The following is a 70,792-nucleotide window of genomic DNA, read 5'->3' on the forward strand; positions in this document are numbered from 1 at the left end:
TTTTCAGAAGAACTCCGAGGGACCACCTCGAAGACCACCTAATCCATGATAAAACTGGTAATATTTTTCTGCATCCTACCACAACCCCATGGCCAGAAAGCAGCTGAGTGGCCGTGGTCAACTAATTGTGGTAGCATGCAGAAAAAGTGAAAGGATCTCTTGAAGCACAAAAAGGTTTGTACGCAGCCAAGCATACAGGATTGTTGGCGCAATTTCACATTACCACAAACTGTAGAAGTAGTTTGGTTTTGGTCCAAAAATACTGAAGCACTTTTTGTTTGTTTGTTTGTTTGTTTGTTGTTTTTTTTTTTTTTTTTGTTTTTTGTTTTTTAAGTTTAAAGTATTGATTCAAATACTGGAGTAGGACTTGATGTTAATGTTGTGACACCTACCACCCAACCACTGGTTACGCTTAGCCCGAAAATTTTTGGAATTGGACCATATATAATCAGGAAAACTGGCCAACAACAGATCTTGTTTAATCTGTTATGGTCTCTTAAACAAGTCAAATTGCTGATGCAAAACAATATCTGAGAAATACAACCAGCTTGTTCACCCTTTTTGCAGACCTCTTTTCAGGCTTGGACAACCTGGCTGCGACAGTGGAAGCCTCCTAAAAACCGGCTGCCAAGAGACATAACTGGTGTTGTGGGAACAGGATTGGGAATCCTAAATAGTATTGATTCAGAAGTATGAATGAATAAATTGGCTTCCACGACTCAAGATTTAAGCAAAATACAACAACCACTGCAATCGTCCTTATGGGCCTTGGGAACACATCAGTGGTTGCTATCAAACATTCTAGCAAATAGGGAAAAGGTAAATAGGAAAGACCACAAATTGATAATTGATGCACTTAATGCCACGCAAAGCAATGTTTCCTTAGCTCTTAGCTGCATCCAGGCTCAATTGTGGATGCAGTCAGTTGCTGCCGCAATTGTAAGAGAAAGTGAAGAAGGCACTTTTCCGACTGAAATTAGGAAAATAGTCTGGGACAGTGCCACTGACTTTGAAAGAGATTTCCAATCCTGGTGGAATTTAGTGAATTTTACCTATGACCCCAGCATTTCTGCTGACCATAAGTAATGCCTCAGTGCATTTGATATTCCCTAGCATCGCATTAGGATTAAATCATGATGGACCCACTTTCTATCCTTCTGAACACAGAGAATGGGCCCGTCAAATTGATGACAAATGGCAAACTGTCAATTTAGAGTCCTGTACCATTTGAGAACAACTAGGGTTTATCTGTGAAGGTAATGCAATTGTAGCTCAAGATATTTGTCTGGAGACAGAACAAAATAGCTGTCATTTTGATATTCATCCTAACGAGACTTCTGAAACAGTCCTTGTATCTACAGGCAATGGGTGTGCCTGCTTCAGAACCGCTTGTGATACTGTGTTTATACAAAGTACAGTAGTAGCTACTAAAAATCATTCAAATTTTTGTGCTTGCAACTTTACTAAAATTGCAGGATGTGATTTTTCTTTTGTAGCTCCAGTTACTTCACGTGAACTTTTAGAATCCAATCTCACCATGATTCACAAGCTATTGCCTACTCCCATTGGGATGAACCTTACTCTGGTAAAGCAATTATTACTTCATCAAGATCTAATAGAGATCCTAGGAAAAATCAAGGGGAATGGACAGAAAACTCTGGTAACTGTTCATCATAATGTGCAAGAAATACATCGTGTTGTAGAAAGGGTGAAAAGTGATGCCGAGCACAGGTGGTGGGATACCCTTTTCGGGTGGTCGCTTACCGCCACCGGTGTCCTGAACAAATTGTGTCATCCCATTGTTGTTCTTTGGATTTTAGTTATGACTGGTTTTGTTTTATCAGTAATCTTGCTCATTGTGAATTGGAGAATGATGAAACGACTAACAAAATTGACATCTCTAATTAATGCACACCACTTGGCCGACATTCTTTACACGATAGATGTTCCCAGGACTGTAGACAGAAGAAGATGATAAGGTTAGAAGATATGTTTTACATAATTTTCTCTTATGATTTGTTCTAATCACTGTTTTAAATTATTTTTTGTTTCTTGATTATAAAATTGTACTGAGTAATATCGATTATTGTTTAATATTGATTATACTGGTTTATTATTTGATCAATCTATTGTTTAATTGATTCATATTGATTATTATCTCAATAATTTATTGTTTAACTAGTATGGATTTAATTAATACTGATTGTATTTTGCTTATTGATTAATTCTAATTTGTTTACTAATAGGTTGTGATTGTTTTCGTTTTCCTGTTTCTTCTTTCCCTTTTCCTCTTCTCTTTTCCCTGGGACGTGCTGCCAACACTTGACGAGTCCTGAAGACTCCACGACGACACCATGGAACCCTGCTGATGGAGATCTTTCGAGGGCAATCGTCAGTCACGGGGTGGTGTAAGAGCCCGTCTGAAGCCCCTCGTTTTCCATTCTGCCTTCCGATTGCCACAAGAAAGAATCCCTTCCCCCACTGCAGTTCCGGCTCAGAACAGGACACAGCACAGGTGGAACCACTGAACCGTCACGCTGGCTGTTCCCAACAAGGCCTGGTAAGAACTTGGCAAGGACTTGGCAAAGACCTGACATGGAGCCAGCACGGGACCGCCTGATGCGCGGCCTGCTTCTCTTCTAATCTCCGTTCTTAAGCCGAATGAACTTTTGGGGTGACTCCCGTGGTCCTTCATTGAAGACCCTTCATCTGCCTCGTTACCACTGTGACAAAGAAAGAATGAGAACCCTCCTCCCTCCCAAGGGCTGAGACTGAGACCCCTACTACAGGGAGGAGGGGAAATTGGTGGTCTGACCACTAATGACATGACCTGTTTCCCTTCAGTAATTTTAACGGACTTATTCTTCATTGGATTCGTCTTGCTTTGGTGGTTTCTGTGGACTCACCTGTTCCCGCGTGGCGATTACAATGGACTTTCATTGTTACACTTGTTCCCCCCTCTTTCCTCTGTGGACTATAACTGGAGCCCCGAGTCGACCAGAACTTCGGAGACTCCCCCGACACGACAGACGGATCCCCATCGTCCGGACCACTGAGGATCTCGCCTGTGTTGGTAGCTATTCCCATGCCCCTCTTCTCTCTCTCTATCCTTCTATCTCCTTTCTAATCCCCCACTATGGCATTTACTCTTTTGGCCCCTAATAAAGGTGCATTTCTTCTGATTAACTGACAGTCCCTTGTTGTTTGCCTTTTTTGCACTTTTGGGATCGGTGAAAAGAACCATCACGACACCTCGCAATAAGCGGATCGTGACACTTGCCATGCACACGCAACTGCCAAGGTTCTTGCTTCTTGACCAACTCACAGTTACCCTTCTTTTCAGCAGCTGCCACCGTGTTCTCTGCATCTCGGAGCCTCTGGGGAGCAACAAGAATTTCCAAGGTGGGATTCATGAGGACTACGTCAAAACCCAGGAAAGTTGTCCTGGAACACCTGCCAGTGGCATGCCAGGAGTGAATTCAAGAGGCAGGAGAGCAGCAGCCACCGTCCTGCAGCTGTCTGCGAGCTTCGCACACAAGCCGGCTTCTTGGCGGCTTCGTTCTTCGCCTCTTGCAAGCTACCGCGATCTCCGGCTGCCGGAGGCCAAAAAGCGGCTACTTCGCGCAGAGATCACTGGAGGGCAGCGGTGCGCAGCGGATCGCCGCTTCTGCCGAAAGTGCCGGGAAGCGGCACTTGCTTTCGGCCAACTCCGGACCTCCCTATTCTTCCTCTCTAGTCGCCTACATCTTAGCGAAAAGCTTTTCCGCTCCAGTTCTCAAGGAGAAAGTCTCCCAGCACTGCTCACTTAGACCTACCTTGCCAGGAAATAAGATTTGCTGCACATGCCAAGGACACTGCATTTTCCTGGGCGAGCTGCAACCTGCTGACAGATGGCCGTGCTCTCTGCCCACTCCTGCCCAGCTCTGGGTAGTAGCGGGCACGTTGCAGCCTGGCGAAGGCAAGAAACCTGGAGAGCTGTCACAGAGCAGAAGGGCAGCTGAGATGCTGAAAAGCAGCAAAGCTGAACAACCTGCCTCAGCTTCAGGAGTGTGTAATTGATTGAAGGCGAAAAACCAAGCAGCAGAGCAGCGGGCTTCTGTGCACACTGAAGGCAATTGCAAGAATCCAGCGGCTGCTCCTTGCCAAGCACAGTCAGTTACCTAGGTTCTTGCTTCTTGACCAACTCACAGTTGCCCTTCTTTTCAGCAGCTGCCACCGTGTCCTCTGCATCTCGGAGCCTCTGGAGAGCAGCAGGACTTTCCAAGGAGGGATGCATGACGACTACGTCAAAATTCAGGAAAGTTGTCCTGGTACACCTGCCATTGGCATGCCAGGAGTGAATTCAAGAGGCAGGAGAGCAGCAGCCACCGTCCTGCAGCTGTCTGCGAGCTTCGCACACAAGCCGGCTTCTTGGCGGCATCGTTCTTCGCCTCTTGCAAGCTACCGCGATCTCCGCCTGCCGGAGGCCAAGAAGCGGCTACTTCGCTCACAGTACACTGGAGCGGCAGCGGTGCGCTCCGGAGGGCCGCTTCTGCCGAAAGACGCCGGGAAGCGGCACATGCTTTCGGCCAGCTCCGGACCTCCCTATTCTTCCTCTCTAGTCGCCTACATCTTAGCGAAAAGCTTTTCCACTCCATTTCTCAAGGAGAAAGTGTACCAGCACTGCTCACTTAGCCCGACCTTGCCAGGAAATAAGATTTGCTGCACATGCCAAGGACACTGCATTTTCCTGGGCAAGCTGCAACCTGCTGACAGATGGCCGTGCTCTCTGCCCACTCCTGCCCAGCTCTGGGTAGTAGCGGGCACGTTGCAGCCTGGCGAAGGCAAGAAACCTGGAGAGCTGTCACAGAGCAGAAGGGCAGCTGAGATGCTGAAAAGCAGCAAAGCTGAACAGCCTGCCTCAGCTTCAGTAGTGTGCAATTGACTGAAGGCGAAAAACCGAGCAGCAGAGCAGCGGGCTTCTGTGCGCACTGAAGGCAATTGCAAGAATCCAGCGGCTGCTCCTTGCCAAGCACAGGCAGCTGCCTAGGTTCTTGCTTCTTGACCAACTCACCATTGCCCTTCTTTTCAGCAGCTGCCACCGTATCCTCTGCATCTCGGAGCCTCTGGAGAGCAGAAGGACTTTGCAAGGAGGGATGCATGAGGACTATGTCAAAACCCAGGAAAGTTGTCCTGGAACACCTGCCAGTGGCATGCCAGGAGTGAATTCAATAGGCAGGAGAGCAGCAGCCACCGTCCTGCAGCTGTCTGCGAGCTTCGCACACAAGCCGGCTTCTTGGCGGCTTCGTTCTTCGCCTCTTGCAAGCTACCGCAATCTCCGGCTGCCGGAGGCGAAGGAGCGGCTACTTCGCGCACAGATGACTGGAGCGGCAGCGGTGCGCTCCGAAGCGCCGCTTCTGCCGAAAGACGCCGGCAAGCGGCACTTGCTTTCGGCCAGCTCCAGAGCTGCGTATTCTGCCTCTCTACTCGCCTACATCTTAGCGAAAAGCTTTTCCACTCCATTTCTCAAGGAGAAAGTGTACCAGCACTGCTCACTCAGCCCGACCTTGCCAGGAAATAAGATTTGCTGCACATTCCAAGGAGACTGCACTTTCCTGGGCAAGCTGCAACCTGCTGACAGATGGCCGTGCTCTCTGCCCACTCCTGCCCAGCTCTGGGTAGTAGCGGGCACGTTGCAGCCTGGCGAAGGCAAGAAACCTGGAGAGCTGTCACACAGCAGAAGGGCAGCTGAGATGCTGAAAAGCAGCAAAGCTGAACAGCCTGCCTCAGCTTCAGTAGTGTGCAATTGACTGAAGGCGAAAATCCAAGCAGCAGAGCAGCGGGCTTCTGTGCGCACTGAAGGCAATTTCAAGAATCCAGCAGCTGCTCCTTGCCAAGCACAGTCAGTTGCCTAGGTTCTTGCTTCTTGACCAACTCACAGTTGCCCTTCTTTTCAGCAGCTGCCACCGTGTCCTCTGCATCTCGGAGCCTCTGGAGAGCAGCAGGACTTTCCAAGGAGGGATGCATGACGACTACGTCAAAATTCAGGAAAGTTGTCCTGGAACACCTGCCAGTGGCACGCCAAGAGTGAATTCAAGAGGCAGGAGAGCAGCAGCCACCGTCCTGCAGCTGTCTGCGAGCTTCGCACACAAGCCGGCTTCTTGGCGGCTTCGTTCTTCGCCTCTTGCAAGCTACCGCAATCTCCGGCTGCCGGAGGCGAAGGAGCGGCTACTTCGCGCACAGATGACTGGAGCGGCAGCGGTGCGCTCCGAAGCGCCGCTTCTGCCGAAAGACGCCGGCAAGCGGCACTTGCTTTCGGCCAGCTCCGGAGATGCGTATTCTGCCTCTCTACTCGCCTACATCTTAGCGAAAAGCTTTTCCAATCCAGTTCTCAAGGAGAAAGTGTACCAGCACTGCTCACTCAGCCCGACCTTGCCAGGAAATAAGATTTGCTGCACATTCCAAGGAGACTGCACTTTCCTGGGCAAGCTGCAACCTGCTGACAGATGGCCGTGCTCTCTGCCCACTCCTACCCAGCTCTGGGTAGTAGCGGGCACGTTGCAGCCTGGCGAAGGCAAGAAACCTGGAGAGCTGTCACAGAGCAGAAGGGCAGCTGAGATGCTGAAAAGCAGCAAAGCTGAACAGCCTGCCTCAGCTTCAGTAGTGTGCAATTGACTGAAGGCGAAAATCCAAGCAGCAGAGCAGCGGGCGTCTGTGCGCACTGAAGGCAATTGCAAGAATCCAGCGGCTGCTCCTTGCCAAGCACAGGCAGCTGCCTAGGTTCTTGCTTCTTGACCAACTCACAGTTGCCCTTCTTTTCAGCAGCTGCCACCGGGTCCTCTGCATCTCGGAGCCTCTGGAGAGCAGCAGGACTTTGCAAGTAGGGATGCATGACGACTATGTCAAAACCCAGGAAAGTTGTCCTGGAACACCTGCCAGTGGCATGCCAGGAGTGAATTCAAGAGGCGGGAGAGCAGCAGCCACCGTCCTGCAGCTGTCTGCGAGCTTCGCACACAAGCCGGCTTCTTGGCGGCTTCGTTCTTCGCCTCTTGCAAGCTACCGCGATCTCCGGCTGCCGGAGGCCAAGAAGCGGCTACTTCGCGCACAGTACACTGGAGCGGCAGCGGTGCGCTCCGAAGCGCCGCTTCTGCCGAAAGACGCCGGGAAGCGGCACTTGCTTTCGGCCAGCTCCGGAGATGCGTATTCTGCCTCTCTAGTCGCCTACATCTTAGCGAAAAGCTTTTCCGCTCCAGTTCTCAAGGAGAAAGTGTACCAGCACTGCTCACTTAGACCTACCTTGCCAGGAAATAAGATTTGCTGCACATTCCAAGGAGACTGCACTTTCCTGGGCAAGCTGCAACCTGCTGACAGATGGCCGTGCTCTCTGCCCACTCCTGCCCAGCTCTGGGTAGTAGCGGGCACGTTGCAGCCTGGCGAAGGCAAGAAACCTGGAGAGCTGTCACAGAGCAGAAGGGCAGCTGAGATGCTGAAAAGCAGCAAAGCTGAACAGCCTGCCTCAGCTTCAGTAGTGTGCAATTGACTGAAGGCGAAAAACCGAGCAGCAGAGCAGCGGGCTTCTGTGCGCACTGAAGGCAATTGCAAGAATCCAGCGGCTGCTCCTTGCCAAGCACAGGCAGCTGCCTAGGTTCTTGCTTCTTGACCAACTCACCATTGCCCTTCTTTTCAGCAGCTGCCACCGTATCCTCTGCATCTCGGAGCCTCTGGAGAGCAGAAGGACTTTGCAAGGAGGGATGCATGAGGACTATGTCAAAACCCAGGAAAGTTGTCCTGGAACACCTGCCAGTGGCATGCCAGGAGTGAATTCAATAGGCAGGAGAGCAGCAGCCACCGTCCTGCAGCTGTCTGCGAGCTTCGCACACAAGCCGGCTTCTTGGCGGCTTCGTTCTTCGCCTCTTGCAAGCTACCGCAATCTCCGGCTGCCGGAGGCGAAGGAGCGGCTACTTCGCGCACAGATGACTGGAGCGGCAGCGGTGCGCTCCGAAGCGCCGCTTCTGCCGAAAGACGCCGGCAAGCGGCACTTGCTTTCGGCCAGCTCCAGAGCTGCGTATTCTGCCTCTCTACTCGCCTACATCTTAGCGAAAAGCTTTTCCAATCCAGTTCTCAAGGAGAAAGTGTAGCAGCACTGCTCACTCAGCCCGACCTTGCCAGGAAATAAGATTTGCTGCACATTCCAAGGAGACTGCACTTTCCTGGGCAAGCTGCAACCTGCTGACAGATGGCCGTGCTCTCTGCCCACTCCTACCCAGCTCTGGGTAGTAGCGGGCACGTTGCAGCCTGGCGAAGGCAAGAAACCTGGAGAGCTGTCACAGAGCAGAAGGGCAGCTGAGATGCTGAAAAGCAGCAAAGCTGAACAGCCTGCCTCAGCTTCAGTAGTGTGCAATTGACTGAAGGCGAAAATCCAAGCAGCAGAGCAGCGGGCGTCTGTGCGCACTGAAGGCAATTGCAAGAATCCAGCGGCTGCTCCTTGCCAAGCACAGGCAGCTGCCTAGGTTCTTGCTTCTTGACCAACTCACAGTTGCCCTTCTTTTCAGCAGCTGCCACCGGGTCCTCTGCATCTCGGAGCCTCTGGAGAGCAGCAGGACTTTGCAAGTAGGGATGCATGACGACTATGTCAAAACCCAGGAAAGTTGTCCTGGAACACCTGCCAGTGGCATGCCAGGAGTGAATTCAAGAGGCGGGAGAGCAGCAGCCACCGTCCTGCAGCTGTCTGCGAGCTTCGCACACAAGCCGGCTTCTTGGCGGCTTCGTTCTTCGCCTCTTGCAAGCTACCGCGATCTCCGGCTGCCGGAGGCCAAGAAGCGGTACTTTGCGCCCAGATTACTGGAGCGGCAGCGGTGCGCTCCGAAGCGCCGCTTTTGCCGAAAGACGCCGGGAAGCGGCACTTGCTTTCGGCCAGCTCCGGAGCTGCGTATTCTGCCTCTCTACTCGCCTACATCTTAGCGAAAAGCTTTTCCACTCCATTTCTCAAGGAGAAAGTGTACCAGAACTGCTCACTTAGCCCGACCTTGCCAGGAAATAAGATTTGCTGCACATTCCAAGGACACTGCATTTTCCTGGGCAAGCTGCAACCTGCTGACAGATGGCCGTGCTCTCTGCCCACTCCTGCCCAGCTCTGGGTAGTAGCGGGCACGTTGCAGCCTGGCGAAGGCAAGAAACCTGGAGAGCTGTCACAGAGCAGAAGGGCAGCTGAGATGCTGAAAAGCAGCAAAGCTGAACAGCCTGCCTCAGCTTCAGTAGTGTGTAATTGATTGAAGGCGAAAAACCAAGCAGCAGAGCAGCGGGCTTCTGTGCGCACTGAAGGCAATTGCAAGAATCCAGCGGCTGCTCCTTGCCAAGCACAGGCAGCTGCCTAGGTTCTTGCTTCTTGACCAACTCACCATTGCCCTTCTTTTCAGCAGCTGCCACCGTATCCTCTGCATCTCGGAGCCTCTGGGGAGCAACAAGAATTTCCAAGATGGGATGCATGAGGATTATGTCAAAACCCAGGAAAGTTGTCCTGGAACACCTTCCATTGGCATGCCAAGAGTGAATTCAACAGGCAGGAGAGCAGCAGCCACCGTCCTGCAGCTGTCTGCGAGCTTCGCACACAAGCCGGCTTCTTGGCGGCTTCGTTCTTCGCCTCTTGCAAGCTACCGCGACCTCCGGCTGTCGGAGGCCAAGAAGCGGCTACTTCGCGCACAGTTCACTGGAGCGGCAGCGGTGCGCTCCGAAGCGCCGCTTCTGCCGAAAGACGCCGGGAAGCGGCACTTGCTTTCGGCCAGCTCCGGAGATGCGTATTCTGCCTCTCTAGTCGCCTACATCTTAGCGAAAAGCTTTTCCGCTCCAGTTCTCAAGGAGAAAGTGTACCAGCACTGCTCACTTAGCCCGACCTTGCCAGGAAATAAGATTTGCTGCACATTCCAAGGAGACTGCACTTTCCTGGGCAAGCTGCAACCTGCTGACAGATGGCCGTGCTCTCTGCCCACTCCTGCCCAGCTCTGGGGAGTAGCGGGCAGGTTGCAGCCTGGCGAAGGCAAGAAACCTGGAGAGCTGTCACAGAGCAGAAGGGCAGCTGAGATGCTGAAAAGCAGCAAAGCTGAACAGCCTGCCTCAGCTTCAGTAGTGTGCAATTGACTGAAGGCGAAAATCCAAGCAGCAGAGCAGCGGGCGTCTGTGCGCACTTAAGGCAATTGCAAGAATCCAGCCTCTGCTCCTTGCCAAGCACAGGCAGCTGCCTAGGTTCTTGCTTCTTGACCAACTCACAGTTGCCCTTCTTTTCAGCAGCTGCCACCGTGTCCTCTGCATCTCGGAGCCTCTGGGGAGCAACAAGAATTTCCAAGGTGGGATGCATGAGGACTATGTCAAAACCCAGGAAAGTTGTCCTGGAACACCTTCCATTGGCATGCCAAGAGTGAATTCAAGACGCAGAAGAGCAGCAGCCACCGTCCTGCAGCTGTCTGCGAGCTTCGCACACAAGCCGGCTTCTTGGCGGCTTCGTTCTTCGCCTCTTGCAAGCTACCGCGATCTCCGGCTGCCGGAGGCGAAGGAGCGGCTACTTCGCGCACAGTACACTGGAGCGGCAGCGGTGCGCTCCGAAGCGCCGCTTCTGCCGAAAGACGCCGGGAAGCGGCACTTGCTTTCGGCCAGCTCCGGAGCTGCGTATTCTGCCTCTCTAGTCGCCTACATCTTAGCAAAAAGCTTTTCCAATCCAGTTCTCAAGGAGAAAGTGTAGCAGCACTGCTCACTCAGCCCGACCTTGCCAGGAAATAAGATTTGCTGCACATTCCAAGGAGACTGCACTTTCCTGGGCAAGCTGCAACCTGCTGACAGATGGCCGTGCTCTCTGCCCACTCCTGCCCAGCTCTGGGTAGTAGCGGGCACGTTGCAGCCTGGCGAAGGCAAGAAACCTGGAGAGCTGTCACAGAGCAGAAGGGCAGCTGAGATGCTGAAAAGCAGCAAAGCTGAACAGCCTGCCTCAGCTTCAGTAGTGTGTAATTGACTGAAGGCGAAAATCCAAGCAGCAGAGCAGCGGGCTTCTGTGCGCACTGAAGGCAATTTCATGAATCCGGCAGCTACTCCTTGCCAAGCACAGGCAGCTGCCTAGGTTCTTGCTTTTTGACCAACTCACAGTTGCCCTTCTTTTCAGCAGCTGCCACCGTGTTCTCTGCATCTCGGAGCCTCTGGGGAGCAACAAGAATTTCCAAGTTGGGATTCATGACGACTACCTCAAAACCCAGGAAAGTTGTCCTGGAACACCTGCCAGTGGCATGCCAGGAGTGAATTCAAGAGGCAGGAGAGCAGCAGCCACCGTCCTGCAGCAGTCTGCGAGCTTCGCACACAAGCCGGCTTCTTGGCGGCTTCGTTCTTCGCCTCTTGCAAGCTACCGCGATCTCCGGCTGCCGGAGGCCAAGAAGCGGCTACTTCGCGCACAGTTCACTGGAGCGGCAGCGGTGCGCTCCGAAGCGCCGCTTTTGCCGAAAGACGCCGGGAAGCGGCACTTGCTTTCGGCCAGCTCCGGAGCTGCGTATTCTGCCTCTCTAGTCGCCTACATCTTAGCGAAAAGCTTTTCCAATCCAGTTCTCAAGGAGAAAGTCTCCCAGCACTGCTCACTTAGCCCGACCTTGCCAGGAAATAAGATTTGCTGCACATTCCAAGGAGACTGCACTTTCCTGGGCAAGCTGCAACCTGCTGACAGATGGCCGTGCTCTCTGCCCACTCCTGCCCAGCTCTGGGTAGTAGCGGGCACGTTGCAGCCTGGCGAAGGCAAGAAACCTGGAGAGCTGTCACAGAGCAGAAGGGCAGCTGAGATGCTGAAAAGCAGCAAAGCTGAACTGCCTGCCTCAGCTTCAGTAGTGTGCAATTGACTGAAGGCGAAAATCCAAGCAGCAGAGCAGCGGGCTTCTGTGCGCACTGAAGGCAATTTCAAGAATCCAGCAGCTGCTCCTTGCCAAGCACAGTCAGTTGCCTATGTTCTTGCTTCTTCACCAACTCACAGTTGCCCTTCTTTTCAGCAGCTGCCACCGTGTCCTCTGCATCTCGGAGCCTCTGGAGAGCAGCAGGACTTTGCAAGGAGGGATGCATGACGACTACGTCAAAATCCAGGAAAGTCGTCCTGGAACACCTTCCATTGGCATGCCAGGAGTGAATTCAAGAGGCAGGAGAGCAGCAGCCGCCGTCCTGCAGCTGTCTGCGATCTTCGCACACAAGCCGGCTTCTTGGCGGCTTCGTTCTTCGCCTCTTGCAAGCTACCGCGATCTCCGGCTGCCGGAGGCCAAGAAGCGGCTACTTCGCGCACAGTTCACTGGAGCGGCAGCGGTGCGGTCCGGAGCGCCGCTTTTGCCGAAAGACGCCGGCAAGCGGCACTTGCTTTCGGCCAGCTCCGGAGATGCGTATTCTGCCTCTCTACTCGCCTACATCTTAGCGAAAAGCTTTTCCAATCCAGTTCTCAAGGAGAAAGTGTAGCAGCACTGCTCACTCAGCCCGACCTTGCCAGGAAATAAGATTTGCTGCACATTCCAAGGAGACTGCACTTTCCTGGGCAAGCTGCAACCTGCTGACAGATGGCCGTGCTCTCTGCCCACTCCTACCCAGCTCTGGGTAGTAGCGGGCACGTTGCAGCCTGGCGAAGGCAAGAAACCTGGAGAGCTGTCACAGAGCAGAAGGGCAGCTGAGATGCTGAAAAGCAGCAAAGCTGAACAGCCTGCCTCAGCTTCAGTAGTGTGCAATTGACTGAAGGCGAAAATCCAAGCAGCAGAGCAGCGGGCGTCTGTGCGCACTGAAGGCAATTGCAAGAATCCAGCGGCTGCTCCTTGCCAAGCACAGGCAGCTGCCTAGGTTCTTGCTTCTTGACCAACTCACAGTTGCCCTTCTTTTCAGCAGCTGCCACCGGGTCCTCTGCATCTCGGAGCCTCTGGAGAGCAGCAGGACTTTGCAAGTAGGGATGCATGACGACTATGTCAAAACCCAGGAAAGTTGTCCTGGAACACCTGCCAGTGGCATGCCAGGAGTGAATTCAAGAGGCGGGAGAGCAGCAGCCACCGTCCTGCAGCTGTCTGCGAGCTTCGCACACAAGCCGGCTTCTTGGCGGCTTCGTTCTTCGCCTCTTGCAAGCTACCGCGATCTCCGGCTGCCGGAGGCCAAGAAGCGGCTACTTCGCGCACAGTACACTGGAGCGGCAGCGGTGCGCTCCGAAGCGCCGCTTCTGCCGAAAGACGCCGGGAAGCGGCACTTGCTTTCGGCCAGCTCCGGAGATGCGTATTCTGCCTCTCTAGTCGCCTACATCTTAGCGAAAAGCTTTTCCGCTCCAGTTCTCAAGGAGAAAGTGTACCAGCACTGCTCACTTAGACCTACCTTGCCAGGAAATAAGATTTGCTGCACATTCCAAGGAGACTGCACTTTCCTGGGCAAGCTGCAACCTGCTGACAGATGGCCGTGCTCTCTGCCCACTCCTGCCCAGCTCTGGGTAGTAGCGGGCACGTTGCAGCCTGGCGAAGGCAAGAAACCTGGAGAGCTGTCACAGAGCAGAAGGGCAGCTGAGATGCTGAAAAGCAGCAAAGCTGAACAGCCTGCCTCAGCTTCAGTAGTGTGCAATTGACTGAAGGCGAAAAACCGAGCAGCAGAGCAGCGGGCTTCTGTGCGCACTGAAGGCAATTGCAAGAATCCAGCGGCTGCTCCTTGCCAAGCACAGGCAGCTGCCTAGGTTCTTGCTTCTTGACCAACTCACCATTGCCCTTCTTTTCAGCAGCTGCCACCGTATCCTCTGCATCTCGGAGCCTCTGGAGAGCAGAAGGACTTTGCAAGGAGGGATGCATGAGGACTATGTCAAAACCCAGGAAAGTTGTCCTGGAACACCTGCCAGTGGCATGCCAGGAGTGAATTCAATAGGCAGGAGAGCAGCAGCCACCGTCCTGCAGCTGTCTGCGAGCTTCGCACACAAGCCGGCTTCTTGGCGGCTTCGTTCTTCGCCTCTTGCAAGCTACCGCAATCTCCGGCTGCCGGAGGCGAAGGAGCGGCTACTTCGCGCACAGATGACTGGAGCGGCAGCGGTGCGCTCCGAAGCGCCGCTTCTGCCGAAAGACGCCGGCAAGCGGCACTTGCTTTCGGCCAGCTCCAGAGCTGCGTATTCTGCCTCTCTACTCGCCTACATCTTAGCGAAAAGCTTTTCCAATCCAGTTCTCAAGGAGAAAGTGTAGCAGCACTGCTCACTCAGCCCGACCTTGCCAGGAAATAAGATTTGCTGCACATTCCAAGGAGACTGCACTTTCCTGGGCAAGCTGCAACCTGCTGACAGATGGCCGTGCTCTCTGCCCACTCCTACCCAGCTCTGGGTAGTAGCGGGCACGTTGCAGCCTGGCGAAGGCAAGAAACCTGGAGAGCTGTCACAGAGCAGAAGGGCAGCTGAGATGCTGAAAAGCAGCAAAGCTGAACAGCCTGCCTCAGCTTCAGTAGTGTGCAATTGACTGAAGGCGAAAATCCAAGCAGCAGAGCAGCGGGCGTCTGTGCGCACTGAAGGCAATTGCAAGAATCCAGCGGCTGCTCCTTGCCAAGCACAGGCAGCTGCCTAGGTTCTTGCTTCTTGACCAACTCACAGTTGCCCTTCTTTTCAGCAGCTGCCACCGGGTCCTCTGCATCTCGGAGCCTCTGGAGAGCAGCAGGACTTTGCAAGTAGGGATGCATGACGACTATGTCAAAACCCAGGAAAGTTGTCCTGGAACACCTGCCAGTGGCATGCCAGGAGTGAATTCAAGAGGCGGGAGAGCAGCAGCCACCGTCCTGCAGCTGTCTGCGAGCTTCGCACACAAGCCGGCTTCTTGGCGGCTTCGTTCTTCGCCTCTTGCAAGCTACCGCGATCTCCGGCTGCCGGAGGCCAAGAAGCGGTACTTTGCGCCCAGATTACTGGAGCGGCAGCGGTGCGCTCCGAAGCGCCGCTTTTGCCGAAAGACGCCGGGAAGCGGCACTTGCTTTCGGCCAGCTCCGGAGCTGCGTATTCTGCCTCTCTACTCGCCTACATCTTAGCGAAAAGCTTTTCCACTCCATTTCTCAAGGAGAAAGTGTACCAGAACTGCTCACTTAGCCCGACCTTGCCAGGAAATAAGATTTGCTGCACATTCCAAGGACACTGCATTTTCCTGGGCAAGCTGCAACCTGCTGACAGATGGCCGTGCTCTCTGCCCACTCCTGCCCAGCTCTGGGTAGTAGCGGGCACGTTGCAGCCTGGCGAAGGCAAGAAACCTGGAGAGCTGTCACAGAGCAGAAGGGCAGCTGAGATGCTGAAAAGCAGCAAAGCTGAACAGCCTGCCTCAGCTTCAGTAGTGTGTAATTGATTGAAGGCGAAAAACCAAGCAGCAGAGCAGCGGGCTTCTGTGCGCACTGAAGGCAATTGCAAGAATCCAGCGGCTGCTCCTTGCCAAGCACAGGCAGCTGCCTAGGTTCTTGCTTCTTGACCAACTCACCATTGCCCTTCTTTTCAGCAGCTGCCACCGTATCCTCTGCATCTCGGAGCCTCTGGGGAGCAACAAGAATTTCCAAGATGGGATGCATGAGGATTATGTCAAAACCCAGGAAAGTTGTCCTGGAACACCTTCCATTGGCATGCCAAGAGTGAATTCAACAGGCAGGAGAGCAGCAGCCACCGTCCTGCAGCTGTCTGCGAGCTTCGCACACAAGCCGGCTTCTTGGCGGCTTCGTTCTTCGCCTCTTGCAAGCTACCGCGATCTCCGGCTGTCGGAGGCCAAGAAGCGGCTACTTCGCGCACAGTTCACTGGAGCGGCAGCGGTGCGCTCCGAAGCGCCGCTTCTGCCGAAAGACGCCGGGAAGCGGCACTTGCTTTCGGCCAGCTCCGGAGATGCGTATTCTGCCTCTCTAGTCGCCTACATCTTAGCGAAAAGCTTTTCCGCTCCAGTTCTCAAGGAGAAAGTGTACCAGCACTGCTCACTTAGCCCGACCTTGCCAGGAAATAAGATTTGCTGCACATTCCAAGGAGACTGCACTTTCCTGGGCAAGCTGCAACCTGCTGACAGATGGCCGTGCTCTCTGCCCACTCCTGCCCAGCTCTGGGGAGTAGCGGGCAGGTTGCAGCCTGGCGAAGGCAAGAAACCTGGAGAGCTGTCACAGAGCAGAAGGGCAGCTGAGATGCTGAAAAGCAGCAAAGCTGAACAGCCTGCCTCAGCTTCAGTAGTGTGCAATTGACTGAAGGCGAAAATCCAAGCAGCAGAGCAGCGGGCGTCTGTGCGCACTTAAGGCAATTGCAAGAATCCAGCCTCTGCTCCTTGCCAAGCACAGGCAGCTGCCTAGGTTCTTGCTTCTTGACCAACTCACAGTTGCCCTTCTTTTCAGCAGCTGCCACCGTGTCCTCTGCATCTCGGAGCCTCTGGGGAGCAACAAGAATTTCCAAGGTGGGATGCATGAGGACTATGTCAAAACCCAGGAAAGTTGTCCTGGAACACCTTCCATTGGCATGCCAAGAGTGAATTCAAGACGCAGAAGAGCAGCAGCCACCGTCCTGCAGCTGTCTGCGAGCTTCGCACACAAGCCGGCTTCTTGGCGGCTTCGTTCTTCGCCTCTTGCAAGCTACCGCGATCTCCGGCTGCCGGAGGCGAAGGAGCGGCTACTTCGCGCACAGTACACTGGAGCGGCAGCGGTGCGCTCCGAAGCGCCGCTTCTGCCGAAAGACGCCGGGAAGCGGCACTTGCTTTCGGCCAGCTCCGGAGCTGCGTATTCTGCCTCTCTAGTCGCCTACATCTTAGCAAAAAGCTTTTCCAATCCAGTTCTCAAGGAGAAAGTGTAGCAGCACTGCTCACTCAGCCCGACCTTGCCAGGAAATAAGATTTGCTGCACATTCCAAGGAGACTGCACTTTCCTGGGCAAGCTGCAACCTGCTGACAGATGGCCGTGCTCTCTGCCCACTCCTGCCCAGCTCTGGGTAGTAGCGGGCACGTTGCAGCCTGGCGAAGGCAAGAAACCTGGAGAGCTGTCACAGAGCAGAAGGGCAGCTGAGATGCTGAAAAGCAGCAAAGCTGAACAGCCTGCCTCAGCTTCAGTAGTGTGTAATTGACTGAAGGCGAAAATCCAAGCAGCAGAGCAGCGGGCTTCTGTGCGCACTGAAGGCAATTTCATGAATCCGGCAGCTACTCCTTGCCAAGCACAGGCAGCTGCCTAGGTTCTTGCTTTTTGACCAACTCACAGTTGCCCTTCTTTTCAGCAGCTGCCACCGTGTTCTCTGCATCTCGGAGCCTCTGGGGAGCAACAAGAATTTCCAAGTTGGGATTCATGACGACTACCTCAAAACCCAGGAAATTTGTCCTGGAACACCTGCCAGTGGCATGCCAGGAGTGAATTCAAGAGGCAGGAGAGCAGCAGCCACCGTCCTGCAGCTGTCTGCGAGCTTCGCACACAAGCCGGCTTCTTGGCGGCTTCGTTCTTCGCCTCTTGCAAGCTACCGCGATCTCCGGCTGCCGGAGGCCAAGAAGCGGCTACTTCGCGCACAGTTCACTGGAGCGGCAGCGGTGCGCTCCGAAGCGCCGCTTTTGCCGAAAGACGCCGGGAAGCGGCACTTGCTTTCGGCCAGCTCCGGAGCTGCGTATTCTGCCTCTCTAGTCGCCTACATCTTAGCGAAAAGCTTTTCCAATCCAGTTCTCAAGGAGAAAGTCTCCCAGCACTGCTCACTTAGCCCGACCTTGCCAGGAAATAAGATTTGCTGCACATTCCAAGGAGACTGCACTTTCCTGGGCAAGCTGCAACCTGCTGACAGATGGCCGTGCTCTCTGCCCACTCCTGCCCAGCTCTGGGTAGTAGCGGGCACGTTGCAGCCTGGCGAAGGCAAGAAACCTGGAGAGCTGTCACAGAGCAGAAGGGCAGCTGAGATGCTGAAAAGCAGCAAAGCTGAACTGCCTGCCTCAGCTTCAGTAGTGTGCAATTGACTGAAGGCGAAAATCCAAGCAGCAGAGCAGCGGGCTTCTGTGCGCACTGAAGGCAATTTCAAGAATCCAGCAGCTGCTCCTTGCCAAGCACAGTCAGTTGCCTATGTTCTTGCTTCTTCACCAACTCACAGTTGCCCTTCTTTTCAGCAGCTGCCACCGTGTCCTCTGCATCTCGGAGCCTCTGGAGAGCAGCAGGACTTTGCAAGGAGGGATGCATGACGACTACGTCAAAATCCAGGAAAGTCGTCCTGGAACACCTTCCATTGGCATGCCAGGAGTGAATTCAAGAGGCAGGAGAGCAGCAGCCGCCGTCCTGCAGCTGTCTGCGATCTTCGCACACAAGCCGGCTTCTTGGCGGCTTCGTTCTTCGCCTCTTGCAAGCTACCGCGATCTCCGGCTGCCGGAGGCCAAGAAGCGGCTACTTCGCGCACAGTTCACTGGAGCGGCAGCGGTGCGGTCCGGAGCGCCGCTTTTGCCGAAAGACGCCGGCAAGCGGCACTTGCTTTCGGCCAGCTCCGGAGATGCGTATTCTGCCTCTCTACTCGCCTACATCTTAGCGAAAAGCTTTTCCAATCCAGTTCTCAAGGAGAAAGTGTAGCAGCACTGCTCACTCAGCCCGACCTTGCCAGGAAATAAGATTTGCTGCACATTCCAAGGAGACTGCACTTTCCTGGGCAAGCTGCAACCTGCTGACAGATGGCCGTGCTCTCTGCCCACTCCTACCCAGCTCTGGGTAGTAGCGGGCACGTTGCAGCCTGGCGAAGGCAAGAAACCTGGAGAGCTGTCACAGAGCAGAAGGGCAGCTGAGATGCTGAAAAGCAGCAAAGCTGAACAGCCTGCCTCAGCTTCAGTAGTGTGCAATTGACTGAAGGCGAAAATCCAAGCAGCAGAGCAGCGGGCGTCTGTGCGCACTGAAGGCAATTGCAAGAATCCAGCGGCTGCTCCTTGCCAAGCACAGGCAGCTGCCTAGGTTCTTGCTTCTTGACCAACTCACAGTTGCCCTTCTTTTCAGCAGCTGCCACCGGGTCCTCTGCATCTCGGAGCCTCTGGAGAGCAGCAGGACTTTGCAAGTAGGGATGCATGACGACTATGTCAAAACCCAGGAAAGTTGTCCTGGAACACCTGCCAGTGGCATGCCAGGAGTGAATTCAAGAGGCGGGAGAGCAGCAGCCACCGTCCTGCAGCTGTCTGCGAGCTTCGCACACAAGCCGGCTTCTTGGCGGCTTCGTTCTTCGCCTCTTGCAAGCTACCGCGATCTCCGGCTGCCGGAGGCCAAGAAGCGGCTACTTCGCGCACAGTACACTGGAGCGGCAGCGGTGCGCTCCGAAGCGCCGCTTCTGCCGAAAGACGCCGGGAAGCGGCACTTGCTTTCGGCCAGCTCCGGAGATGCGTATTCTGCCTCTCTAGTCGCCTACATCTTAGCGAAAAGCTTTTCCGCTCCAGTTCTCAAGGAGAAAGTGTACCAGCACTGCTCACTTAGACCTACCTTGCCAGGAAATAAGATTTGCTGCACATTCCAAGGAGACTGCACTTTCCTGGGCAAGCTGCAACCTGCTGACAGATGGCCGTGCTCTCTGCCCACTCCTGCCCAGCTCTGGGTAGTAGCGGGCACGTTGCAGCCTGGCGAAGGCAAGAAACCTGGAGAGCTGTCACAGAGCAGAAGGGCAGCTGAGATGCTGAAAAGCAGCAAAGCTGAACAGCTTGCCTCAGCTTCAGTAGTGTGCAATTGACTGAAGGCGAAAAACCGAGCAGCAGAGCAGCGGGCTTCTGTGCGCACTGAAGGCAATTGCAAGAATCCAGCGGCTGCTCCTTGCCAAGCACAGGCAGCTGCCTAGGTTCTTGCTTCTTGACCAACTCACCATTGCCCTTCTTTTCAGCAGCTGCCACCGTATCCTCTGCATCTCGGAGCCTCTGGAGAGCAGAAGGACTTTGCAAGGAGGGATGCATGAGGACTATGTCAAAACCCAGGAAAGTTGTCCTGGAACACCTGCCAGTGGCATGCCAGGAGTGAATTCAATAGGCAGGAGAGCAGCAGCCACCGTCCTGCAGCTGTCTGCGAGCTTCGCACACAAGCCGGCTTCTTGGCGGCTTCGTTCTTCGCCTCTTGCAAGCTACCGCAATCTCCGGCTGCCGGAGGCGAAGGAGCGGCTACTTCGCGCACAGATGACTGGAGCGGCAGCGGTGCGCTCCGAAGCGCCGCTTCTGCCGAAAGACGCCGGCAAGCGGCACTTGCTTTCGGCCAGCTCCAGAGCTGCGTATTCTGCCTCTCTACTCGCCTACATCTTAGCGAAAAGCTTTTCCAATCCAGTTCTCAAGGAGAAAGTGTAGCAGCACTGCTCACTCAGCCCGACCTTGCCAGGAAATAAGATTTGCTGCACATTCCAAGGAGACTGCACTTTCCTGGGCAAGCTGCAACCTGCTGACAGATGGCCGTGCTCTCTGCCCACTCCTACCCAGCTCTGGGTAGTAGCGGGCACGTTGCAGCCTGGCGAAGGCAAGAAACCTGGAGAGCTGTCACAGAGCAGAAGGGCAGCTGAGATGCTGAAAAGCAGCAAAGCTGAACAGCCTGCCTCAGCTTCAGTAGTGTGCAATTGACTGAAGGCGAAAATCCAAGCAGCAGAGCAGCGGGCGTCTGTGCGCACTGAAGGCAATTGCAAGAATCCAGCGGCTGCTCCTTGCCAAGCACAGGCAGCTGCCTAGGTTCTTGCTTCTTGACCAACTCACAGTTGCCCTTCTTTTCAGCAGCTGCCACCGGGTCCTCTGCATCTCGGAGCCTCTGGAGAGCAGCAGGACTTTGCAAGTAGGGATGCATGACGACTATGTCAAAACCCAGGAAAGTTGTCCTGGAACACCTGCCAGTGGCATGCCAGGAGTGAATTCAAGAGGCGGGAGAGCAGCAGCCACCGTCCTGCAGCTGTCTGCGAGCTTCGCACACAAGCCGGCTTCTTGGCGGCTTCGTTCTTCGCCTCTTGCAAGCTACCGCGATCTCCGGCTGCCGGAGGCCAAGAAGCGGTACTTTGCGCCCAGATTACTGGAGCGGCAGCGGTGCGCTCCGAAGCGCCGCTTTTGCCGAAAGACGCCGGGAAGCGGCACTTGCTTTCGGCCAGCTCCGGAGCTGCGTATTCTGCCTCTCTACTCGCCTACATCTTAGCGAAAAGCTTTTCCACTCCATTTCTCAAGGAGAAAGTGTACCAGAACTGCTCACTTAGCCCGACCTTGCCAGGAAATAAGATTTGCTGCACATTCCAAGGACACTGCATTTTCCTGGGCAAGCTGCAACCTGCTGACAGATGGCCGTGCTCTCTGCCCACTCCTGCCCAGCTCTGGGTAGTAGCGGGCACGTTGCAGCCTGGCGAAGGCAAGAAACCTGGAGAGCTGTCACAGAGCAGAAGGGCAGCTGAGATGCTGAAAAGCAGCAAAGCTGAACAGCCTGCCTCAGCTTCAGTAGTGTGTAATTGATTGAAGGCGAAAAACCAAGCAGCAGAGCAGCGGGCTTCTGTGCGCACTGAAGGCAATTGCAAGAATCCAGCGGCTGCTCCTTGCCAAGCACAGGCAGCTGCCTAGGTTCTTGCTTCTTGACCAACTCACCATTGCCCTTCTTTTCAGCAGCTGCCACCGTATCCTCTGCATCTCGGAGCCTCTGGGGAGCAACAAGAATTTCCAAGATGGGATGCATGAGGATTATGTCAAAACCCAGGAAAGTTGTCCTGGAACACCTTCCATTGGCATGCCAAGAGTGAATTCAACAGGCAGGAGAGCAGCAGCCACCGTCCTGCAGCTGTCTGCGAGCTTCGCACACAAGCCGGCTTCTTGGCGGCTTCGTTCTTCGCCTCTTGCAAGCTACCGCGATCTCCGGCTGTCGGAGGCCAAGAAGCGGCTACTTCGCGCACAGTTCACTGGAGCGGCAGCGGTGCGCTCCGAAGCGCCGCTTCTGCCGAAAGACGCCGGGAAGCGGCACTTGCTTTCGGCCAGCTCCGGAGATGCGTATTCTGCCTCTCTAGTCGCCTACATCTTAGCGAAAAGCTTTTCCGCTCCAGTTCTCAAGGAGAAAGTGTACCAGCACTGCTCACTTAGCCCGACCTTGCCAGGAAATAAGATTTGCTGCACATTCCAAGGAGACTGCACTTTCCTGGGCAAGCTGCAACCTGCTGACAGATGGCCGTGCTCTCTGCCCACTCCTGCCCAGCTCTGGGGAGTAGCGGGCAGGTTGCAGCCTGGCGAAGGCAAGAAACCTGGAGAGCTGTCACAGAGCAGAAGGGCAGCTGAGATGCTGAAAAGCAGCAAAGCTGAACAGCCTGCCTCAGCTTCAGTAGTGTGCAATTGACTGAAGGCGAAAATCCAAGCAGCAGAGCAGCGGGCGTCTGTGCGCACTTAAGGCAATTGCAAGAATCCAGCCTCTGCTCCTTGCCAAGCACAGGCAGCTGCCTAGGTTCTTGCTTCTTGACCAACTCACAGTTGCCCTTCTTTTCAGCAGCTGCCACCGTGTCCTCTGCATCTCGGAGCCTCTGGGGAGCAACAAGAATTTCCAAGTTGGGATTCATGACGACTACCTCAAAACCCAGGAAAGTTGTCCTGGAACACCTGCCAGTGGCATGCCAGGAGTGAATTCAAGAGGCAGGAGAGCAGCAGCCACCGTCCTGCAGCAGTCTGCGAGCTTCGCACACAAGCCGGCTTCTTGGCGGCTTCGTTCTTCGCCTCTTGCAAGCTACCGCGATCTCCGGCTGCCGGAGGCCAAGAAGCGGCTACTTCGCGCACAGTTCACTGGAGCGGCAGCGGTGCGGTCCGGAGCGCCGCTTTTGCCGAAAGACGCCGGCAAGCGGCACTTGCTTTCGGCCAGCTCCGGAGATGCGTATTCTGCCTCTCTACTCGCCTACATCTTAGCGAAAAGCTTTTCCAATCCAGTTCTCAAGGAGAAAGTCTCCCAGCACTGCTCACTTAGCCCGACCTTGCCAGGAAATAAGATTTGCTGCACATTCCAAGGAGACTGCACTTTCCTGGGCAAGCTGCAACCTGCTGACAGATGGCCGTGCTCTCTGCCCACTCCTGCCCAGCTCTGGGTAGTAGCGGGCACGTTGCAGCCTGGCGAAGGCAAGAAACCTGGAGAGCTGTCACAGAGCAGAAGGGCAGCTGAGATGCTGAAAAGCAGCAAAGCTGAACTGCCTGCCTCAGCTTCAGTAGTGTGCAATTGACTGAAGGCGAAAATCCAAGCAGCAGAGCAGCGGGCTTCTGTGCGCACTGAAGGCAATTTCAAGAATCCAGCAGCTGCTCCTTGCCAAGCACAGTCAGTTGCCTATGTTCTTGCTTCTTCACCAACTCACAGTTGCCCTTCTTTTCAGCAGCTGCCACCGTGTTCTCTGCATCTCGGAGCCTCTGGGGAGCAACAAGATTTTCCAAGGTGGGATTCATGAGGACTACCTCAAAACCCAGGAAAGTTGTCCTGGAACACCTGCCAGTGGCATGCCAGGAGTGAATTCAAGAGGCAGGAGAGCAGCAGCCACCGTCCTGCAGCTGTCTGCGAGCTTCGCACACAAGCCGGCTTCTTGGCGACTTCGTTCTTCGCCTCTTGCAAGCTACCGCGATCTCCGGCTGCCGGAGGCCAAGAAGCGGTACTTTGCGCCTAGATTACTGGAGCGGCAGCGGTGCGCTCCGAAGAGCCGCTTTTGCCGAAAGACGCCGGGAAGCGGCACTTGCTTTCGGCCAGCTCCGGAGATGCGTATTCTGCCTCTCTAGTCGCCTACATCTTAGCCAAAAGTTTTACCGCTCCAGTTCTCAAGGAGAAAGTTTGCCAACACTGCTGACTTAGCTCTACCTTGCCAGGAAATTGGACTTGCTGCACATGCCAAGGAGACTGCATTTTCCTGGGTAAGCTGCAACCTGCTGGCAGGTGGCCGTGCTCTCTGCCCACTCCTGCCCAATTCTTGGTACTAGCGGGCACGTTGCAGCCTGGCGAAGGCAAGAAACCTCTGAAACGATCCGCGGAATAAATAAATAGACTCCATAAGCTGCGGTAGTTATGAAGTGGGTATGTATGTCAGCGCCCGGCACAAGTGAGATAGCTCTCCAAAACTTGTGCCCCGAGCCTCAGTCTGACCCACACTTTTATTCTTAAAGACGTTCCATATGCAATACACTGCACGACTTTTTCATGCGTATTCAACCCCTGGCCCCGCCTGTCCTCGCTTCTCATGCTAAGTAAGTCCATGCCCTTCTGGGCATGCGTGATTTGCTGTGGTGGTCGTACGCGGGTCTCTTGGTGGTCCTGAGGCTGAAGATTGTGGTCTTCCTCATGGTTGTTTTGAACTTTTCCTCTCTGCGCGTGCTCTTTTGGTCCTTTGGTGCTTATCTGAGTATGTCTGTCAGTCTTGATAGGCTTGGAGACAGAGGAGCTTCTTTATCTGGGTTCTTTGCTTCTTCTGGTATTGTTCTTTATGCAAGAAGCTTCAGAAATTTGCATTTTCCTTTGCCCTTTGTACTAGGCAGAGGTTTCTTAAGTAAAAGGTTGAAAATTCAACAGATAACTCTACAAGCTAAATTAGAAATGCTTAATTCATTTTGTTAACCTAACTCTAAAAATCTCTGCTTCAGTCCCCCCTTTTCTTAAAATAGAGTAAATTCTTTTACTACAGGGGTCTTGATTTAAATTCTGATCTACTATCATGACCGTCCTCTTTCAGTAAGATTCTAGGAGTTCTAGAGAGTGATGTCAGTCTGGCCATGTGTTTTAACATCCTCGAATTCTACATGAGTGTTAAAGTAGACATCATTAAACTTACAGTAACTAAAATTAATAGAATTATAATTGGGTGACATAAAGTCTTCTAAACAGTGTATTTCACTAGTTATGACTTGTGTTTATTAGCTAGTGATTGGTGCTGGATACACCAAGTTAAGAGACTTAACACACAGGAGGTTAGTGACATGTCTTGGGTAGACATTCTCTTTCGCACCCCATATGGTTTTTCATAAAGCAATTCAAAGTGGTTTAGCTTTTCTTTAGTCTTGGGTTTGGTTCGGATCTGCAGTAGTGCTAATGGGAGGGATTGAGTCCATGACAAATTAGCTTCTTGTCCCAATTGTACAATTTGTTGTTTGATCAAATGATTCATTTTTTTTTACCTGACCACTTGATTGTGGGTTATATGGGGTGTGAAGTTCTCAGTCTATGTTCAAGTATTGGCTAACTTGTTGCACGAATTTTACAATAAAATGTGGTCCTCTATTTGAGGAGATTGTGGCCAGGACTCTAAAGCGTGGTATGTTTTCTTGTACCAATACCTTAGTTACTTCTTGAGCTTTAGAAGTCCTGGTGGGGAATGCTTCTGGCCATGCTGAAAAGGTATCTGTTAGCACCAGGAAAAACTTATACCCCCCTTTTCTTGGCAATTCTGTACAATCAATCTGCCATTGCTGCTCCGGCCCATGACCCTTCCTCATCTGGCTAAGCTTTGGTTTGGGAGTATTTTTGGGGTTGGCCTGGAGGCAAAGGTCACATTGTCGAGCTGTAAATGTCTAGTTATGCTAGAGCATCAATACCCCAATGGTTTTCTGGTGTTCTTCCTTTATTAGGGACCATAATAAATAGGAGGGTAGAACTAATTTTCCTTCTATGGTGGCCCATCCCTCTTGGTTATAGTCTCCTTTTTGCTCATAGATTAATTTTTTTTCTAGTTTGTTGTATCTTGGCTTACCTTTAGGGGAAATTTGCCCGTCTGGAATCAGGGCTGCCTCAGTTATTACCTCAATTCTTGCTGCTTCTTTTGCTTCCCTATCTGCCAGCTCCTTTCCTTCTTCCAATTCTGAGTTTATCTTCTGGTGTGCCTTAATGTGCATGCTCGCTACTTTCTCTGGCAACTGGACTGCTTCTAGAAGTCGCAGTACTTCTGATGCATCTTTAATATTTTTCCCTTGAGAGTTCAGCAGTCCTTTCTCTTTCTAAATGGCTCTGTGAGCATGCACTACTCCAAATGCATACTTCGAGTCCGTGTATATGTTTATTTCTTTCCCTCTTGCCAATTCTAGGGCCCGAGTTAGAGCAATTATCTCGGCCTTCTGTGCACAGGTATTTGTTGGCAGGGGCCCAGATGATATTACTTCCTTGCACGTTGGAACTGCGTACCCGGCGTGCCGTTTTCCACTGATGATATAACTGCTTCCATCAGTAAACGAGACTTCTGCATTCTCGAGAGGGGTGTCCTTCAAGTCAGGGCAGCTGGAGTAGGTGGCTTCAATGGTCTCCAGGCAGTCATGTTCCACTGGTTCCCCTTGGTTTCTACTGAGGAAGGAGGCTGGATTGACAATGTTAGTCACTACTATCTCTACATCATCTTGCTCCACTATGATAGCTTGGTATCTCAGGAGCCGTTGTGGGGAAAGCCAATGCCCACCTTTTACCTCTAGCACTGCAGACACTGTGTGAGACACTAGCACAGTTCTTTTCTGGCCTAGGGTGAATTTGTGTGCCTCTTGGATGTTCAGGACGACTGCTGCAACAGCTCTGAGGCACCCAGGCCACCCTTTAGCTGCTGTATCCAATTGCTTAGAGAAGTAAGCCACTGCTCTCCGATATGGGCCGAGGTCCTGTGCTAGTATTCCTAAGGCGATTCCTTGCTTCTCATGGGAGAATAAAAGGAAAGGCTTACTCACGTCCGGCAATCTCAGGGCTGGAGCTGACATGAGGGATTTTTTTCAGCTGGTTGAAAGCTTGCGTAGCTTCCTTTGTCTCTTGGATGTTCCTGCTTTCAGTTGCAATCAGTTCATAGAAGGGCTTAGCAAACAGTCCATAGTTCTAGATCCATAACCTGCACCACCCTGTCATCCTCAGGAAAGTTCGTAGTTCCTTTACAGTCTGAGGTTTTGGGCTCTGGCATATTGCCTCCTTCCGGCTTTGGCCCAAGGTACGTTGTCTAGCACTGACTTCGTAGCCCAGATAAGTTACTTTCTGTTTTACTACTTGGGCTTTTTTCTTTGATACTCGGTACCCTTGGAGCCCCAAAAAGTTCAAGAGGCTTATCGTCCAGGCCGTGCATGCTTCCCTTGTCCGTGTGGCTATCAGGATGTCATCTACGTACTCTAGCAACTTCCCTTCCTCTGGAGGGGCTTCTCAGGTCTCTAATTCTTTTGCAAGTTGTTCTCCAAACAAAGTGGGTGAGTTTTTGAATCCTTGTGGGAGTCTGGTCCATGTCAGTTGAGTTCTTCGCCCGCTCTTAGGATTTTCCCATTCAAATGCAAAAATTTTCTGGCTTCGTGCATAGGAAGGCAAAAGAAGGCATCTTTTAAATCTAAAACGGTAAACCAAGTTAGCTCGGCTGTTAAGCAAGTTAATAACGTGTAGGGATTGGCCACCACAGGATACAGATCCTCAGTGACCTTGTTTATGGCCCGCAGATCCTGTACTAACCGGTATGACCCATCAGGTTTACCAACTGGTAGGATAGGGGTATTAACACTTACATAACATAAGTTGGAACAAGGTATTATAGACAATATCATGGTCATCAATGGAAGCAATATTTGATTGAACTTTTTCAGTTCTGAGGGTTCGTAACTTGTGTTTGTCAGTCACAGCAAGGAAGCACAGTGAGGCTGCTTAACAGGGCAGGATGCATACATATACTTTCCTTCGTCTACATTCACTTAACTTTATTTTTACTTACTCTTACACATAACAAAACAACCACAACAACAAGGTACCTTTTCTTTTTCAACACACCTATTACACTTGTAGGTGTCCCTGGCTAGTCCCAATGTTCTTGGATACCCCTCAATCTAGCTGTGTGGTTCCCAACTCTAGATCCTGTCAGACTTCTCTTCAAACTGGCAAAATTTTTACTCAATCTTGGGTGCTCTCAACAACCCAGCAAATTTAATTCTGGGTGCTCTTGGAACATTAATCCCTCAACCCAGCAGGTTTGAATCAACCCTGGATGCTCTTGGAATATTAATCCCTCAATCGAGCAGGTTTGATCTTGGATGTTCTTGGGCATTCTTATCCCTCAATCCAGCAGAATTTTTAGGGGCCCCTCCTACACGTTTTACCTTTTATTTTTCCCCAATAGATTATGCCAAGAAAACCCTCTTTTTACCTTTTAATTAAATTTTTTTTCTAATTAATTACCTTTTACTCCCCCCCCCCCACACTATAAGGGGTCCCACTCTTTCTCCGAGACCCCGTCCCAGGGGGGGTTCTCTCACTCTTTTTATCACTCGCTTCGTCTTTTTACTGGCCGCTTTTCTCGTGAAAAAGACGGAAACGCAGCATGGGAGGCTGCCGCTCTCGCTTAGCAGGTCTGGGGTAACCAGCCCGCCTCTCATTCACACACATTCATCCCCCCTTTATTCGCCCTGTAATGCAAAGGATCTCCCAGTTGCCGAGCCGTGGGGGCTTTTAGCCACTCGGCACGAAGCTCGGATAGCTGGTACATCTGAGGGTCCACCAGAAGAACGGGAGGGACACTCGGGCTGCTGAAATCCTGCTCGTTGATTGAAGGGTCGCAGAAGGGGCAAACAGGGAGACAACGAAGCAGAAGGGAGGCAGATTCCGGGAGCCCCGAAGGGCGGGGTGAGGATTCTTTTAACTGCGTAGGGGTAGGAGGGTTTAGCATTCGAGGGTACAATCGGGAGAAGGCTAAAGGGAGGGGAAATATAACATTAACCAGTGGGGAAAAGGGAAAGGAGTGTTCTTGGTGGAAGAACCAAAAGGAAAACGTGGAACAGAGAAGATTCTAGGCTAAGGGGCAGACTTGAACAATAACTGACAGGACAGGGGGAGGGTACAATTCTCTTCCAAAAGGGGGTGGAGAACTCATACAACTGCTGTTTCCCATGGCAACCCTAGACTGCCTTCCCCAACCCCTCCTCGTTTTTATTTATTAAATAAGCACTTCCCAACCTTTTAAGCAACATACGTCTAAACAAAAATAAAGCAACCGAGATCATGAACATTATCAGAAAGATCCAAAAGAGTCCCCTGAGGATGATAGCAACCCACCCTGGGACACCCCATTGAGACAGCAGTTTATTCACAGGATCTACAGTCGAGGTCTCAGTCTTGAGGTCGTCAACTTGCTCTCGGATCCGCTGGATATTAGCTTGGATGGATGTGCTCTTTGATGCCAGATTGAAGCAGCACATTCCTTCCAAGTCCTCACAGCCGTGGCCATGGGCGAGCAGTAAGAAGTCAATAGCAGCCCTATTTTGCAGTGTGGCGTGCCGGGTGACTTCTTCGTCCGCTAGCAAGTCGGAAAGGGCAGCGGACGTGGCGTTGACCTGCTTACTGAGCCAACACTCGAGGTGAGAAAGCTCACCGAGGGCCTTTGCTGCGGCATACCATGGTAAAAATATGGATACCGTGACTCTCTTCGTCTTTCCCCAATTGTAAATTTTTGAATCACAATTTTCGTCGAATTGGTTATAGGATCTCTTTTTGCGAGCCAATTTATTTTCGTTTTTCCAATTTAAAATTTGGGTTTTGTTCGGTGTCAGTGTGGTAAGCTGCCCAAGGCTGCAGGGGCCTCCCTGGATTTGGGAGGGAATCCCTGCCCACACCCTGTGGCCGCAGATGAGAAAAACCCCCCTGGGGAGCACCCTGGGAACTGAGGAGGACCTAGATACCATGGTCGAGGTGTAATTGCACCAATTTGCTGCATGGTATCTCCGATCGTGGGGAGATACATCGTGTCTTTTTACTTCTTGGGTACCAGCGGGGTGGAGTTTAGCCATTTGATCCCAGTCTTTCTGGGAGGGCTGGTACCTAAACCTGACACAATATGTTGCCTGAGAGGAGCCCAATAGGTCCAATTCTTGGGGCTCCTGTGGTGCATATGGCAGAATCCTCGTCCACTCATCCCAGGTGTCCACAGGATTAGGTTTTTTTCCTGCATATGGATAGTCGTTTGGCGACAGGGGGACTCCTACCAGGCACGTGGATAACGGATTGTCCACACTTCCCATGGCCATACAGAAGTTGTCCTGCTTCACGGACTTCGCCAGCGTGACCCATATGTTTTCTCTCGGCTGTGGGACTATCCAGCGCCTGACCGGTGACAGCCAGATGATGACGATCAGGAGCATCAGATGTTTCAGAGGTGTCCTCAAGGCGGCAGTCATCCTCAGCGTCTTGTGATAAAAGAAAGCATAACTTGAATGATAAATTTTCCTCAGTGGTCCCTCCCCAACCTCCCCCGTTTTTATTTATTAAATTAGCACTAAATAAAATTAGAGAAAAGGGGCAAGGATTGAGGGAAAGGGGAGGTTAGGGGAAAGGAAAGGGTACAGGGGGCGATGGGGTAATTGGGTACGTAGAGCTCAGCGGTGGAAAATATCTTCGGGTAATCATGACACGTGTGACGATATTGGGAGGAACGGTCTTTCTTCTCCTCCTCTTCCAGGCAGTGGAAACTCCGTCCAGCGATGAGGTGTTCTCGGTGGTTTGCACCAAGGACACGTTGTCTTGCTGAGCTGGCACCTCTACGAAGGGCTTGACATATTTCCCCGGAATCCATCTTGGTCCTTTATCTGTAGAAACACAGGCATACCCTCTCCCCCAGGTTATTAGAGGGAAAGGGCCCTGGATAGCTTTGGATTCTGGGTCCTTTATCAAGACTGGTGGCCTCTCGGCGAGTTGCGCTCTGGTGTTATTGTGAAAATGGCGGATAATAGGAGGGTCAGGCTCCCTTTCTGAGCAGTTTAAAAAATTCAGGACATACAGGGCCTTACATAACCTTTTGGCTGGGCTCACTGTAATGTCCGGGTTATGTTGTTGTTCAAGGAGCCTTTTTAGATTTCTGTGGGCCCTCTCTATTATCGCCTGTCCTGTAGGATTGTGGGGAATTCTGGTGGTATGGGAAATTCCCCACTGTTGCGCAAACTCAGCGAAGCGCTTTGACGCATAGCATGGGCCATTATCAGTTTTTATGTGAGATGGGACTCCCAACGTAGAGAATGCCATGAAAAGATGTTTAATGGCATCCCTGGTTTTTTCGCCTGCATGGACGGAGGCAAACACTGCGCCGGAAAACGTGTCAATAGAGACATGTGTGTATTTCATCCGACCAAACGGCTCAAAGTGTGTTACATCTGTCTGCCATATCTCTAGCGCTCCCAACCCTCGGGGATTTGTCCCCGAAATGAGGGAAGGAAGAGCGAAAGACTGGCAGCTCGGGCAGGTAGAAACAATGGTTCTTGCCTGTGCTATCGAGATCTTAAATTGTCGCACTAGAGCCGGGGCATTCTGGTGGTAAAATGCACGGCTGAGCCGCGCTTGCCGGAGTATGTCTGGTAAGGTGGTTGAAGCGGTTGCAGATATTTGTGTTGACATGGCTAGGAGGTCCGTTTTCCGATTACCCTCAGTGATCTCTCCGGGTAAATCGGTGTGTGCCCTTACGTGCATGATATGATAAGGTTGCTCTCTATGGGAAAGTAGCCAAATGAGATCAGAGAGTAAACTGTATAAATTTTTGTTTGAAACTTCTTTGAGGAGGGCACCTTCGGCCCTTTCTGCTAGCCCAGCGACATAGGCCGAATCAGTGACCACATTCAGAGGCTGTTGAAATTTTTTGAATGCTCTCACGACTGCGGCAAGTTCCGCCATCTGGGGGGAACCCTCAACCACTTGGACGTCAGACTCCCACTTCTGACTGTCCGGGTCCTTCCAAGTGATCACCGATTTGCGGGATCTGCCCGACCCATCGGTGAACACCGTGAGAGCACCTGGAATTGGTGTTTTACTTTTAAACATTCTTGGGGCCAAATGCAATGTATCCTTAAACAATTTATGCTTAGGATAGTGAACCGAAATTTGTCCGGGGAAGCTGTCCAGAGCAATGAGCAAATTTTCATTAGTTTGCAACAACGAGTCCAATTGATCTAATGTAACAGGTAAGTAAATGCACTCAGGCTCACACCCTGCGAGGGTTCGGAGGCGGTGTCGTGCCTTCATTATTAAAGTGGCTAGCAATTCTGCAGGGGTCGTGATCGTCCTAGAGGGCTGGTGTGGTAGGAAGAGCCACTCTAAGATGACTAGGGGATCAGATGCTCTGTTATCCCACTGGAAGAGAAGTCCATGGAGGTGGGGGCACTTACCCAACACCGCGAAGTTCACGGGAAGGGTCCGGACCACGCGGTGTGCCTGGCGAGACTTCAGAGCAACAGCAACCCGTTGCAGGGCTTCCCGCGCGGCAGGTGTCAGCTCGCGTGGTGAGGCGAGGTCTCCGTCGCCTCGAAGCAGACAGAAGAGAGGTGACAGCTCCTCAGTCGTCAGTCCCAGGAGGGGGCGGATCCAGGCGATCGTTCCGCACAGCTGCTGAAGGTCTCGCAGAGTCTTCGGATCCTCGTTGATGGTCAGGGTCTGTGGCGTCACTGTCCTTCCCGTGATGAGGAATCCGAGGTACCTCCATGGTGCTGAGAATTGGATCTTCTCTTCTGCTATCTGGAGCCCTGCAGCTTTGATAGCCTTAATAGTCTTGTCCAGTGTTGCCTTTAGGTATGTCGAGTCGGAAGCACAAACTAGCACATCATCCATGTAATGCAGGATGATGGCCTCAGGGAAAAGCCGGTGCACAGGTGATAAAATCTGCGCTACAAAAGTCTGACAGAGCACAGGGGAATTTTTCATCCCCTGAGGCAGGGATGTCCAATGATATCTTTTAAAAGGTTCAGCCCTATTCAATGATGGTACAGAAAAGGCGAACCTGGGAGCATCCCCGGGGTAGAGCGGAATGTTAAAAAAGCAGTCTTTGATGTCTATCACTGCTAGCTGCCAGTCTCTGGGGAGCATAGAAGGTGACGGAAGGCCTGGTTGAATGGGACCCATATCTTCTATCACATCATTAACCCTTCGCAGGTCTTGGAGCAGGCGCCACCTGTCTGTGCCAGGTTTTCTAATTACAAAGACAGGGCTATTCCAAGGGCTGGTAGAAGGTGTTAAATGCCCAAGTTTCACCTGCTCCTCTACTAATTTATGAAGCGCACTCAATTTTTCTGATGGAAGGGGCCACTGATCCACCCAGACCGCTGTGTTGGTTTTCCAGGTCAGGGGTGGGGAAGTGCGCTCTGCAGTGGCCCACACTAAAAATCCCACAAAGGGCTAGGGATGTCGAGGCGGGCTCCCCATTGGCATAAAACATCCCTTCCTAATAATAGTATGTTTGAAGAGACAACAAAAGGTCTCACCGTTGCCAATTGTCCTTCCGGACCTTCCACGCACACAAGATGCCTACTCCTCAGAGAGTGGACCGCTCCGCCCACACCGGAGATCCTGCCGCAAGGGGGCACAAGCTCCCAGTCGCTGGGCCACCTCACCTGGGGGATGATGGTCACGTCAGCTCCTGTGTCTGCCATGAGCCGCATCTGCACCGACTTTCCCTGGAAAGAAAGTTTGGCATCAATTAATGGTCTTTCTTTACATACATTTTGGGTGAAGAAAACATGTCTCTCTGTGTCCGGGTCGTCGTGGGTGTCCAGTACGTAAAGCAAAGCAAAAGGATCGCCTTTCCTTAAAGTAAATGGCGGGTGGTTACAAATGACGGAGACGGTGATCTCCTCTCCTGGTGGAAAACACACTACCTCAGGTAAGATGGTGATTTCATTTGGTGTGTTGAAGGAGTCTTCTAAGATGAGCACGGTGGTGTCCCGACAGTCGTGAAGGGGGCCCAGGAACCCAGCAGGAATTCTCGTCAGGTCCTCATCCTGGAGAGAGATGGTGACGCTGCTGCGGAGGACCTGACGATTGCCCTGATTTAGGGTACCTGTCCGGCGGAAGAGGCGGAGTCCGTCCTCGTGGCTGCGCTGAACTGCTGGACTTGGCCGCGCGGCCACTTGTCCTCCCTGATGGTCGGGAGGCTGGGATGCTGAGAAGGGCCACTTGGTGTCGTCGCGCGGCCCTTCCTCGCGCTTCGCCGCCAGTTTCCCGCTGGCTGGTACCCTTGTCGCTGTAGATGAAACTGGTGATCTTGATAAAATGGGTTCCTAGGATATGGTCTTGGGGGGGGCAAGATAGGTTGTTGAATCTGTGGCCAGTGGGGACAGTTCACCTGGATGTGACCCAGCTGACCACAGTTAAAACAGCGCGTATTTTGTAAGTTTATCATGGCCTCTCCCACCCCTTTGCTGACAGCCAGGGCCACCGTGTGCTCCATTGACATTGCCTTTGTGCAAGCCTCCACCATCTGAGAGATGGTGGGCTCGGGGTCCTGAGGTAGTGCACGGAGAATCTTTTTTGTTTCCGAATTAGAGTTAGAAATGGCCATCTTTCGTAGAAGCTCTGCACGAGCTTCTGCGTTGTCTATTTGTCTCTCAATGGCCTCTTTCAGTCTATCAACAAAAGTAATAAAAGTCTCCTCAGGCCCTTGCATGATAGAAGAAAAGTTTTGGAGGGGGGTCTTACCATCCGGTATCTTCAGGAGTGCCTCCTTTCCCGCTGCTGCTATGTCCTGAAGCAGCTCCTGTGCTAGTAGAATTTGGTCCTCCGGACTGCTGAACTCCCCTTCTCCAGCAAGGGCTTCCATTGCCTCGTCCCCCTCTCCCACCACCTCTGCGAGATCATACTTGCGCAGGAGTGGTTTCAACAGTTTTTTCCAATGAATCTCCCAGAGGTCGCATTCGGTGGGAGAAAACAGTGCCTTAGCAATATACCTTAAATCATGGGGGACTAGCAAACGTCCAGCAAATGTTAAGTCCAGCACATTTTTAAAGAAAGGCGAGTTTCTGCCATAATCTTTGGCAGCCTTCCTTAACTCCTTCACCTCAGCGTATGGAATTTGCTCCCACTTTGGCTCCCTCCCCCGCCGGAGGATGACCGGTGCCGCAAAGCTGCCCAAGTCCCGCGCCAATTCCAAATTCCCATCCTTAATTGCCTCCTCTCTGATCTTTGCCCAACCCCCTCCTCGACTTGTTGGAATGCTGGGGACTGCCACTCTCCTCATCCTCTTCCGAGGATGAAGCAGGCTGGGTTAGGGCACGGTGCCTCCCCCTGGCCGGTGGGTCCCGGAGACCGTGCGTCCGACAGGCCAGGACGGCCTGCTTCTGGCCGGGCTTCTTCCTGGTTCCGGTACTGGCAGTGGCAGGAGAGGAGGAGGCGTGTCCCGACCCACCCACTGGGGCGTGACTTTCTGGTGGGGGGTTCTCACCCACGGGGGCTGGGCCCACTTGGGGGCTGGTCCCAGCCACAGAGGGCCCACCCAGGGGTGTGGTCAGAGGGAAGGAGGGGACGGGTCCCGACACAGGGGCGGCACTCGACGGAGGTGGGGGAGGAGGCGGGGGCGAGATGTCAGGAATTTTCTGGCGTGAAGGAGAAGGAGGGGCGCCATCTTGGGGCTGGTCTTTTTTCGCCATGAGGCAGGCGCCATTTTGTCCTATTTGTTCAGTTAAGTCCTCTAAAGAGCAATAGGGTTTCAAACTAGGATTAGGGTCTCTGGTATAGAGGGAACAGGAATGACATGTGTTGGGGTGGCCAGTCCCAACACACGAATGGGACAGGGAGGATCGGGAAGCAGCAGAGAGACGGCAGCAGCTCTGTGCCGATGTATGGCAGGATCTGTCTCCCGATCCGCCCTTAGGGGAAGAGGGAATAGGATTGGGGGGGAGGAACACGAGGTAGGTGAAGTGGGGACCCAACTCTCTCTCTTCTTTTTTAACAAATTAAGAATGGAATGAAAAAGCGGAAAAAAACGACCGACTGAAATCCTCCCCTGAACTTGTAAATCGTAAATCTTTCTCCCAACTCTTCCCCAGAGATCAGGCACCAAAACATCTTCCCGTGTAGTAGCAGGAAAATGTTCAAAAATAAATTTAACAAAAGGCTTTAAATCTCTCTTATTAAAAGAAATGTTCCTTAAAACAAGGTGGGACTTAATTTGGATCTAAAACTCCCGTTGAGCTGGAGACAGGCGGTTACCCATTATATCAGGTCTCACAGCTAAATCACCCTCTTCGAAAAGGAAAAAAAAAACAAAAAGAAACAAAAAAGGGAGGTGAAGCCTAGTCAGGCGTAAGAAAAAGCGAGATAAGCATACCTCTGAAGGACACAGGCATAAAACGGGGACATCGAAGAGGGGTCTGGTGGAACTTCTGCTGGTCCGAGGGCGTTGCTGCTGCCGCGCAGCTCGAAGGTCCGTCGGTTATCAGCAGAACCCAGGAGACAGAAGCCTTCCGAACTGAAAGGGCGACTGTCCCTGGAACTGGTCCCGAACGCCGCTTGCAGTCCTGGAGAAGGCTGGTCACAGAGCAGGCAATCTCCAGGAGACGGTCAAGGACTGGACCCGCTGGTGTCCGTCCCTGTTCGGGCAGCCAGTTGCCAAGCCGTGGGGGCTTTTAGCCACTCAGCACGAAGCTCGGATAGCTGGTACATCTGAGGGTCCACCAGAAGAACGGGAGGGACACTCGGGCTGCTGAAATCCTGCTCGTTGATTGAAGGGTCGCAGAAGGGGCAAACAGGGAGACAACGAAGCAGAAGGGAGGCAGATTCCGAGAGCCCCGAAGGGCGGGGTGAGGATTCTTTTACTGCGTAGGGGTAGGAGGGTTTAGCATTCGAGGGTACAATCGGGATGTGATAAACTGTGGTAACTTGTTTGTTCATCAAAGGAATTGGAATATTAAAGGAGGAAAAATAAAATTAAAGTATGAGGGACTAGCTTGCTTGTTAGGAGATATTTATCACAATTTGGTGCCGTGACTCAGATAAAGGAAACCCGGGACGGAGGCCCCACTAGGGTGAGGCGCCCCACCGCCTTTTTGCGGTGGACCTTAGGGGGGGCTTCCTCCTTGGGCCTTTACCGACGAACCTAAAACTCAGTAGCAAGCAAAGTTACCCCCGTTAATCTTTGTGCACGAAGAACCGCGGAAGAGTGAACACGCAGGAAGCGTAAGTAGCCCCCGGTGGGTGGTGGGCCTCCTTTTTCCAGGGTTGATTAAAACCTGCTGGATTGAGGGATTAATATTCCAAGAGCATCCAGGGTTGATTCAAACCTGCTGGATTGAGGGATTAATATTCCAAGAGCATCCAGGGTTGATTCAAACCTGCTGGATTGAGGGACTAATGTTCCAAGAGCATCCAGGGTTGGGGGACGTAGGAGGGGGGGAGCTGCACCCCCCTCGGCGTCGAGTTACCCTCGGTGGGGAGGCTCCTGGGTTAGGAGGAGAGCAAGCGGGCCTAACCCAGACGCGGAGGTGGACTGCGTCAAAGTTCCTGGGGCGGGGGATCCCCGGAGAAACTTCCCCAAGTTTCGGCTTACTAATTTAGTAGAAGTGTATGTGCTCGGTGGGCCCCGGACAAGCGGGCTCCGGAATGCGTGTGCGTGTGAAAAAGACGGTGGGCCCCGTACAAGCGGGCTCCGGAGTGCATGTGAAAGGGACAAAGCCTCGACCCCGGAAACGGGGTCTTTAAGAGTCGTTTAGGGGTGTGTAGTCCCGGGGTGATTGAGGTGAATAAGAAGACACACAGGGCGAAGCCCCGGTCGAGAAACGGAGGCGCCGGAAAGACGTGAGTAGTCCGGTCTGCTCGGTCGCTCGGTCAGGGGTGGGAGTCCTTGAGTGTAGCGAATGCGAATGTGTGTGTGAGAGGGGAACTGGCAGCTCAGATTCCCCAAGTGAGTGTGGACCCCATAGTAGTGCGTTTCCCATATCCGGCGACGGAGTGGGCCACGGAGTGGGGGAAGCGACTGTCGTATTGTTTGTGTTGAGTGTGAGAAGGCACTCTAGAAGATGGGTCAGAGAAAAAAGTAAATCTGCTGAACCCATGGGTGGGAGAATCTCGGTAAAACTTCCACTAGGCTTAACGGTAAAGTATTGGGATGCCTTTCCTTCTAGAAAAGGAAAAGATAGGGTTAAAATGATCCATTATTGTATGAAAATTTGGGGGGAGTAAACGGATAGGGGGAGACCAGCTGTATTGGCCCGTGTTTGGGTCGTTTGAGGATTGGATCTGTCAAGCTCTAAATATATATATATATTAACTCCAAAGAGCCCTTTAACCAAGAGGAGAGCGAATATGCAGCTCTTTGGATAGTGGGAGAGATTGAAGAAAGCTTTCCAGTTGTATTCAGGGGTGGACCCCAATACCCCAGAGGGTGAGACACTTTTGAAGGTGCATTTTGTGGTCGATTCTTGGGTGGACATTCGGAAGAAGTTGGAGAGGTTGGAGGGATGGCAGGCGAGAGGATTGGATGAGTTGTTGTGAGAGGCTCAAAAGGTGTGTGTTGGGAGAGAGGATGAGAGTTTTAAAAAGCAGTCTGGAATCGTGTTAGCAGCAGTGGGGGGGGACAGCGGAGTCCCCGGGGTGGGGGGAACTGGAGGTCAGTCCAGAGGTCGGACTGACGTCCAGCGAAGTTGGTTTGAAGGGAAGTCGAGAGTTGGTTTGAAGGGAAGTCGAGAGGTGGAGAGAGCATTGTCTGTTTCTATTGTGGGAAGAAGGGACACATGAGGAGAGAGTGTCGGCAGAAGATTGCTGATGAGGAACAGTTCAAAGAAGATTAAGGGGGTCGGGGGCTCTATCTACTGGGGACAAGAGAAAGAACAGAGCCCCTGGTAAAATTAAAAACAAGAATATGAGTTCCTTGTGGACTCAGGGGCGGAGAGATCAACCGTCCAGACCCTTCCCCAAGGGTGTAAGGTTTCACCTGAAATAATACAGGTGACTGGGGCCAAAGGGGAACCCTTTGGAGTACCTGTAATTAAGGATGTACTCTTAGAAAGTGATTCTAAATTAGGAATTGGGTCATTTTTACTAGTTCCAGAAGCAGATTATAATCTATTAGGGAGAGATTTGATGGTCGAGTTGGGGATAGGGATAGAGGCAAAAAAGGGAGAACTAACAGTAAAACTATATCCTCTCTGGGCTGAAGACGAGAAAAAGATTAACCCAGAAGTTTGGTATACCCCCGACAGTGTGGGGAAATTAAATATTGAACCCTTTGAGGTAACTATCAGGAACCCAGAAATCCCTGTCAGGATTCGGCAATATCCCATACCCAAAGAGGGGAGGGAAGGACTAAAAACAGAAATAAAGAGACTTTTGGAAAAGGGACTTTTAGAACCCTGCATGTCCCCTTTCAATACCCCCATTCTGTCGGTAAAGAAACCGAATGGCAGTTACAGATTGGTGCATGACTTGCGGGAAATCAATAAAAGAACACTTGAGAGATTCCCGGTCGTAGCCAATCCACATACTATTTTAAGCCAACTTGGCCCAGAAAACCAGTGGTATAGTGTAATAGATCTTAAAGATGCTTTTTGGGCCTGTCCCCTTAAGGAAACTTCTAGAGATTATTTTGCTTTTGAATGGGAAGACCCGGATACACATAGAAAACAACAATTGAGGTGGACAGTCCTTCCCCAGGGGTTTACAGAATCCCCAAATTTGTTTGGGCAAGCTCTGGAACAAATATTGGCAGAATATTCACAGGGGGAGGGGATTGTGCTTCTGCAATACGTAGATGATTTATTAATTGCAGGGAAAGAAGAAGAAAAAGTAAGGGAAGAAACTATAAAACTCCTAAATTATTTAAGCCTTAAGGGACTCAAAGTTTCAAAGTCGAAATTACAATTCGTGGAAGAGGAAGTTAAGTACCTCGGACACTGGCTGACTCAGGGGACTAAGAAATTGGATACTGATAGAGTCCAAGGAATACTTTCCCTGGAAGCTCCAAAAACTAAAAGGCAGGTTCGACAGTTACTGGGACTTTTTGGGTATTGCAGACAATGGATTGAAAATTTTAGTGGGAAAGTTAAATTTCTGTATGAAAAATTAACAACAGACGGGCTATTAAAGTGGAGCTCTGAGGATGAGACCCGGTTAAAATCATTGAAAACTGAATTGGTCAATGCCCCGGTTCTCAGCCTCCAGGATCTAAAAAGACCATTCTTTTTATTCATTTATGTCAATGAAGGGGTGGCATACGGGGTGTTAGCCCAGGAATGGGCTGGCGGAAAGAAACCAGTGGCATATCTTTCAAAGCTTCTTGACCCTGTTAGTCGAGGGTGGCCTGCCTGTTTGCAATCAATAGTTGCTGCTGCCCTTTTGGTAGAAGAAGCAGGAAAGATAACTTTTGGGAGTGAACTGAAGGTTCTATCTCCTCATAACATCCGTGGAGTACTACAACAAAAAGCGGATAAATGGATAACAGATGCCAGCCTCCTAAAGCATGAAGGCATCCTAATTTCTTCTCCTAGGTTAAGTATTGAAACCACAAGCTTACAAAATCCAGCCCAGTTTCTATATGGGGAACCAGTTGTGGGACTAACTCATGATTGTCTTTTGCAAATAGAGGAACAAACAAAAATAAGACCAGACCTCAAAGAGGAGGAATTAGAAGAAAGATATCGATATTATGTAGATGGATCCTCTCGGGTCCTTGAAGGGAAAAGGAAATCTGGGTATGCTATTGTGGATGGGAAGATTCTTAAGAAAATAGAATCTGGTCCTCTTAGTCCCAGCTGGTCAGCACAAGCATGTGAATTGTATGCAGTGCTCAGAGCTTTAGAACTGCTAAGAGGAAAGGTTGGGACCATTTATACTGATTCAAAATATGCTTATGGGGTGGTTCATACATTTGGTAAAATCTGGGAAGAAAGGGGACTTATCAATTCACAGGGAAAGGGGTTGATACATGGGGAATTAATTCTGAAAGTGCTCCAGGCCTTGAGAGGTCCGGAAAGAATAGCTATTGTTCATGTAAAAGGACATCAAGTGGGGATGGGAAACTCAGTACAGGGAAATAACTTAGCCGACCAGGAGGCGAAAAAGGCAGCTCTAATGAGTTTAAAACCATATAAGGGGGGGGTCGCACAAAGGGAAAATTGCTCCACTTGTGGAGCTGACTTAGAGGAAGAACCATGTTGGGCTTGTTGGGATGCATACGGAATTGATTCGATACAGTGTGCCTGTGATAACCCCCAAAAGGAACATTGATGGTGCCACGGACTCATTAATCATGAGTGTGCCTGTGAAGACCCCCAAGAGAAACATTGCCGGTTCCATGGACCCATTAACCATGTGTTAGCCTTCACGGTACAGGAAAAACAAAAACTAAACCAAATGGGGGTGAAGGAAAAAGAGGGAGGCAAGTGGATACTACCGGACAGGCGGGAGGTACTCCCAAAAGGAATGGCAATGAGGGTCCTGCAAGCAATCCATGAGAAAACCCACTGGGGAACTCAAGCCCTGGTTGACCAATTTGCAATTAAATATATGTGTATAGGGGTCTATAATCTTGCAAAACAGGTAACCCAACAATGTTTAACCTGTCAAAGAATAAACAAACAACAATTAAGAGAAATACCAATGGGCAGAAGGGAACTGGTACAACGACCCTTTTCACATATACAAATAGATTTTACAGAATTACCAAAAGTGGGGAGGTATAAATATTTATTGGTACTGGTAGACCACTTAACCCATTACGTGGAAGCTTATCCTACGGCCTGAGCTACTTCGAACACTGTGGTAAAAGTATTATTAGAGCAAATTATCCCCCGGTATGGATTAATTGAGTGTTTAGACTCAGACCGGGGACCCCATTTCACCTCTAAAATTGCAAAAGATGTCCTGACAGATTTGGGAACTCAATGGAAATATCACACCCCATAGCATCCACAGAGCTCGGGAGGGTGGAAAGGATGAATGGAGAAAAAAAAAAAACAACCAAAAAAAAACCAAACCAAAACAAAAAAAAACCAAAAAAACAAAAAAAAAACAAAAACAAAAACAAAAACAAAAAAAAACCAAAAACAAAAAACCAAAAAAAACCCTCACAAAGTTAATGCTGGAAACAAAAATGTCATGGGTTAAGTGTCTACCTCTTGCCTTATTGAACATTCGAACTCAACCCCGAACTAATGTGGGAATCTCTCCATTTGAAATGTTATTTAGAATGCCCAAAGACCACCCCTGCCTAAAAGATTCTCATATTAAATTTTACATCACCCAAATTATGAGCAGAAGGCAGGAATTGAGGAAGAAAGAAGTGTTGGCACAGAGACCACCAATCCATAAGATAAAACCAGGAGATCAAGTATCACAGAAACGGCAGTCAAGACGGCCGAAAAGGGGTGGACTCACGCCAGCCGAGTGAAAGGCCCGGTTGCCACAAATAACCAGTGGAGAGTGACTAGCCAGCCTGGGAACTTGAAAGTGACTCTTAAGAAAAACTAATGATCTCTGTGGACATCATCCAAATCAACCATAAGGGGAAGCAAAGGGATACAATTACAAACTAGCTAAAGACTATATAGTGATTTATAACAAGGAAGGTTGTGGAGATTGTTATCCTTTTGTGTGCTTTATATGTAAAATTTTGCCAAGAACGGTGGTGGGTCCATTGCCAGAGGGGAAGACCACCAATTGGGGTTTGTACTGAGTGCTATAAAACTCAGCGAAAACGAACTGAAACTGTGCTAAGGATAGGAGAATTGGAAAATCGGTGGGTCAGTTTTGGATCTGAGTGGTGGGAAATATTTACCAAGGGAGTATACCCTGAGTATTTTTGTTTTCATACTAACGAGCCCACTCCATTTGCTGCTCAGATAATAAAAGGGTGTTGTCGAAAGGAACTGAAGGGGATTCCTTGCAACCCACTTCTGGTCAAAGATAAGAACTGGGAACAGTACAAGGCTAGGCAGGAGCGGAAAAGGGGACGCTCAGGCGAGTACTGCTGCTGCCGAGAAGATGGTTTACCTCGCGGCTCGAAGCACCCGAGTCGGCGAGCGAGGCAGAGAGGAAAAGGCCAAGCCCCCCCTAAGTGGAACAATGCTGAAATGCTCCAACTATTGCCAGCCGAGTACTAGGATCCCTCAAAGGACCAGTCTAAGTGCCTCCGAAACACCAAGGGAGCAGCAAGCCAAAAAGGGGAAAACAGGATATTACAAAACAAAATCAAGGCTAGGACTCCACCCTTATTGGCGAATTATTAGTTTTCTATTGCTCTGTCCTAGTGGTTTTAGTTTTCTAGTGTTTCTAGTCAGGACAATGCTAAACACTTTACTTCTAGCCTACGAAACAGCAAAGCGATTTGATGAACGAAATGGTAAAAGAGAAAATGGGGGATTGCGATAAACTGTGGTAACTTGTTTGTTCATCAAAGGAATTGGAATATTAAAGGAGGAAAAATAAAATTAAAGTATGAGGGACTAGCTTGCTTGTTAGGAGATAGGGGAAGCATCTGTGAAGTTGGGAAACAGCAACTTGTGGTTTTACTAAAAAAAGGACAATAAAGAAGCAACTGCTACAAACCGCAAGGCTATAGGCATATTGCAAGGCTATAGACATATTGCAAAACGCAAGACCACATGTATGATTAATCACCATTTAGGGAGCTTTTCTTAGCTTCTCTTGCAGACACAGGCTAAGGATGTTGGGGGATGGCCGGAGCTGATTATGAAATCAGCGACCACCAGGCAACGGCCACCGGACTAGACAACGTAGGAGTGCTCCGGGTACGCCCATGACTGTCCGGAACCGATTGTGAAACCAACGATCACCTGCCTCGACACAACGCAGACACGATGCAGAGGGATGCTCAAGCTACGCCCACCGCTATCGCAAGAGACGCGAATGAAGAAACCTCCAAGAAACTATAAAAGAGACTGAATAAGGGGGGTGGGGTGTGGGGCACTGCAGTGTGGGACACTGCAGGAGGGGCGGTTAGGAGACCCCTACCCACCCAGCGCTGTTTTGCTTGCTACTGTGATAAATTGAGGCGAATAATTTGATTCAGCCTTTTTAAGGTCAATTAGAATTTTATTAATTACAGCAAGCAGTAGCAAGCAAAACAGCGCTGGGTGGGTAGGGGTCTCCTAACCGCCCCTCCTGCAGTGTCCCACACTGCAGTGCCCCACACCCCACTCCCCTTGTTCAGTCTCTTTTATAGTTTCTTGGAGGTTTCTTCATTCGCGTCTCTTGCGATAGCGGTGGGCGTAGCTTAAGCATCCCTCTGCATCGTCTCTGCGTTGTGTCGAGGCAGGTGATCGTTGGTTTCACAATCGGCTCCGGACAGTGATGGGCGTACCCGGAGCACTCCCACGCCGTCCACTCCGGTGGCCGCCGCCCGGTAGTCGCTGATTTCACAATCAGCTCCGGCCATCCTCCAACATCCTTAGCCTGTGTCTGCAAAAAAAGCTAAGAAAAGCTCCCTATATGATGATTAATCATACTTGTGGTCTTGCGCCTTGCAATATGTCTATAGCCTTGCGGTTTGTAGCAGTTGCTTCCTGTTTCCCAACTTCACAGATACTTCCCCTATCTCCTAACAAGCAAGCTGGTCCCTTATACTTTAATTTTATATTTCCCCCTTTAATATTCTAATTCTTTTGATGAACAAACAAGTTACCACAGTTTATCACAATCCCCCATTTTCTCTTTTACCATTTTGTTCATCAAATCGCTTTGCTGCTTCATAGGCTAAAAGTAAAGTGTTCAGCATTGTCCTGACTAGAAACACCACTAGGACAGAGCAATAGAAAACTAATAATTTGCCAATAAGGGTGGAGTCCTAGCCTTGTTTTTGTTTCGTAATATCCTGTTTTCCCCTTTTTGGCTTGCTGCTCCCTTGGTGTTTCGGAGGCACTTAGACTGGTCCTTTGAGGGATCCTAGTACTCGGCTGGCAGTGGTTGGAGCATTTCAGCATTTTTCCACTTAGAGGGGGCTTGGCCTTTTCCTCTCTGCCTCGCTCGCCGACTTGGGTGCTTCGAGCCGCGAGGTAAACCATCTTCTCGGCAGCAGCAGTACTCGCCTGAGCGTCCCCTTTTCCGCTCCTGCCTAGCCTTGTACTGTTCCCAGTTCTTATCTTTGACCAGAAGTGGGTTGCAAGGAATCCCCTTCAGTTCCTTTCGACAACACCCTTTTATTATCTGAGCAGCAAATGGAGTGGGCTTATTAGTATGAAAACAAGAATATTTCCCACCACTCAGATCCAAAACTGACCCACCGATTTTCCAATTCTCCTATCCTTAGCACAGTTTCAGTTCGTTTTCACTGAGTTTTATAGCACTCAGTACAAACCCCAATTGGTGGTCTTTCCCTCTGGCAATGGACCCACCACCGTTCTTGGCAAATTTTACATATAAAGCACACAAAAGGATAACAATCTCCACAACTTTCCTATTACAAATTACTATGTAGTCTTTAGCTAGTTTGCAATTGTATCCCTTTGCTTCCCCTTATGGTTGATTTGGATGATGTCCACAGAGATCATTAGTTTTTCTTAAGAGTCACTTTCAAGTTCCCAGGCTGGCTAGTCACTCTCCACTGGTTATTTGTGGCAACCGGGCCTTTCACTCGGCTGGCGTGAGTCCACCCCTTTTCGGCCGTCCTGACTGCCGTTTCTGTGGTAAGCAAAACAAGAAAAGGACCTTCCCCACATGGAGTTAAGGAATCTTCCTTCCAAGACTTAATAAGTACTTGATCCCCTGGTTTTATCTTATGGATTGTGATATCCAGAGGTGGTCTCTGTGCCAACACTCCTTTCTTTCTCAATTCCTGCCTTCTGCTCATAATTTGGGTGATGTAAAATTTAATATGAGAATCTTTAAGGCACGGGTGATCTGTGGGGGCTTCCATATCATAAGGCATTCCAAATAGCATTTCAAATGGGGAGATTCCCACATCAGTTCGGGGTTGAGTTCGAATGTTCAATAAGGCAAGAGGTAGGCACTTAACCCATGACATTTTTGTTTCCAGCATTAACTTTGTGAGTTGTTTTTTTTTTTATTTCTCCATTCATCCTTTCCACCCTCCCGAGCTCTGTGGATGCCATGGGGTGTGATATTTCCATTGAGTTCCCAAAGCTGTCAGGACATCTTTTGCAATTTTAGAGGTGAAATGGGGTCCCCGGTCTGAGTCTAAACACTCAATTAATCCATACCGGGGGATAATTTGCTCTAATAATACTTTTACCACAGTGTTCGAAGTAGCTCGGGCCGTAGGATAAGCTTCCATGTAATGGGTTAAGTGGTCTACCAGTACCAATAAATATTTATACCTCCCCACTTTTGGTAATTCTGTAAAATCTATTTGTAAATGTGAAAAGGGTCGTTGTGCCAGTTCCCTTCCGCCCATTGGTCTTTCTCTTAATTGTTGTTTATTTATTCTTTGACAGGTTAAACATTGTTGGGTTACCTGTTTTGCAAGGTTATAGATCCCTATGCACATATATTTAATTGCAAATTGGTCAACCAGGGCTTGTGTTCCCCAGTGGGTTTTCTCATGAATTGCTTGCAGGACCCTTATTGCCATTCCTTTTGGGAGTACCTCCTGCCCGTCCAGTAGTATCCACTTGCCTCCCTCTTTTTCCTTCACCCCCATTTGGTTTAATTTTTGTTTTTCCTGTACCGTGAAGGCTAACACATGGTTAATGGGTTCATGGAACCGGCAATGTTTGTCTTGGGGGTCTTCACAGGCACACTCATGATTAATGAGTCCGTGGCACCATCAATGTTCCTTTTGGGGGTTATCACAGGCACACTGTATCGAATCAATCCCGTATGCATCCCAACAAGCCCAACATGGTTCTTCCTCTAAGTCAGCTCCACAAGTGGAGCAATCTTCCCTTTGTGTGACCCCCCCTTTATATGGTTTTAAACTCATTAGAGCTGCCTTTCTCGCCTCCTGGTCGGCTAAGTTATTTCCCCGTACTGAGCTTCCCATTCCCACTTGATGTCCTTTTACATGAACAATAGCTATTCTTTCCGGACCTCTCAAGGCCTGGAGCACTTTCAGAATTAATTCCCCATGTATCAACCCCCTTCCCTGTGAATTGATAAGACCCCTTTCTTCCCAGATTTTACCAAATGTATGAACCACCCCATAAGCATATTTTGAATCAGTATAAATGGTCCCAACTTTTCCTTTTAGTAGTTCTAAAGCTCTGAGTACTGCATACAATTCACATGCTTGTGCTGACCAGCTGGGGCTAAGAGGACCAGATTCTATTTTCTTAAAAATCTTCCCATCCACAATAGCATACCCATATTTCCTTTTCCCTTCAAGGACCCGAGAGGACCCATCTACATAATATCGATATCCTTCCTCTAATTCCTCCTCCTCTTCGAGGTCTGGTCTTATTTTTGTTTGTTCCTCTATTTGCAAAGGACAATCATGAGTTAGTCCCACAACTGGTTCCCCATATAGAAACTGGGCTGGATTTTGTAAGCTTGTGGTTTCAATACTTAACCTAGGAGAAGAAATTAGGATGCCTTCATACTTTAGGAGTCTGGCATCTGTTATCCATTTATCCGCTTTTTGTTGTAGTACTCCACGAATGTTATGAGGAGATAAAACCTTCAGTTCACTCCCAAAAGTTATCTTTCCAGCTTCTTCTACCAAAAGGGCAGCAGCCACTATCGATTGCAGACAGGCAGGCCACCCTCGGCTAACAGGGTCGAGAAGCTTTGAAAGATATGCCACTGGTTTTTTTTTTCCTCCAGCCCATTCCTGGGCTAACACCCCGTACGCCACCCCTTCATTGACATTAATGAATAAAAAGAATGGTCTTTTTAGATCCGGGAGGCTGAGAACAGGGGCATTGACCAGTTCAGTTTTCAATGATTTTAACCGGGTCTCATCCTCAGGGCTCCACTTTAATAGCCCGTCTGTTGTTAATTTTTCATACAGAAATTTAACTTTCCCACTAAAATTTTCAATCCATTGTCTGCAATACCCAAAAAGTCCCAGTAACTGCCGAACCTGCCTTTTAGTTTTTGGGGCTTCCAGGGAAAGTATTCCTTGGACTCTATCAGTATCCAATTTCTTAGTCCCCTGAGTCAGCCAGTGTCCGAGGTATTTAACTTCCTCTTCCACAAATTGTAATTTCGACTTTGAAACTTTGAGTCCCTTAAGGCTTAAATAATTTAGGAGTTTTATAGTTTCTTCCCTTACTTTTTCTTCTTCTTTCCCTGCAATTAATAAATCATCTACGTATTGCAGAAGCACAATCCCCTCCCCCTGTGAATATTCTGCCAATATTTGTTCCAGAGCTTGCCCAAACAAATTTGGGGATTCGGTAAACCCCTGGGGAAGGACAGTCCACCTCAATTGTTGTTTTCTATGTGTATCCGGGTCTTCCCATTCAAAAGCAAAATAATCTCTAGAGGTTTCCTTAAGGGGACAGGCCCAAAAAGCATCTTTAAGATCTATCACACTATACCACTGGTTTTCTGGGCCAAGTTGGCTTAAAATAGTATGTGGATTGGCTACGACCGGGAATCTTTCAACTGTTCTTTTATTGATTTCCCGCAAGTCATGCACCAATCTGTAACTGCCATTCGGTTTCTTTACCGGCAGGATGGGGGTATTGAAAGGGGACATACAGGGTTCTAAAAGTCCCTTTTCCAAAAGTCTCTTTATTTCTGTTTTTAGTCCTTCCCTCCCCTCTTTGGGTATGAGATATTGCCGAATCCTGACAGGGATTTCTGGGTTTCTGATAGTTACCTCAAAGGGTTCAATATTTAATTTCCCCACACTGTCGGGGGTATACCAAACTTCTGGGTTAATCTTTTTTTTTTTTCGTCTTCAGCCCGGAGAGGATATAGTTTTACTGTTAGTTCTCCCTTTTTTGCCTCTATCCCTATCCCCAACTCGACCATCAAATCTCTCCCTAATAGATTATAATCTGCTTCTGGAACTAGTAAAAATGACCCAATTCCTAATTTAGAATCACTTTCTAAGAGTACATCCTTAATTACAGGTACTCCAAAGGGTTCCCCTTTGGCCCCAATCACCTGGATTATCTCAGGTGAAATCTTACACCCTTGGGGAAGGGTCTGGACGGTTGATCTCTCCGCCCCTGAGTCCACAAGGAACTCATATTCTTGTTGCTGGGGACCTATCTTTAAGTTTACCAGGGGCTCTGTTCTTTCCCTTGTCCCCAGCAGATAGAGCCCCCGACCCCCCTAATCTTCTTTGAACTGTTCCTCATCAGCAATCTTCTGCCGACACTCTTTCCTTATGTGTCCCTTCTTCCCACAATAGAAACAAACAATGCTCTCTCCACCTCTCGACTTCCCTTCAAACCAACTCTCAACTTCCCTTCAAACCAACTTCGCTGGACGTCAGTCCAACCTCTGGACTGACCTCCAGTTCCCCCCCACCGGGGACTCCGCTGTCCCCCCCCCACTGCTGCTAACACGATTCCAGACTGCTTTTTAAAACTCTCATCCTCTCTCCCAACACACACCTTTTGAGCCTCTCACAACAACTCATCCAATCCTCTTGCCTGCCATCCCTCCAACCTCTCCAACTTCTTCCGAATGTCCACCCAAGAATCGACCACAAAATGCACCTTCAAAAGTGTCTCACCCTCTGGGGTATTGGGGTCCACCCCTGAATACAACTGGAAAGCTTTCTTCAATCTCTCCCACTATCCAAAGAGCTGCATATTCGCTCTCCTCTTGGTTAAAGGGCTCTTTGGAGTTAATATATCTATATTAGAGCTTGACAGATCCAATCCTCAAACGACCCAAACACGGGCCAATACAGCTGGTCTTCCCCTATCCGTTTACTCCCCCCCAATTTTCATACAATAATGGATCATTTTAACCCTATCCTTTCCTTTTCTAGAAGGAAAGGCATCCCAATACTTTACCGTTAAGCCTAGTGGAAGTTTTACCGAGATTCTCCCACCCATGGGTTCAGCAGATTTACTTTTTCTCTGACCCATCTTCTAGAGTGCCTTCTCACACTCAACACAAACAATACGACAGTCGCTTCCCCCAATTTGTGGCCCACTCCGTCGCCGGATATGGGAAACGCACTACTATGGGGTCCACACTCACTTGGGGAATCTGAGCTGCCAGTTCCCCTCTCACACACACGTTCGCATTCGCTGCACTCCAGGACTCCCACCCCTGACCGAGCGACCGAGCAGACCGGACTACTCACGTCTTTCCGGCGCCTCCGTTTCTTGACCGGGGCTTCGCCCTGTGTGTCTTCTTATTCACCTCAATCACCCCGGGACTACACACCCCTAAACGACTCTTAAAGACCCCGTTTCCGGGGTCGAGGCTTTGTCCCTTTCACATGCACTCCGGAGCCCGCTTGTACGGGGCCCACCGTCTTTTTCACACGCACACGCATTCCGGAGCCCGCTTGTCCGGGGCCCACCGAGCACATACACTTCTACTAAATTAGTAAGCCGAAACTTGGGGAAGTTTCTCCGGGGATCCCCCGCCCCAGGAACTTTGACGCAGTCCACCTCCGCGTCTGGGTTAGGCCCGCTTGCTCTCCTCCTAACCCAGGAGCCTCCCCACCGAGGGTAACTCGACGCCGAGGGGGGTGCAGCTCCCCCCCTCCTACGTCCCCCAACCCTGGATGCTCTTGGAACATTAGTCCCTCAATCCAGCAGGTTTTAATCAACCCTGGAAAAAAGGAGGCCCACCACCCACCGGGAAAAGAGGCCCACCACCCACCGGGGGCTACTTACGCTTCCTGCGTGTTCACTCTTCCGCGGTTCTTCGTGCACAAAGATTAACGGGGGTACCTTTGCTTGCTACTGAGTTTTAGGTTCGTCGGTAAAGGCCCAAGGAGGAAGCCCCCCCTTAGGTCCACCGCAAAAAGGCGGTGGGGCGCCTCACCCTAGTGGGGCCTCCCTCCCGGGTTTCCTTTATCCGAGTCACGGCACCAAATTGTGATAAATTGAGGCGAATAATTTGATTCAGCCTTTTTAAGGTCAATTAGAATTTTATTAATTACAGCAAGCAGTAGCAAGCAAAACAGCGCTGGGTGGGTAGGGGTCTCCTAACCGCCCCTCCTGCAGTGTCCCACACTGCAGTGCCCCACACCCCACTCCCCTTGTTCAGTCTCTTTTATAGTTTCTTGGAGGTTTCTTCATTCGCGTCTCTTGCGATAGCGGTGGGCGTAGCTTAAGCATCCCTCTGCATCGTCTCTGCGTTGTGTCGAGGCAGGTGATCGTTGGTTTCACAATCGGCTCCGGACAGTGATGGGCGTACCCGGAGCACTCCCACGCCGTCCACTCCGGTGGCCGCCGCCCGGTAGTCGCTGATTTCACAATCAGCTCCGGCCATCCTCCAACATCCTTAGCCTGTGTCTGCAAAAAAAGCTAAGAAAAGCTCCCTATATGATGATTAATCATACTTGTGGTCTTGCGCCTTGCAATATGTCTATAGCCTTGCGGTTTGTAGCAGTTGCTTCCTGTTTCCCAACTTCACAGATACTTCCCCTATCTCCTAACAAGCAAGCTGGTCCCTTATACTTTAATTTTATATTTCCCCCTTTAATATTCTAATTCTTTTGATGAACAAACAAGTTACCACAGTTTATCACACTACTGCTTGCTGTAATTAATAAAATTCTAATTGACCTTAAAAAGGCTGAATCAAATTATTCGCCTCAATTTATCACAGGGAGAAGGCTAAAGGGAGGGGAAATATAACATTAACCAGTGGGGAAAAGGGAAAGGAGTGTTCTTGGTGGAAGAACCAAAGGGAAAACGTGGAACAGAGAAGATTCTAGGCTAAGGGGCAGACTTGAACAATAACTGACAGGACAGGGGGAGGGTACAATTCTCTTCCAAAAGGGGGTGGAGAACTCATACAACTGCTGTTTCCCATGGCAACCCTAGACTGCCTTCCCCAACCCCTCCTCCTACACCAGTGACAGCTTTTAACACTGAAGGGCAGTGCTATTGTATAACAAACACTTAACTCTTAGCCCAGCCGGGCTTGCTGGCTACTTTTGCAAGCTTTTTACCAACTAGCGATGCTTGTAAGCGGTGCTTGTAACTCCTAGCTTGTACCACGCTCCCACTAGCTGTGCTATCAGCTAGCGGCGTTCAAAGCAGCTCCTCAAACCGCGGCTTGTGCCCGCGCGCCCGCTGCGCTATCAGCTGGGCTGCGCCTAAAGCACCTTTGCAAGCCCCGACTTAAGCCCCGCGCCGCGCTCCCCCAGCTCGCCAGAGACAGCCCGTGCCACGCATGCGCACCACCCGCTCTATCAGGTAGAGTGCGCACTACCCGCACGATCAGGTAGTGTGGCTGAGAGCTGCCCCGCGCATGCGCCCCACCCGCTCTATCAGGTAGAGTGGCAGCTAGCCGCCCCGCGCATGCGCACTACCCGCACGATCAGGTAGTGTGGCTGAGAGCTGCCCTGCGCATGCGCTCCCACCCGCTCTATCAGGTAGAGTGGCTGCTAGCCGCCCCGCGCATGCGCACTACCCGCACTATCAGGTAGTGTGGGCTGAGAGCTGCCCTGCGCATGCGCTCTCTAGCACCGCCGCGCCGCGTCTCTGTATCTTAGCAATGCCGCACTGCGCTTCACCGTTCCACTCACACATACACACACACGCACAAGCACGCACGTCCGGACGTAACAGACACACTACACTGCAATCGGGACACACACCACACACTGAAATGGCGATTTCGCCCTCCCCGAGCCGCGCTATCAGCTGGGGAGGTCCTCCCGCCGCCGGCCTCTCCCCCGATGGCGGTCTGCTTGCAAGCCCCTAGGCAAACCTGCGCGCAAAAACATCTTTTTGCGACTTATCAGTGCCAACCTTAAGAAAATAAATTAATACATACTGCTTTCATCCGCTAGTCGACGGGCCGTGGTCTGCTCCCCGCAGTGTACAGCCGAGGCGCAGAGGCCCTCCGGGGAAAAGCCCCGTGGTGCCTGAGGGTGTCGGCTCCCAACCGGACCTGCGGGTGAGCAGAGCAGTCCCTTCGTGGTCGCCAACTGAAACGATACGCGGAATAAATAAATAGACTCCATAACCTGGGGTAGTTATGAAGTGGGTATGTATGTCAGCGCCTGGCACAAGTGAGATAGCTCTCCAAAACTTGTGCCCCGAGCCTCAGTCTGACCCACACTTTTATTCTTAAAGACGTTCCATATGCAATACACTGCACGACTTTTTCATGCGTATTCAACCCCTGGCCCCGCCTGTCCTCGTTTCTCATGCTAAGTAAGTCCACGCCCTTCTGGGCATGCGTGGTTTGCTGTGGTGGTCGTACGGGGGTCTCTTGGTGGTCCTGAGGCTGAAGATTGTGGTCTTCCTCATGATTGAACTTTTGAACTTTTCCTCTCTGCGCGTGCTCTTTTGGTCCTTTGGTGCTTATCTGAGTACGTCTGTCAGTCTTGATAGGCTTGGAGACAGAGGAGCTTCTTTATCTGGGTTCTTTGCTTCCTCTGGTATTGTTCTTAATGCAAAAAGCTTCAGAAATTTGCATTTTCCTTTGCCCTTTGTATTAGGCAGAGGTTTCTTAAGTAAAAGGTTGAAAATTCAACAGATAACTCTACAAGCTAAATTAGAAATGCTTAATTCATTTTGTTAATCTAACTCTAAAAATCTCTGTTTCACCTCGAGAGCTGTCACAGAGCAGAAGGGCAGCTGAGATGCTGAAAAGCAGCAAAGCTGAACAGCCTGCCTCAGCTTCAGTAGTGTGCAATTGACTGAAGGCGAAAAACCGAGCAGCAGAGCAGCGGGCTTCTGTGCGCACTGAAGGCAATTGCAAGAATCCAGCAGCTGCTCCTTGCCAAGCACAGGCAGCTGCCTAGGTTCTTTCTTCTTGTCCAAATCACAGTTGCCCTTCTTTTCAGCAGCTGCCACCGTGTCCTCTGCATCTCAGAGCCTCTGGGGAGCAACAAGAATTTCCAAGGAGTGATGCATGAAAACTAAAATAAAAACTCAGCAAGTTTATCCTGGAACACCTGCCATTGGCATGCCAAGAGTGAATTCAAGAGGCAGGAGAGCAGCAACCACCGTCCTGCAGCAGTCTGCGAGCTTCGCACACAAGCCAGCTTCTTGGCGACTTCGTTCTTCGCCTCTTGCAAGCTACCGCGATCTCCGGCTGCCGGAGGCGAAGAAGCGGCTACTTCGCGCAGAGATCACTGGAGCGGCAGCGGTGCGCTCCGAAGAGCCGCTTCTGCCGAAAGACGCCGTGAACAGACACTTCCCTTCGGCCAGCTGCGGAGCTGCGTATTTTGCCTCTCTAGTCGCCTACATCTTAGCGAAAAGCTTTTCCGCACCACTTCTCAAGGAGAAAGTGTACCAGCACTGCTCACTTAGCCCGACCTTGCCAAGAAATGGGATTTGCTGCACATTCCAAGGAGACTGCATTTTCCTGGGCAAGCTGCAACCTGCTGGCAGATGGCCGTGCTCTCTGCCCACTCCTGCCCAGCTCTGGGTAGTAGCGGGCACATTGCAGCCTGGCAAAGGCAAGAAACCTGGAGAGCTGTCACAGAGCAGAAGGGCAGATGAGATGGTGAAAAGCAGCAAAGCTGAACAGCCTGCCTCAGCTTCAGCAGTGTCGCTGTCGAGCAGGATGGGAACAGAGAACTCCAGATCAGAAGGCAAAGAAAATGAGCTCTGATTTATTTCAAATATACCGCTCTATATATAGAGGACATCGAGAAGACTAATTTCATTGGCCTTAGAGTAAAAACATGTCACACCATTGGTGTACAGTGAATGACGCACAGTGGCAGAGCATATCTATAAACAATGTGAATAACAAGATAGATTAGAGAATTATTTACATTCTTTCCCAACTGTTTCCCAGGCTCTTGCCTGGTTAGAAAACCTTTCTCTTTCTCTCTGACTGAGCTGAGAATATCCACATTTCCCCCTTTTTGTTTAAAGGAGGAGGCAGTGCCCGTCATCTTCCTGCGGGGCCCCTTGCAGGAAAGAGGACAAACACAGCTCCGAGGTTTATCAGTTGACAATTGAAACCCCCATCAAACATCAGCTCAGTTCAGTCAAAGAGATTTCCACTTATTCTTATATTATAACTTGCTATCAATTTAACTACTAATTTCAAGAACCCATCACCAACTCCAAAGCATTGTTAGTCTGCGTGTTACACAGGCAGCCTAACTCGTCAACAGTCTGTTTCCGGAAACTAAACAAATGTTCACTCTCCGCTTGTGGAGGGACCAGCTGGCTGATGGTCGATGTCTTGGTCTTCGTCTGAAGATTGTGACGGGTGGTCAGCGCCATGGTCACTGTCTGAAGACCGTCTCCTGACCACCTTCTGTTTCTGCTGTCGCAGGTCAGGGCGCACACACTTCGCAGGTATCCATCGTACCCCGGTACCTGTGGAGACACATGCATACCCGCGGCCCCAAGTGATGAGGTCACACGGGCCTTCCCACTTGTTTGTGGCAAGGTCCCGCACCCAGACCTTTGCTCGGGGCAAATGCGCCTCACCCGCTGGATGCAATGAAAGAAAATGATTCAGGATAACAGGAATCTCTGAATTTTTCGGCACTGTCAAATGGTTGATTGTATATAAAGCTTTCTCCAACCTACTGTGTGGGGTCTCTCCGGGCATTCCCCCTTTTTGTTTTTCCAGGACGCGCTTTAGAGTACCATGAGCGCATTCAACGATGGCTTGACCAGTTGATGAATGTGGAATGCCAAATTTGTGAGAGATTCCCCACAAGCGTAAAAACTGACGCGTCTTCTGTGAGACATAGGCAGGGCCATTGTCAGTCTTCACACTTGAAGGTATTCCCAAAACTGCAAAAGCCATTCTCCAATGGGCAATCACATCACGACCCTTCTCCCCGGTGTGAGCAGATGCCCACATGGCAGAGGAGAAGGTATTAACAAATGTGCACATACCCAAATCAGCCAAATTTGGAATTTGGCAAGATGAGTAACATCTGTTTGCCACAGCTGCAATGCCCTTAGGCCTCTGAGATTTATCCCAGCCAGTAAGGTGCAGCAGGTCAAGCCTTGGTTGGCATTCATCAAATTGCTTTTGCAAGGTGTGTGCACTTGATAGAAGAATCATGCAAGGCTTTTGGCCCATGCAGTCATGTCCTCAATGAACCACTTGACTGACGTATGAAATGCCATGAAATCTCTGAAATGCCATGGCCACAGCCTTTAATTCAATAATTCAATCACTTGGGCCGAGGCTGTTGTGGCTTTCCAGTACTTTGAGCTGTTAGCTCTTTCCCCCCTTTTTTTTTTTTTTTTTTTTTTTTTTTGAAAAACCAGCAGCACCTGCGGGCTCTAGGACCCTGCGGTGCTCAGCGAGGCGGAGGACCCGGTCCAGGGGGCCGGGCCAAGCGTCCCAAACCTGGCCGGGGGCACGGAGAGCCCAGGCTCTCTGCCGAGCCAAGATCCACGCGGCTCGGTCCCTCCCCCCAGCTTCTCATAGGTATCACTTGGGGACCCTGAATGTGGGGTCCCTGGGACACTCCATGGCCACCCACAGATGGACGACCTATTCTAACTTTATATTTCGGTGCACGCCTCCACCAGGCTGCAAGAATCCCGGCAATTCCTCCGGCTTTTCGCCCTCCCCCCACCCCACCTGGCCATGGATCAAGCCACAGCTTCACGGGACCCCGCTTCTCCCGCTCTGCGAACAGGAGCAGAACGCGCGGGGCGCGGGCAGGGGAGGTTTTCCCGGGAATATAAAATTCCACCCTGGTTTTGGGGATCTTGGCACCACTCATGCCTGCCCAGTACAAGGGGTTGCTCCTCGCTCTCAGTGTGTCCGTCCTGCCGCGGGATACAGTGGACTGAATCACGGCTCCACCCCCATCCCCAGCCACAGTAGCAGCAGCAGTGGCGCTGCTGTGGACCAAGCCGGTGTTCACTCCCGCTGCCTCTGCCTCAGTGGGACAGAGCTCGGGGCAGTCTGGGGGAAGCGGAGGGAGTGGTGGGCTGGATGCAGGCTCTGAAACAAACAGACTGGATGTGTTGTCCAGCACAAGGCGGCCTGCTTCTGCCGGCGGCGGTGAATCACGGAGCGAAGTCGCTGCTGAGTCGGCTTCAGGCAGCGCGGCGATAGGAGCCGCTGTGCCCTGCGGGCGCTCCCCGCCCGCAGCGAGCGGCGCGGGGGGTGCAGTTTCCCCCGCGGCGTGGCACGCCGGCAGCCCAAGCGGAGCGGGCGGCGCGGCTTCGGCAGCGTCTTTCGGCGCTGGCGGTCCCGGGGTCGGCGACGATGTCGGTCCCGGGGTGGGGGGCCACGGCGGCGGCTCTCTCAAGAGTGGCGCTGGCAGTCGCGGCGGGCTCGCTCCGGGCGGAGCGGTGGGTGGAGCGGCAGGCGGGGCGGCGAACCCCGCTGCCGGCAGGTGTGGCGCCATGGCCGGCGCTGGTATCTCAAAAGATATCAAATCTGTCGGTCCGCTCGGTGCGCAGGGAGGCGGACCGGGAGGTAATTGCTCCTGTCCCGTTGGCAAAGCCGAGGCCCCCGCGTGCGGCGGGGGGCGTGCCAGGGGATGGATCAGAGGCTCCATTGCCGGTCCTGGCAGTACAAGAGGGTGGGACCGGTACATCTGCGCAGGCTCCATCGGCGAAGGAGTCGGGGGGGGCTCCAGCCCCCACCGCGCCATAGACTGCGGGCGGCGCTGGCCCCCCCGCGAATGCGCTTTGGAAGCGGGGGGGGCTGCGGAGCCGCGGACTGTGGCGGCACGGCGTGCCGTGCAATCAGTGGCCGATCTGTCGGCAAAGAATATCTCGGCTGAACATAGTCACAGGGACGGGAATACTCGGGCTTAGCAGGAGTTCCCGGCGACATGTAAAGTCCGCGGGGCGTCCCAGCGTCTCTCGCAGACCCACTCTGCGCCGTGGCGGGCCTGGGCACCGCCCCGCCCGCCTGTCGCCCACTGATTCCCGAGACACCGCTACATATCGAAGCGGTATCTTCAGTTCCCGACAACTCCCATTCGGAGTCACTGCTCCTCGGGGTCTTACGAGGCAAGGCGGTATAGATGCATCCCCAGACTGCAAACAGAGCAGATGCTGTGCCGTCCCTCTTCCTCACTTGCTTCAGGAGGCACCGGCCCAACTTATTCCAGACCTTACGATCAAAGGCGAAACTAAGGTCTGCAGGGAATCCATGGTCCCGAGCCCAACTCAGGAGCCTGATGAAGTCATCATCCGAGACCTGGATCCCCAATTGTGGGGCGCAGCCTTGCCAAGCGGCCAAGAACACCCGTTCAGCCGCAGATGGCTGGTTCCCCATTGTTAGGAAACCCTCCCTTAGCAGACGTCCACTTCAAGAGACAGACAGTCCACTAGTTCAGGGAAAACCGTCCCACTCAGTTCTCGCCTTCTAAGAGCCGACCCGCGGTCCAGACAGGACCAAGCCTTCTCCGGAAGGCCCACGGTTTCAGCGTTACCTCTCTCAGGAGGCCAAAGGTGTCCGGCCAGAGCCTCCAGGCTACTGGCGTGGAGCTGCGCAGCAAAGCCCCCCCGCAAGACGCTGTGGTTCGGGGCTTCGGCCGACGCTGCAATTCCACGAGGGGTCACCAGATGTCGAGCAGGACGGGAACAGAGAACTCCAGATCAGAAGGCAAAGAAAATGAGCTCTGATTTATTTCAAATATACCGCTCTATATATAGAGGACATCGAGAAGACTAATTTCATTGGCCTTTAGAGTAAAAACATGTCACACCATTGGTGTACAGTGAATGACGCACAGTGGCAGAGCATATCTATAAACAATGTGAATAACAAGATAGATTAGAGAATTATTTACATTCTTTCCCAACTGTTTCCCAGGCTCTTGCCTGGTTAGAAAACCTTTCTCTTTCTCTCTGACTGAGCTGAGAATATCCACACAGCAGTGTGTAATTGACTGAAGGCGAAAAACCAAGCAGCAGAGCAGCAGGCTTCTGTGCGCACTGAAGGCAATTGCAAGAATCCAGCAGCTGCTCCTTGCTGTAAGAGCCCGTCTGAAGCCCCTCATTTTCCATTCTGCCTTCCGATTGCCACAAGAAAGAATCCCTTCCCCCACTGCAGTTCCGGCTCAGAACAGGACACAGCACAGGTGGAACCACTGAACCGTCACGCTGGCTGTTCCCAACAAGGCCTGGTAAGAACTTGGCAAGGACTTGGCAAAGACCTGACATGGAGCCAGCACGGGACCGCCTGATGCGCGGCCTGCTTCTCTTCTAATCTCCGTTCTTAAGCCGAATGAACTTTTGGGGTGACTCCCGTGGTCCTTCATTGAAGACCCTTCATCTGCCTCGTTACCACTGTGACAAAGAAAGAATGAGAACCCTCCTCCCTCCCAAGGGCTGAGACTGAGACCCCTACTACAGGGAGGAGGGGAAATTGGTGGTCTGACCACTAATGACATGACCTGTTTCCCTTCAGTAATTTTAACGGACTTATTCTTCATTGGATTCGTCTTGCTTTGGTGGTTTCTGTGGACTCACCTGTTCCCGCGTGGCGATTACAATGGACTTTCATTGTTACACTTGTTCCCCCCTCTTTCCTCTGTGGACTATAACTGGAGCCCCGAGTCGACCAGAACTTCGGAGACTCCCCCGACACGACAGACGGATCCCCATCGTCCGGACCACTGAGGATCTCGCCTGTGTTGGTAGCTATTCCCATGCCCCTCTTCTCTCTCTCTATCCTTCTATCTCCTTTCTAATCCCCCACTATGGCATTTACTCTTTTGGCCCCTAATAAAGGTGCATTTCTTCTGATTAACTGACAGTCCCTTGTTGTTTGCCTTTGTTGCACTTTTGGGATCGGTGAAAAGAACCGTCACGACACCCCGCAAGAAGCGGATCGTGACATTAAAATTGGCGTCACGGACAGGATTTCTGTCTAGACAGAAGGGTTGCAGCTGAAAAGGCACCCACACTGTCTTTGGCAATTCATAAAGGATCCCTTAGTGCAAAAGGCAGGACACTGTTGTTTTGTTGTTGTTGTGTGTATGTGGTCTGGGAAGGAAGGGACAACTTGAAGCAACTAAGCAGAGCCTGCCAGGCAGATTATTGTCCTTTCACCCACCCAGGGAAGCGAAGGGCGACACAGCGAGGGCTGTGCAGTTTTGTGGAACTTAAGTTTGTAGCTCCCTGTCGTGGTTTTGGTCCCTTCCCAAAATGAGTGACAATCTTAGCCTTGAAATTAAAGCTGAATTTTATGCACTACTAGCCAAACACAATGCCAAACCTTCTACGGAAGGAGAAAAATGGGCACAGAGTAATTGGTTGAACTTAGAAAATGTTATTGATAGAGTGTGTTCATTACAACATGAAACAAAATTCAAATTGGGCAAAAATAAAATGATCTTATGCTCAGTTTTGGGAGCTTGTCTTACGGCAGCTATAGAAAATGGCTTCGAGCGAAGAAGTGAGGAACATGCTAGAATAGACTCCCTTCAAAATCTAGTTGAAATTTTGCAAAAACAGTTCTATGAAGCAAAAAATGTGATCTATGCACTGCGAGCTGCCTTAACAGAGGAACATGTTAACAAATCACATCGTGCTGATTCCTCTACAGAGCCTGAGGAGAAGGAAACTCCTCACAGTAAACAAATCTATCCTCATCAAGAACTTGAAGCAGCAAGTAACTGTGGGGAACATTGCTGCCATCACTTGAGACCCTTGATTAAAACGATCTCAGTGTATATCTATCTCAGTGATGATGATCTCCAACCTCACATCACAACCAAACACATACCACCACAAGTAAACACTGCCACCGAGCTAGCTAAGCTTAAAAGGGAATACGGACAGCCTCCACATGAATCAGAAACAGAATATGTTTTCCGGGTGTCCCTCACTGGTGGTGATCAAATTCAATTAACTGAACAGGAAGCCAGTGGGTATTGGGGACATGGTGTCTTCTTAACAACAGGAGAGAAAGGTGACACATGGTCCCTGACACAGCGTGCAGCTTTTTGGGCCGGGGGAACAAGCCCCTTGGAAAGGGGAGATCCCATAGCTAGAATTAGTACCCCCGATGAACTCTTGGAAAATGTGCACAAAGCTGCTTGCCTGCAAATGACTCACAAAAAGAAATGAATTCCTGGCTTTGAATCCCTGATGCAATGACCTGTGAAGCCCGAAATAATGACCCCTTTAATTTGTGGGCTTCCAGAATCACTCAAACCTACAGCAATTCTCCTTCCAAAAATGATAGCAGCTGTATCTCCTGTAGAAAGACCAGATAGATTTCCTAGTAACCAGAAGGACCCATTTGTTCCCCTTTATGACTTGTTGAGGAAAGGGGTGAAATGGGATTGGAGTCTTTCTCAGGAGTCAGCATTGCAATTGCTGATTTTTGAAGCAACAGCTCATCAAGCACTGGGCCCTATCCATCCTACCGATCCTTTCCAGGTGGAATGGGCATTTGCCTCCTCAGGGCTGTCAGTACACATATGGCAGCGGGGTCCTGAGGGTCCGACAAGACCTGTTGGTTTTTATTCCCGTGGTTCCAAAGATGCTGAGAAAAGATACACTACCTGGGGAAAAGGATTGCTTATGGTTATCTTAGCTTTCCTAGAAGTAGAAAAAATTGCACGAAAACAACCAATTGTATTGAGAGGCCCCTTCAAGGTTATCAAGACAGTCACTAGTGGGACCCCCCCTCCTGACGGGGTGGCCCAGAGGGCCTCAGTTAGAAAATGGTATGCTCAGGTTGAACATTACTGCAACTTTTTCTCAAGGACAGAAGGAACTTTAGCAGTCCAAGAAACGGAGAGCTTGGACAAACTTGCCTCTGTAATCAAAGTAACCCCTCCTTTCTGCCCCGAACAATCAGCAAAGTCTTGGTTTACTGATGCTTCTGCTAAAGGGGAAGGAAAAGTATGGAGATATAGGGCAGAAGCCCTCCACTTTTCCTCTGGTGAGCAAATGATTACAGAGGGAGAAGGTAGTGTACACGTTGGGGAGCTGATAGCTGTCTGGAGTGTTTTTCAACGAGAAGCACAGAATTCCTCTTTGGTCTGCATCTACACTGACTCCTATGCTCTCTACCAAATGATCCTAATAATCCAGCTCATGACCCTGGCCAACCTGTTCTGGTGGACCTCTCTTACTATAGGACTAGTAGCACTTGTGCTAAAACCCCCTCTGAAGAAATATGCATGGGAAGCCTCTGGTGCTCTAGGCAAAGAGCATTGGACAAATACATGCTGGATAATTCCATCACTCTAACTTTTCTGCCTCTCGGCAGCAGAATCCTGTTGTGTTCACTTTTTCAGAAGAACTCCGAGGGACCACCTCGAAGACCACCTAATCCATGATAAAACTGGTAATATTTTTCTGCATCCTACCACAACCCCATGGCCAGAAAGCAGCTGAGTGGCCGTGGTCTGAACTAATTGTGGTAGCATGCAGAAAAAGTGAAAGGATCTCTTGAAGCACAAAAAGGTTTGTACGCAGCCAAGCATACAGGATTGTTGGCGCAATTTCACATTACCTGTAGAAGTAGTTTGGTTTTGGTCCAAAAATACTGAAGCACTTTTTTTTGTTTGTTTGTTTGTTTGTGTTTGTTTGTTTGTTTTTGTTTTTGTTTTTTAAGTTTAAAGTATTGATTCAAATACTGGAGTAGGACTTGATGTTAATGTTGTGACACCTACCACCCAACCACTGGTTACGCTTAGCCCGAAAATTTTTGGAATTGGACCATATATAATCAGGAAAACTGGCCAACAACAGATCTTGTTTAATCTGTTATGGTCTCTTAAACAAGTCAAATTGCTGATGCAAAACAATATCTGAGAAATACAACCAGCTTGTTCACCCTTTTTGCAGACCTCTTTTCAGGCTTGGACAACCTGGCTGCGACAGTGGAAGCCTCCTAAAAACCGGCTGCCAAGAGACATAACTGGTGTTGTGGGAACAGGATTGGGAATCCTAAATAGTATTGATTCAGAAGTATGAATGAATAAATTGGCTTCCACGACTCAAGATTTAAGCAAAATACAACAACCACTGCAATCGTCCTTATCGGCCTTGGGAACACATCAGTGGTTGCTATCAAACATTCTAGCAAATAGGGAAAAGGTAAATAGGAAAGACCACAAATTGATAATTGATGCACTTAATGCCACGCAAAGCAATGTTTCCTTAGCTCTTAGCCGCATCCAGGCTCAATTGTGGATGCAGTCAGTTGCTGCCGCAATTGTAAGAGAAAGTGAAGAAGGCACTTTTCCGACTGAAATTAGGAAAATAGTCTGGGACAGTGCCACTGACTTTGAAAGAGATTTCCAATCCTGGTGGAATTTAGTGAATTTTACCTATGACCCCAGCATTTCTGCTGACCATAAGTAATGCCTCAGTGCATTTGATATTCCCTAGCATCGCATTAGGATTAAATCATGATGGACCCACTTTCTATCCTTCTGAACACAGAGAATGGGCTCGTCAAATTGATGACAAATGGCAAACTGTCAATTTAGAGTCCTGTACCATTTGAGAACAACTAGGGTTTATCTGTGAAGGTAATGCAATTGTAGCTCAAGATATTTGTCTGGAGACAGAACAAAATAGCTGTCATTTTGATATTCATCCTAACGAGACTTCTGAAACAGTCCTTGTATCTACAGGCAATGGGTGTGCCTGCTTCAGAACCGCTTGTGATACTGTGTTTATACAAAGTACAGTAGTAGCTACTAAAAATCATTCAAATTTTTGTGCTTGCAACTTTACTAAAATTGCAGGATGTGATTTTTCTTTTGTAGCTCCAGTTACTTCACGTGAACTTTTAGAATCCAATCTCACCATGATTCACAAGCTATTGCCTACTCCCATTGGGATGAACCTTACTCTGGTAAAGCAATTATTACTTCATCAAGATCTAATAGAGATCCTAGGAAAAATCAAGGGGAATGGACAGAAAACTCTGGTAACTGTTCATCATAATGTGCAAGAAATACATCGTGTTGTAGAAAGGGTGAAAAGTGATGCCGAGCACAGGTGGTGGGATACCCTTTTCGGGTGGTCGCTTACCGCCACCGGTGTCCTGAACAAATTGTGTCATCCCATTGTTGTTCTTTGGATTTTAGTTATGACTGGTTTTGTTTTATCAGTAATCTTGCTCATTGTGAATTGGAGAATGATGAAACGACTAACAAAATTGACATCTCTAATTAATGCACACCACTTGGCCGACATTCTTTACACGATAGATGTTCCCAGGACTGTAGACAGAAGAAGATGATAAGGTTAGAAGATATGTTTTACATAATTTTCTCTTATGATTTGTTCTAATCACTGTTTTAAATTATTTTTTGTTTCTTGATTATAAAATTGTACTGAGTAATATCGATTATTGTTTAATATTGATTATACTGGTTTATTATTTGATCAATCTATTGTTTAATTGATTCATATTGATTATTATCTCAATAATTTATTGTTTAACTAGTATGGATTTAATTAATACTGATTGTATTTTGCTTCTTGATTAATTCTAATTTGTTTACTAATAGGTTGTGATTGTTTTCGTTTTCCTGTTTCTTCTTTCCCTTTTCCTCTTCTCTTTTCCCTGGGACGTGCTGCCAACACTTGACGAGTCCTGAAGACTCCACGACGACGCCATGGAACCCTGCTGATGGAGATCTTTCGAGGGCAATCGTCAGTCACGGGGTGGTGTAAGAGCCCGTCTGAAGCCCCTCATTTTCCATTCTGCCTTCCGATTGCCACAAGAAAGAATCCCTTCCCCCACTGCAGTTCCGGCTCAGAACAGGACACAGCACAGGTGGAACCACTGAACCGTCACGCTGGCTGTTCCCAACAAGGCCTGGTAAGAACTTGGCAAGGACTTGGCAAAGACCTGACATGGAGCCAGCACGGGACCGCCTGATGCGCGGCCTGCTTCTCTTCTAATCTCCGTTCTTAAGCCGAATGAACTTTTGGGGTGACTCCCGTGGTCCTTCATTGAAGACCCTTCATCTGCCTCGTTACCACTGTGACAAAGAAAGAATGAGAACCCTCCTCCCTCCCAAGGGCTGAGACTGAGACCCCTACTACAGGGAGGAGGGGAAATTGGTGGTCTGACCACTAATGACATGACCTGTTTCCCTTCAGTAATTTTAACGGACTTATTCTTCATTGGATTCGTCTTGCTTTGGTGGTTTCTGTGGACTCACCTGTTCCCGCGTGGCGATTACAATGGACTTTCATTGTTACACTTGTTCCCCCCTCTTTCCTCTGTGGACTATAACTGGAGCCCCGAGTCGACCAGAACTTCGGAGACTCCCCCGACACGACAGACGGATCCCCATCGTCCGGACCACTGAGGATCTCGCCTGTGTTGGTAGCTATTCCCATGCCCCTCTTCTCTCTCTCTATCCTTCTATCTCCTTCCTAATCCCCCACTATGGCATTTACTCTTTTGGCCCCTAATAAAGGTGCATTTCTTCTGATTAACTGACAGTCCCTTGTTGTTTGCCTTTGTTGCACTTTTGGGATCGGTGAAAAGAACCGTCACGACACCCCGCAAGAAGCGGATCGTGACATTAAAATTGGCGTCACGGACAGGATTTCTGTCTAGACAGAAGGGTTGCAGCTGAAAAGGCACCCACACTGTCTTTGGCAATTCATAAAGGATCCCTTAGTGCAAAAGGCAGGACACTGTTGTTTTGTTGTTGTTGTGTGTATGTGGTCTGGGAAGGAAGGGACAACTTGAAGCAACTAAGCAGAGCCTGCCAGGCAGATTATTGTCCTTTCACCCACCCAGGGAAGCGAAGGGCGACACAGCGAGGGCTGTGCAGTTTTGTGGAACTTAAGTTTGTAGCTCCCTGTCGTGGTTTTGGTCCCTTCCCAAAATGAGTGACAATCTTAGCCTTGAAATTAAAGCTGAATTTTATGCACTACTAGCCAAACACAATGCCAAACCTTCTACGGAAGGAGAAAAATGGGCACAGAGTAATTGGTTGAACTTAGAAAATGTTATTGATAGAGTGTGTTCATTACAACATGAAACAAAATTCAAATTGGGCAAAAATAAAATGATCTTATGCTCAGTTTTGGGAGCTTGTCTTACGGCAGCTATAGAAAATGGCTTCGAGCGAAGAAGTGAGGAACATGCTAGAATAGACTCCCTTCAAAATCTAGTTGAAATTTTGCAAAAACAGTTCTATGAAGCAAAAAATGTGATCTATGCACTGCGAGCTGCCTTAACAGAGGAACATGTTAACAAATCACATCGTGCTGATTCCTCTACAGAGCCTGAGGAGAAGGAAACTCCTCACAGTAAACAAATCTATCCTCATCAAGAACTTGAAGCAGCAAGTAACTGTGGGGAACATTGCTGCCATCACTTGAGACCCTTGATTAAAACGATCTCAGTGTATAACTATCTCAGTGATGATGATCTCGAACCTCACATCACAACCAAACACATACCACCACAAGTAAACACTGCCACCGAGCTAGCTAAGCTTAAAAGGGAATACGGACAGCCTCCACATGAATCAGAAACAGAATATGTTTTCCGGGTGTCCCTCACTGGTGGTGATCAAATTCAATTAACTGAACAGGAAGCCAGTGGGTATTGGGGACATGGTGTCTTCTTAACAACAGGAGAGAAAGGTGACACATGGTCCCTGACACAGCGTGCAGCTTTTTGGGCCGGGGGAACAAGCCCCTTGGAAAGGGGAGATCCCATAGCTAGAATTAGTACCCCCGATGAACTCTTGGAAAATGTGCACAAAGCTGCTTGCCTGCAAATGACTCACAAAAAGAAATGAATTCCTGGCTTGGAATCCCTGATGCAATGACCTGTGAAGCCCGAAATAATGACCCCTTTAATTTGTGGGCTTCCAGAATCACTCAAACCTACAGCAATTCTCCTTCCAAAAACGATAGCAGCTGTATCTCCTGTAGAAAGACCAGATAGATTTCCTAGTAACCAGAAGGACCCATTTGTTCCCCTTTATGACTTGTTGAGGAAAGGGGTGAAATGGGATTGGAGTCTTTCTCAGGAGTCAGCATTGCAATTGCTGATTTTTGAAGCAACAGCTCATCAAGCACTGGGCCCTATCCATCCTACCGATCCTTTCCAGGTGGAATGGGCATTTGCCTCCTCAGGGCTGTCAGTACACATATGGCAGCGGGGTCCTGAGGGTCCGACAAGACCTGTTGGTTTTTATTCCCGTGGTTCCAAAGATGCTGAGAAAAGATACACTACCTGGGGAAAAGGATTGCTTATGGTTATCTTAGCTTTCCTAGAAGTAGAAAAAATTGCACGAAAACAACCAATTGTATTGAGAGGCCCCTTCAAGGTTATCAAGACAGTCACTGGTGGGACCCCCCCTCCTGACGGGGTGGCCCAAAGGGCCTCAGTTAGAAAATGGTATGCTCAGGTTGAACATTACTGCAACTTTTTCTCAAGGACAGAAGGAACTTTAGCAGTCCAAGAAACGGAGAGCTTGGACAAACTTGCCTCTGTAATCAAAGTAACCCCTCCTTTCTGCCCCGAACAATCAGCAAACTCTTGGTTTACTGATGCTTCTGCTAAAGGGGAAGGAAAAGTATGGAGATATAGGGCAGAAGCCCTCCACTTTTCCTCTGGTGAGCAAATGATTACAGAGGGAGAAGGTAGTGTACACGTTGGGGAGCTGATAGCTGTCTGGAGTGTTTTTCAACGAGAAGCACAGAATTCCTCTTTGGTCTGCATCTACACTGACTCCTATGCTCTCTACCAAATGATCCTAATAATCCAGCTCATGACCCTGGCCAACCTGTTCTGGTGGACCTCTCTTACTATAGGACTAGTAGCACTTGTGCTAAAACCCCCTCTGAAGAAATATGCATGGGAAGCCTCTGGTGCTCTAGGCAAAGAGCATTGGACAAATACATGCTGGATAATTCCATCACTCTAACTTTTCTGCCTCTCGGCAGCAGAATCCTGTTGTGTTCACTTTTTCAGAAGAACTCCGAGGGACCACCTCGAAGACCACCTAATCCATGATAAAACTGGTAATATTTTTCTGCATCCTACCACAACCCCATGGCCAGAAAGCAGCTGAGTGGCCGTGGTCTGAACTAATTGTGGTAGCATGCAGAAAAAGTGAAAGGATCTCTTGAAGCACAAAAAGGTTTGTACGCAGCCAAGCATACAGGATTGTTGGCGCAATTTCACATTACCACAAACTGTAGAAGTAGTTTGGTTTTGGTCCAAAAATACTGAAGCACTTTTTTTTGTTTGTTTGTTTGTTTGTGTTTGTTTGTTTGTTTTTGTTTTTGTTTTTTAAGTTTAAAGTATTGATTCAAATACTGGAGTAGGACTTGATGTTAATGTTGTGACACCTACCACCCAACCACTGGTTACGCTTAGCCCGAAAATTTTTGGAATTGGACCATATATAATCAGGAAAACTGGCCAACAACAGATCTTGTTTAATCTGTTATGGTCTCTTAAACAAGTCAAATTGCTGATGCAAAACAATATCTGAGAAATACAACCAGCTTGTTCACCCTTTTTGCAGACCTCTTTTCAGGCTTGGACAACCTGGCTGCGACAGTGGAAGCCTCCTAAAAACCGGCTGCCAAGAGACATAACTGGTGTTGTGGGAACAGGATTGGGAATCCTAAATAGTATTGATTCAGAAGTATGAATGAATAAATTGGCTTCCACGACTCAAGATTTAAGCAAAATACAACAACCACTGCAATCGTCCTTATCGGCCTTGGGAACACATCAGTGGTTGCTATCAAACATTCTAGCAAATAGGGAAAAGGTAAATAGGAAAGACCACAAATTGATAATTGATGCACTTAATGCCACGCAAAGCAATGTTTCCTTAGCTCTTAGCCGCATCCAGGCTCAATTGTGGATGCAGTCAGTTGCTGCCGCAATTGTAAGAGAAAGTGAAGAAGGCACTTTTCCGACTGAAATTAGGAAAATAGTCTGGGACAGTGCCACTGACTTTGAAAGAGATTTCCAATCCTGGTGGAATTTAGTGAATTTTACCTATGACCCCAGCATTTCTGCTGACCATAAGTAATGCCTCAGTGCATTTGATATTCCCTAGCATCGCATTAGGATTAAATCATGATGGACCCACTTTCTATCCTTCTGAACACAGAGAATGGGCTCGTCAAATTGATGACAAATGGCAAACTGTCAATTTAGAGTCCTGTACCATTTGAGAACAACTAGGGTTTATCTGTGAAGGTAATGCAATTGTAGCTCAAGATATTTGTCTGGAGACAGAACAAAATAGCTGTCATTTTGATATTCATCCTAACGAGACTTCTGAAACAGTCCTTGTATCTACAGGCAATGGGTGTGCCTGCTTCAGAACCGCTTGTGATACTGTGTTTATACAAAGTACAGTAGTAGCTACTAAAAATCATTCAAATTTTTGTGCTTGCAACTTTACTAAAATTGCAGGATGTGATTTTTCTTTTGTAGCTCCAGTTACTTCACGTGAACTTTTAGAATCCAATCTCACCATGATTCACAAGCTATTGCCTACTCCCATTGGGATGAACCTTACTCTGGTAAAGCAATTATTACTTCATCAAGATCTAATAGAGATCCTAGGAAAAATCAAGGGGAATGGACAGAAAACTCTGGTAACTGTTCATCATAATGTGCAAGAAATACATCGTGTTGTAGAAAGGGTGAAAAGTGATGCCGAGCACAGGTGGTGGGATACCCTTTTCGGGTGGTCGCTTACCGCCACCGGTGTCCTGAACAAATTGTGTCATCCCATTGTTGTTCTTTGGATTTTAGTTATGACTGGTTTTGTTTTATCAGTAATCTTGCTCATTGTGAATTGGAGAATGATGAAACGACTAACAAAATTGACATCTCTAATTAATGCACACCACTTGGCCGACATTCTTTACACGATAGATGTTCCCAGGACTGTAGACAGAAGAAGATGATAAGGTTAGAAGATATGTTTTACATAATTTTCTCTTATGATTTGTTCTAATCACTGTTTTAAATTATTTTTTGTTTCTTGATTATAAAATTGTACTGAGTAATATCGATTATTGTTTAATATTGATTATACTGGTTTATTATTTGATCAATCTATTGTTTAATTGATTCATATTGATTATTATCTCAATAATTTATTGTTTAACTAGTATGGATTTAATTAATACTGATTGTATTTTGCTTCTTGATTAATTCTAATTTGTTTACTAATAGGTTGTGATTGTTTTCGTTTTCCTGTTTCTTCTTTCCCTTTTCCTCTTCTCTTTTCCCTGGGACGTGCTGCCAACACTTGACGAGTCCTGAAGACTCCACGACGACACCATGGAACCCTGCTGATGAAGATCTTTCGAGGGCAATCGTCAGTCACGGGGTGGTGTAAGAGCCCGTCTGAAGCCCCTCATTTTCCATTCTGCCTTCCGATTGCCACAAGAAAGAATCCCTTCCCCCACTGCAGTTCCGGCTCAGAACAGGACACAGCACAGGTGGAACCACTGAACCGTCACGCTGGCTGTTCCCAACAAGGCCTGGTAAGAACTTGGCAAGGACTTGGCAAAGACCTGACATGGAGCCAGCACGGGACCGCCTGATGCGCGGCCTGCTTCTCTTCTAATCTCCGTTCTTAAGCCGAATGAACTTTTGGGGTGACTCCCGTGGTCCTTCATTGAAGACCCTTCATCTGCCTCGTTACCACTGTGACAAAGAAAGAATGAGAACCCTCCTCCCTCCCAAGGGCTGAGACTGAGACCCCTACTACAGGGAGGAGGGGAAATTGGTGGTCTGACCACTAATGACATGACCTGTTTCCCTTCAGTAATTTTAACGGACTTATTCTTCATTGGATTCGTCTTGCTTTGGTGGTTTCTGTGGACTCACCTGTTCCCGCATGGCGATTACAATGGACTTTCATTGTTACACTTGTTCCCCCCTCTTTCCTCTGTGGACTATAACTGGAGCCCCGAGTCGACCAGAACTTCGGAGACTCCCCCGACACGACAGACGGATCCCCATCGTCCGGACCACTGAGGATCTCGCCTGTGTTGGTAGCTATTCCCATGCCCCTCTTCTCTCTCTCTATCCTTCTATCTCCTTTCTAATCCCCCACTATGGCATTTACTCTTTTGGCCCCTAATAAAGGTGCATTTCTTCTGATTAACTGACAGTCCCTTGTTGTTTGCCTTTTTTGCACTTTTGGGATCGGTGAAAAGAACCGTCACGACACCCCGCAAGAAGCGGATCGTGACATTAAAATTGGCGTCACGGACAGGATTTCTGTCTAGACAGAAGGGTTGCA

The 70,792-nt window shown here is 50.0% G+C and overlaps 1 protein-coding gene across 1 annotated transcript; it reads right to left on the reverse strand.

The window, feature by feature from the left end:
- Positions 1-29,669: 29,669 nt before the first annotated feature.
- LOC128817017 (uncharacterized) lies at positions 29,670-49,954 on the reverse strand. Its single transcript, XM_053995086.1, has 7 exons — positions 49,931-49,954; positions 35,906-36,095; positions 34,279-34,542; positions 33,459-33,823; positions 33,195-33,257; positions 31,977-32,481; positions 29,670-30,011 (listed from the first exon to the last, which is right to left on the reverse strand). The coding sequence occupies exons 1-7, from the start codon at positions 49,952-49,954 to the stop codon at positions 29,758-29,760; spliced, it is 1,665 nt and encodes a 554-aa protein (XP_053851061.1). The 3' UTR covers positions 29,670-29,757.
- Positions 49,955-70,792: the final 20,838 nt, after the last annotated feature.

This window comes from Vidua macroura, chromosome 19, assembly GCF_024509145.1.
Source record: "Vidua macroura isolate BioBank_ID:100142 chromosome 19, ASM2450914v1, whole genome shotgun sequence".
NCBI lineage: Eukaryota > Metazoa > Chordata > Aves > Passeriformes > Viduidae > Vidua > Vidua macroura.

Excerpts from the sequence above, each read along its gene's own strand:
- LOC128817017 (XM_053995086.1), bottom strand. The coding sequence starts at position 49,954 with ATGCGTGTGCGTGTGAAAAAGACG. Across the intron at positions 36,096-49,930 it reads GTGTGCGTGTGAAAAAGACG|GACTGCAAGCGGCGTTCGGG; the intron begins GTGGGCCCCGTA and ends AGCCTTCTCCAG. Across the intron at positions 33,824-34,278 it reads ACTCCTGAAGATACCGGATG|CGACAAGGGTACCAGCCAGC; the intron begins GTAAGACCCCCC and ends TTTCATCTACAG.